Source organism: Hippoglossus stenolepis, chromosome 12 (genome assembly GCF_022539355.2).
Source record: "Hippoglossus stenolepis isolate QCI-W04-F060 chromosome 12, HSTE1.2, whole genome shotgun sequence".
NCBI classification, from domain to species: Eukaryota; Metazoa; Chordata; class Actinopteri; order Pleuronectiformes; family Pleuronectidae; genus Hippoglossus; species Hippoglossus stenolepis.
Genome location: NC_061494.1, coordinates 14,622,517 through 14,694,605, shown reverse-complemented (window position 1 = coordinate 14,694,605; position 72,089 = coordinate 14,622,517). Strand labels below are relative to the sequence as shown.

The 72,089-nt window shown below is 42.9% G+C and overlaps 1 protein-coding gene across 1 annotated transcript; it reads right to left on the bottom strand.

Moving 5' to 3' along the window:
• Window positions 1–20,889: 20,889 nt before the first annotated feature.
• Window positions 20,890–49,150, bottom strand: pax2a (paired box 2a). Its single transcript, XM_047342177.1, has 11 exons — window positions 48,979–49,150; window positions 47,771–47,968; window positions 44,080–44,165; window positions 43,783–43,902; window positions 42,781–42,825; window positions 35,282–35,457; window positions 33,195–33,315; window positions 27,077–27,292; window positions 25,418–25,519; window positions 23,949–24,035; window positions 20,890–23,737 (listed from the first exon to the last, which is right to left on the bottom strand). The coding sequence occupies exons 2-11, from the start codon at window positions 47,854–47,856 to the stop codon at window positions 23,616–23,618; spliced, it is 1,161 nt and encodes a 386-aa protein (XP_047198133.1). The 5' UTR covers window positions 47,857–47,968; window positions 48,979–49,150; the 3' UTR covers window positions 20,890–23,615.
• Between the last annotated feature and the right edge of the window lie 22,939 nt (window positions 49,151–72,089).

Below are 72,089 nucleotides of genomic sequence, written 5' to 3'. Positions count from 1 at the left end.
ATTCCCCAGCCGCCACTTGGGCCAAATACAACTTTCCCGGGCTTTAGGCTCACAATGAGGAATGTATTTGGCGGCCTCAGTTTTAATTTAACTCGAGTGGCAGCTGAGGGGGCACCAGGGACCTCATCTCATGACTGCTACCATCACTCCGGTGGAAGGAGGGGAAACCTCAGCCTGGTGCCGTACATTTCAATGTGCAAGATTCTGATTCTGTGCGTGTGTTTATGCACATGTTTGTGTGTTGCAGCTGACTGTTGCACCCGCACCGTGAAACCTCTCGGGGAGGAAACACGCTTCTTGCTCCGCTGTAACATTTGATTCATTACGATCCGAAACAGCACATCAGTTCGCTTATTATGTCTTAAAAAATCCTCCCAGCGTCCCAAAGAGCAAGGGGGAAAAAATCCACCGAAGAGGCGCTGCCTTGAAATTGACAGCTGTTATTGTGCTGTGCCATCTGGTGCGTTTGCCAGGGACCAGAAAAGGGTTAATATTCTATGATGTGTGGTAGCGGTGGCACAGCCTCTTTTGCACAGCCAGAGTGGAATAGCGGGTGCCAGGAGTCTGTGCACCCGATGGAGAGAAACCCTCAACATTAACATGGCACCATATCAACCAATGTGGCTAATTTAATGGGTCAAATATGTTTGGGAGGATGCCAAAATAACAGCCGTACCTCCAGAATTTCTAACGGGTTGGAGAATCACAAAGGAAAGTTACAGCTCCGCATGGCATTCAGCAGTATTCTCTGCATAGAAAAGCAAAGCAGCTCCCAGAAATGTAATTTTCCTCCTTTTTTAACCCGACATTTGGAAAATCTGTGATCGGCTTGTGTGTCTATTTGTGTCCCCGTGAATTTGTGTGCTAGTATGTACTTTGTCGTGTTGGAGCTGTCATTATTCATTGACCACAGATGTAAATGGATCTAAACAATGGGACGCGCGTGCTGTGGGTAGCGATCGCCCCTGGAGAGGACAGGGCCTGCTGAAATTAATAGGCCTCCCGTGGCTAAATAAGCAATGGCAAAATAAGCCTAAATGTCCCCCAATCGCATGACAGACAGGGCCCAAGAATCCAAACAGCAGGTAGTTATTATATGAATTGCTGGAGAGGGACATATTGCAGGCCCAACATGCCACATCAAAACCATCACACCACACAGGAACTGATTCATTATGCGTGCGTGGTATGTTTCAGAGGAGGAAAAAGCTAATTTGCTGCACAGCATATTACTGCTTTTACAAAACTAATCATTTACCAGCATATTAGCCTTTATGAGAAAAGTCAAAGAGTTGGTTTATTTTAGATGACAGTGATTATCTTTTCTATCGTTTTCCTAACTTTTCTAAGAAGAGAAGCAATAATATCATCTTTCCAAAAAAAATACTGCATATGGCATTCATATGCCCAAAAGCCCCAATGTTGGAAAAAAAGCGTGAAAAATATGGGTGTAAATATGCTCCTTAGCTGGAAGACACTTCTTTCAGCCATCGGCTCATTTCTAATTCTGAACGCCGGTTCCCAAAATGGTCCAACATTTAAAGCGACTGGCAGGGGGTAAATTACTGCTCCGAGATGAATTATCATACAATTAAGGAGCCCATAATGTGCCAAAACACAAAACACACAATATGGAGGAAAGACCTAGTTTCCTGCTAATTCATCAGAGACAGACCAGTGTCCCATCTTCTTTTAAAGGAACAGGCTCTGACTTCGTAGTGCATTTACACCAACTCTTGTCAAAGTGGTTTTCCAGCAATTCAGGAATAAACATAAATTCTGAGAAGTCATCTTATTGTGATAATGATTCCTAATACACAGTTAACAACATGCATTTAACATAAAATACTGATATGGTCAGTATCAGCCTTACATTCATCATAACATCGACTCCTGATGCTGTTGCTCTCCGTTTTTTCTTCTATCTTCTGTGTGGCGATAGCGGCGCCTGTAATGGGGGATCTGAGCTGTGTGGAGTGATGGGACTGCTGAGGTGGTCAATAATCTATTACGGCACACAGCCCTCCGCAGAGTGACAAATGTCTGTCAGAGAAATGGGCCCAGAGAGGTCAGAGCTGGGCTACTGACCTCAGCCCCCCCCCCTCAGCGCCTGCACACAGATATGAGTGACGCAGTGACTGCAGTGAAATACTCAGTTTGAAGGCAGGTGTCTGTTTTTGTGACCACACAGCTCAACAAATCACAAATCATCTTGTTACGTGTCATGTAAAATGAGGCTTAAATATTCATGAACTCATTTTCCTGTTAGATTTTAGGCAGGACACTTTATGCTGGTGTGAATAATCATCATTCCATCACAGCAGAAGTAAAACCCATTACTTTAGAATGAGATCATGTCCGAGTTGGTATACAGTAGACAAACAAAGTACAGGGAAAGCTTTTCTCAAATATTCTGGTTATAATGTATGTTATGCATGTTGTGCACCTGGACTGACTCAAACTTTTGCTTTCTGCATACGAGCCCTTTGGAAGAATGTCGGGAGTTCGGTGGTCTGTCTGAGAGCAGCTATAGAAAACCAGGTTTAATCATGTTTCATGTAAGGGCAATATCCCTAGAAATATCAGCAGAAGTACAGTTTTCACATATCCACCCACATTCAAACTTGTGGGTCTATAAAATAAATAAAGTCAAAAAAAGGTAATTCTAGTATTATGACAAGTCTTTCTAGAAAAATTTGACACGAAACCTTTTTAATAAAGTAATACAAGTCTATGTATTTCTAACAGGGTTATGTTCTCCTGACTTCTTTATCTATTTAGGTGTTGTATTTGTTTGTTATCCTATTGCATTTGAATAAATGACTCTGTGACCTCCTGGTGCTGAGCATATAAAAACTCCTACACAGCCTTTAGGAGTCACCCTGTGAGGAGTCAGTGGTCCTGGGTATTGGCAGCCCTGCTCCCATGCTTTAATGATAGGACTGGACGTTCGACCATTTACGTATCAAATCAATATCAAATTAAATTTTTTAGCAGTGCAAGCTACACCCAGAATCACCTGTAATTAGCCTTGACAGTCTCTCGTTACACTGCTCTCATGTCACTTCGCTTCCAATGCACGCGCTGCTTGGACCTCCACCCGCTACACCTGAGCTCCTGAACTAGGTTAAGCAGAAACACATGTGTCCTCCCCCAGTGGTGTGGTTTGCAAAATGAGCTGGGACCTGATTTAGATAAAAACATGATGACCCACCGGCGCTGTTAAAATGAATTGCGTGTCCTCTGAGCCTTTGCGTTTTCCTGCAGCTTCCTACATTTGTCATCTTCATATGAATAAACAGACCCAGTTAATCTCTCTGCCCTTTCATGGGATTCCGTGGCACATATATACATGTGTAGCCTACAAACATGCTTGTTTTGTCCCGTTTCCGCTGAGTGGTTATCCAGTCGAGAATCTCCATTGCAAATGAACTGCAGAGAGATGCAGCGCCAATCCGTCACTCTCTGAATTTATGTGGGAACTCTGGGATATCGCATTTTTTGAATTATCTCAGCGTAGTGATCTGTGTGGTGGGAAGATCTCGTAGCATAAAGAAACAGCTGAAATGTCTTCAGTCATTTTCAGACATTCACTGACTTCGGGATATTCTCCTGAAATAATCCGGAGGGGCTGTATGTGAGAACTCAAAGGCCCAACAGTCCTCGTAAGCGCCGGAGGACTTCGGAGATTGATGACGTTTCTCACATATGACTGACGCAAAATTGGAAGAATGCAAATATCTCAGGATGAACAAGAGGTACCCCACGTGGGTAGAAGAAGATGTCAACTTGGAAAGACGATGAGATTCGAGAGCTTTTGGTGATAAGGGCCGACATCACTGTTGGTGTGCGTGTGATTTCCACAACAGAATTTATACGTAATGCTCTGCCTCCTGTATGCTCTACCACCCAGACGCCACCCTTTGGAGATTTTCCTGTTGTTGTGAACGTGTCTGACAGGAGAATCTCCTGCTGGGTTCTTCATATGTGAAAGGAGAATGTCCAGACCCTGTTGTTCGGACATTTTCATGTCTGAAAGCGGCTGTAGAGGTTCACCTGAGGTCGCTGAGAGGGGCAGGGAGACGGTAGATGTGTCGATGCTGACCTGTCAGTCTCATTGTGCTCGCTTCTGCAAAAACATCTACTGTTGATCAAGTGGAAATTAACTGCACCTGAATGACACGCCATGCTGGGAATCTGCACACTGGCTCTGGCTTTTTAATAGACTTACACCTCATTTGGCCTCTAAAGCCTGTGAAGCCTCCCATGGGATGGCCTGAGGCTGACACACACACACACACACACACACACACACACACACACACACACACACACACACACACACACACACACACACACACACACACACACACACACACACACACACACACACACACACACAAATGCATGCACATACTGAAAGCCAGAGTGTCGGAGTGAAGCCTGGGTCAGAAGGATAGACTTAGCAAGATGTGGAGGAAAAGAAGGAAAAAAACGAGGAGAGAGGGATAAGAGAGTAATACTTGCAGGAGAAAGATGGGGGACAGTTAGACAAGAGAGTTACTGATGGCCGAGACACAAATGACAAGACAAGAACAGACAAGCAGACGATCGTAGATAAAGGATAAAAAACGCCGTCTATGTCGGGGCAGCAGCGACAAAGCCTGATTAGGCCATCGCCGTGCGGTCAGGGAGGGACTGAGGGCTGAACAATGCAGTCCGCTTCCCCTTCATAACAACAGACCTTCCTGTCTGACCCCCTAACCTCTGTCACCGGCAATACGTGTCACAGTCGGGACGACACCCTGTCAGCCCCACCCCTCCCTCCATCACCCGCCTCCCTCCGTCCAACCTCAAGTCAGTCAGCTCAACCCTGTCAGCTGACGAAGCCCAAATGATTCATTTTTGAACAGCAGGTGTGATACAGGGGGATCTGATGTTCATGGTCTGAATTTTTTTTCTTGCAAGAGGTACGTTGGTTGTCAAAAGCTCTTCCGAGGGAATAAGTTAGGATCCAGCCGTCTACACCAAAGAGCAAAAGTTTCAAGTATTTTATTTCATATATTATAAGATTTGGAACAGATTTGAATTTAAGAGTGAACTATTACAATCACTGGAGGGGAATTACTGTTTTCATGTTTCTGACTTTGTGTCTCAGGAATATTGAAAATCCCAAACGAACATCGCTCAGTAGAGCTCAGCTCCACCGAGACCCAACAGTCCAATCAAGCTGTGCCCAATTCCACACACTCATAGATATCAGTCCTCTCAATGTGCCTGATTTAAACAAAAAATGTACATCCATGAATTATGAGAATCAGGGAAATCAGTGAAAATGTTGCAAAATAAATAAACAAATGTATAATAATAAAAAATAATTCCCTGTCTTGCAAGGTTAAAGAAATCTGGATCCAATTCTGGATCCGGTCCCTGATCCGGATCCGCACCTAAATTTAAAGAGTTCTTCCCTGACCCACACCACATCCTTCCACCCAGTTTCTTGATAAACTGTCCATGAGATTTTGTGTAATTTTGCTTACAACAAACAAACGGACAGGGGTGAAAACATAACCTCCTTGGTGGAAATGATGATTAATTGAGCTGATAGTTGATGAAAGTCATATTTCAAGCAAATATGACTTTTTAACATAATTTTACATTCACCCAGTCCTGTCTTAATGTAAATGTTTTTTTTTCTATTATATCTCTTGAAAATCATGTCCTGACTTTGTATCGTTATGTATAATGTGATTTTATAAGTGTATGACTTTTTCTCCTGAGTCCACTGTGTATTAATGTTGATGCAGTGTTGAAACTATACGGAAGAGAAAAAAACAAAGAGAAAACCAAAAAGATTTCTATTATTGTCCTTTATTACAATTATTAATAATATAAAAAGCAAAAAAGCCAATAGAGTTAATCTAGAAATGTATTTTATATAAGAATATATGATCTGTTTTCTTAAATGTTTCAAGTTGCTATCTTTTATACAAGGAGAAAGTCACAGAAACGCTATAAACATTTCGTCATTATTTCTGTGGCAAATCATTAATCTCTGTGAGAATTTCTGGGGAGCAACAGCATGAAGTTTATTCACTCTTTAAAAAAATTAGGGATAACAGATACTAATGCTCGCCGCTTTCCACCGGTTTGTTTTGTATTCATTCTGTGTAGCTTGATGCAACTCTAGCAGATGGTTACATCAGAGTTAAAATCTGCTGCAGAATGGCATCCCTCTATCAGAAGCTAACAGTTAACAATTAAAGCGATTCTCCAGTTAAACCACATCTAATTAGCTTTTGCCAGTTCCCCCCCCCTCTCTCTCGTACCCCTAAAACATTCCATCTGCTGTATTGGAGCTTCTCATACTGAGCTCCACGCCTATGAAGGCTCTGTGGAGCTCCGTTTATTTTTTCTTTCCACTGGCTGGTTTGAAGTCATCTCTTGTCTGGTGCGGGGGGTTATTGTCTACATATTAAGTGAGGTTCTGTGCAGGTTTCAGCAGCATCTTGACTCCCCTAAGCTGAGGAGCAGCTGAGGTTAAGTGGTCTCCTTGCTCATGGCACCCATCTTCTTCTTCACCGTGACAGCTGGGGACCAGACCGTTGCCATAGATACACTCTCCACCCGCCCCCAGTCGACTGCTCATTTTAAGTAAACACACACACATGCTCGCACACATGCACACGCACTGTATATTAGCTGATAATGATTGATCTCTGATCTTTTCCTGCCCCTTTGACCATTTCTGTGTTTTCTCCTTCCCTTTATCTTCTCCCAGCGATGCAACGAACTAAAAAAAATACTGAATACTGAATCTGAAAGTATAAGAACTCTTTCCCTTTTCATGCACTCAAAGGTTTAATTGTTATCTATTACAGCTGATTATGAAAAATGGAAAGTCAGTTTTTGGAACAGTAAAAATAAATTTCAGTCACTGTAGATGAACGCGTTTCTGTTTGTTTTGTTCAAATTGCACAAGTCTTCAGTGCAGGTGGAAGAATTCCAAGAGATAAGCCAGTGATCAGGAAAATAATTTCAAATATTATTTTCCAATAACACACTTCACAGGGCAACTTCTCGTGTGCCAGGCTACAGACGACAGGTCTTGTTCACTGACTGAATGAACTGGAATTGAACTTTTCCGAGGGATAAATTCAAAGTTTGAAAATGTACGACACACTAAGGGAACGTGGATTTCCAAAGCCAGAATAACCGCCTGCTGTGTCAAGTCTATACGTTTAAAATTTAGTGAACAAAAACCACAGCAAGTGATGAAATGACACAAATAAACAGGAGAGATGAGATGAGTCATAAATCACTTTATTTATAAACAGTGACAATGAGCTATTATAGGGTCGGGTTAGGGTTGGACAGAGATAATCTTTAAATGAGCTCCGCAGCAAGACTCAATTTAGTACATGTACACAACTTTTTGGATGATTAATTACATCATATCGTTAGAAAAAAAAAATCAAGTGGCCCAATTGAATATAATTACATTCTTGGTTTGAAGGCATTTGGAGAGATTGAATTCCTATAGAACAATACGTTACATCTCCTATGTAATATCATGTTGATAAGGTAATTGTATTACTGCTCTTTAATACATTAATTAGGTGTTATGTATTTGTTTGGCACTGTAATACTGCTGGTCTCTATAAAATATGCCATGCGGGTGGAGCTGGTGGATCTTCCTGCTGCTGTCACACCTCTGCAGGCGTGTCCCATTAAAAGTAACTAGTTACACCATCCTGTGTGATCGCAGGCTTTAAGAGCGAAGAGGCAAAGTGTTTGGACGGGGCAACGAGGAGGCCCCACCCAGGACCCCGGACCAGCAGGCTGAGATTAGAGGACATTTGTTCCACAATATTGCTGCCTCCTGGTTTCCTAAGGCTGGTGCGTTTGCACAGAAGGCACAGGCAGATACTTGGGCAGCCGCCAAAGCCTTTCCTCGCTAGCGGGCCACCTCGCTAGAGCTGCAGGTGCTGAGAAAGACTCCCCACTGCTTCCTAGTGTGGTCTGCGACCCCACAGGCTGATGAAACAAATGCTGGCCTAGGGAAAATAAACTTATCTCATTTGGATGACAACACATAGCCTCCGGTTACACTGAGCTGTGTTGCACCAGTTCTGAGAAACAAGTTGGATGGGGTCAGTGGCTCCTCTTGCGTTGTGAAGCAGTGAGTGTTGTACAACTGATGATAAAGGATCCAGTTAGTCTCAGGATTTGCTCGATTTGTTAATATCTGAATTGTATTGAAAACTACATATTGTCAATGATCGCTAACGCAGCAAGACGAGACAAACGGGAAATGATTTTACTTACCTTGCACTTCATGAGCCTTTGGTGGGAAGCTGGGACTGTTGGAGGTATTCTCTGTGGAGGGGCTCTCTCCTGGCTGACCTGGCCCTGACCCGGGAGGTGAACCCCATCACACAGAGGTGTTAGCGTGCGACCCGGTGTGATGGATCACCCCTCAGATCCCTGTGATCTAACAATCACGGCCAATCATCGGCACTCTCTCTGTTACTATAATGATCGGCAATGATTTGGGCCAGGAGTATTTGGATGATGGATTGAGGCTCATGCCGGGTCCTGAGAGAGGGCGAGCCAGGCTGGATAGAGCCAGGACTCAATGTCTATTGACAGTGTCGGCGGGTTGGGTGGTTGTTCACATCTTTACCGTAATGAAGTGGAGATACTTAACCCTGGAGTACGCAGAGCTCTCTCGATGCCTTAATACTGATGTTTAAGGTGACCCCCCTCAGGGAGACGCCCACACATTGGCTAACCATTTAGCCAGATGATATGCTAATTTCCGTGACCTCAGATTGAGCTGGGCTACTCCCACGTCGACGGGAAAAAATAGGATGATGAACTCAGCGCGACACATAAAGGAGGCTTTCATTTGAATTTCATGTTTATGCTGTTCTCAGTTGTTTGAGACATCAGGCAGGGATGAATCCATCCACACTAACAGACACTGACTGAAATAAATGCAATGATATATACAAGAAAAATTATATATACAGAAGATCAGAGTAATGCAAATACTTATGTATACAGCATGAGCTCCGGTTGTATGGAGACTAGCATTTCTGCAGTAATAAAGTCTTTGAGTCCGGGTCCTGTACTGTACATTTATATAATACATGCAGCGCCTATGTCTGGCCTTGGATTTGGGTAGAGGCTGTCACAAGCTCACATGAGTGCATGCATCACGGAGCAGGGGTACTCATCCAAACCCCACCCAAAAACCCAGTCCCCTGGTGCGGGGAATTACTGGGCCTCTCCCAGCTCCTGGTAACCCCTTCATTATCCACACACCAATGGGCCCGGATCAGATTCAGCCTTTCTGCAAGGGGGGGAAAGGAATGGAAATTGGGAGGCAGGGGCTGCAGTCCATGCATCTGAACAATGCCTCAATGTTTAAGAAATGGCCTCATGGATGGGAAGTGATAGGGTTCAGTTGTGCTTGGGTCTGGAGGAGGCTTCCTTGTTTTCGTTTGGTCATTTGTGAGAGTCTGATTAAATGGGTGCTCCGGATCTGCGGCTGTTTAATTATCACCTTCTTAATTAGCAGCAATTGTTTTACTGAAGAATAAATACGGGAGGCTACATTTTGCTCTTTCCAACGACTGTGTGGTCTCTGTCCTGCCGCCATCTCTTTCTCTCTCACTCTCTGTCCTCTATTCATTTTTAAATTAACCTCCTCATGGACCTCATCTGTCCAGAGAGAGCCTATTAACTAAAGCCCCGCTCTCATCCAGGGTTCCTGCCACAGAGGGCTGCAGACCCCACCCACATGAACCTGTCCCCTGTACTGCCCATCACGCAAACGGCCCCGCACATCAGGAAACAAAAATTAAGCGTTGAGGGTAACAAAAGGATTTCATTATATATAGTTAATTACCTACTGGCCCTTTGTGAACTGGAGAATTAGGGGGCTTTAATTGCTCTATCACCTGGGCCTTGTGTGAGCTGCAGGAACTCAGCAATCAGCCTGATTTGTTTTAAATGAGCTGCCACGGGACGGCGTGGAAGCTTGATGCTCTCTGTTTGCCCTCCGTCCCCTATAGGTGAGGCGGTGGACTGGAGGAGTGTGTAGGGTGAGGCCATGGTTCCTGAATGTTAAACTGAACGTCTGTCAATGAAAGCAAATCAACAGTGTCAGTCCCCGAGAGCTCTCTTAACATTTTCTACTGGTCAAAACAATCTTAAACAAAAGGGGTCTCTCTCTATATTATTATTTTTTTTGAACGGGGGATCCAAAGCCCCAACACATGCACAGACTCCCTCAGGATGTGGAGGTAGCCTTGGGATTTGAACACCAGTGTTACAGATGCAATTAGCATATTCCTGTATCAAAGGAGGGAAGCGTGACAGTGTTTTCCACGATGTCAGTATGTATCATTAAAAGGCATATTTTAATTAGGGACATGTTAGTTCGTTACACTAAATGGATTAACACTGCTTGTCAAGGGTAGAGATATGTTTTACATTTGAGTCCACTGGGGAACAAGGTCTCAATTTAACAAGACATCTTAAGTTGAGATGGGTCTTGTTAGCGGCGACTCAGAAATGGCACTTAGACGGTGTAATATTTTGAAAATGTGCGAAGATGCTGTATCACGGCGCTGCTACTTTTATGTAACTGAGAGAAAGGAGTCAATTATTATAACGCAACAGTCTGCAGGCTGTGATCTGGAAACAATGAGCTCGCTGGCCGGACAGTTTGGTTTCATCTGCAAAGTATATTATTAACAAAAAGACCAGCTTCAACTCGATTAGGTTTAGTTTTACATTGTAATTTATTAAACATTATCAAAAAAGTTTTAAAATCTACTGTATTTCAAGTGTTTGTCTCTGTTTGTTTGCTTGTTTTGTTTCCTCTCTCATCTTGTATGTTTATGTAAAGCACTTTGAATTGCTGTTTGTCTGAAATATGCTATGTAAATAAACTTGCCTTGCCTATAAAACAAACACATTTTTTTTAGGCTACATCCATACCATTACGTTTTCTTTGAAAATGCATTAACTCTGCTTCGGATACTACTCTAAAATGCAGAAGTTTGGAAACGCTGATGGCCCCATTTTAGTTTGAAAACTAAGGGTCGTTGCTGATTTGCAAGGCTTCTATCACATGACCATGAACCAGAGGAAAAGAACTGGCATTAGCCTCGGCTAGCAGTGTGAAACGCAAAATGGAAAGAAATAACTTGACCCTGTTGTCCTTGCTATCAGCTTTTGCCTTTTACACATTTGTAGTAGACGGGCTATTATTCGGGCTATTATTTGGGCAAAGTGCTCATGCCCAGTGTGTGAGTGGTTACGTGATATGCATTTTTAGCACATTAGTATGGACGAGGATTAAAACTGATGCAGAGCCAGAACGCTAGTGTGGATAGAGATTGTTTTAGTTTAAAAACACAGTTTTCAAACGATAAAGGCTGGATGTAGACTCAAAGTGTCCTCGTCTGTTTCAAAGTTTATGAGGGGGGGTTTAAAAGTGAGGAGCTCGACAGTCCACTTTCTGACGATGCAGCAGAGTATAGGTTCTGCATGACCGTTTGGATCAAAGAGTGGTTATCTCTGCTATTGAGCTGTTCTCACCTCTGTCTTCTCTCATTATGGGCTGCACAACAAGAATTTCCCCCCATTAATCAGAGCCCAATGCCCAGGGTCAGCCATCACACAACTCCTAACAAGCCAAAATGCAAAAAGAAGTGTGGAAATAAAGAAGAAAAAAAAGACAACTAAGAAAAAAGACAAGCATCTCCTGAATGTCATAGATGCCAGAGAATTGATTTCTTCCCTGTTAGTGGGAGAAAATGGGCGAGAAACTACTGCTTAGCCAGAGGTTTCACTAAATTAGATTCACTCGGTGTGTGCAGTCAGCAATCAGTCAGCAAAGTCAACTTGAACTGGTTGTGAAGTAAGCACATATTCATATAGATTGGCTTTTTTTTCTGCTGTGAAAGAAATAATCCCCCACCTGACCACAGTGGAAAGCTCTACATACATTAAGACAAGTTGTTTCCATCCGTACATGAATAAAAGCTTGTTATGGACAATGTGTATTTCCAGAGTTTCCATAAGAAGACGGCGTCAGAGGATTTGGAGACTATCAGGATAGTTACTGGGACGTGAACCCTGCAGCTGTGTTTCTACATTTCTTACACACCTGCTGTGCTAACAACACTCCTGCGCGGATTATATCCAAGAGGATTTGCAGCCTCGAGGAATAAAATAAAAAAAACTAAAAAAAGGGCCTGAATTCTTGACACGTTCATGAACTTCCCACTGAACAATGAGATGAATTCAGACTCGTAGAAATACGGACACGACGGCAGATACATTCTGGAGTATTCTTACAAAAAGGGAGTATTTTAAAACCAGATCAATTACAAAACATTTCACACCAACAGTGTACAAGCCTTCTCGTGCTTTGCCATTTTTTCGGTGAGATTAAACTTCAGTAGAACATCATCACTCCTCTCCTCTGACTGTCACTTAGCCCTGTCTAGGTGTAATGTCCTGCCCTACTTTGCCAGTTCTTGATTAAAATGTTGACTTTTTGCTGGGTAATAACCTGATTAATGTAATTGAATGTAAAAGGGCGTAGCTCAGCAGCACTGCTGATCACTGGAGATGGATTAGGAGAGAAGGCTTTCAAATTGAATACAGTTCTCCCTCCTCAGCTTGTTAATTGTGCCGTTTACCACTACCTGAGTCAGTGACCACTGCTATTTAGACTCTCTAATGATGATGCACAGTCCGACCCAACCACAGATAATTAAAAACCCCAACCCCCCATCTCTCTCTGTCTTGAGTTTGGTGTTGCATTGACAAGCCACACTAGGGCGAGATATTGAGCTGTCCGCTTCGCAGAGTCTTGGCTGCAGGACCACGTAGACCTCTTAAGTGCTGCTGTGTTGTGTTCTCTGGGAGAAAAGTTGGGTATAAATGCTTGGTGTTTGGAAAAGTCTGAGGTTTTATCAAGTTCGTCATGTCCACCCACTACTTTTGTGCTATTATTAAGTCTAGCACGAAAAATCTTGTGTCAGACATAATTGCTTTCCAATTAAAAGTCTTTAAAGGTTTAGTGTTTAAAGGATCAATTGGCCGAAATTGAATATATTTATATGTAATTGTTTTCTTTTCCCTCGAATAAGCCCCTTATATTTAAAAAGGGAGCGGGTCCTCTCTACGGAGGCCGCCATGTTTTTTACAGTAGCCCAGACTTGATAAACTAAAAACCTTTTGAGTTTTTATGACAACTGAAGCTACCACAGGTTTTCTTTCATGTTTGGAAGGGGAGGGTGAGGTGAGGGGTGTTCCGCTGCAACATGAAACTTCATCTACCACTGGCACTCCAGAAAATATCCAGAGAGATTTTCTGGAGTTGTCTTATACATATAAAGAATGCAGCAGGAGATTGTCCAGGTCAGACGTGTTCACAACAACAGAAATTTTCATTAAAATGCCCAGACTTCAGTGTATGTCTAAGAGATGCTGGAGCTTCATAACTGTCATCACATGCCATGTTTAAAGTCTGTACCCATCTACAGTTTAGGAAATCTGATGATTTAGTACATTAGAAGTTAAAAAAGGTTAACAGGCAGTCACTGGGCCAAACGTTTCTGTGTGGATTCATTTCCCAGTACAATGTTGGGGCTCTAACAGTTTGTAAACCTGAGAATAAGTCGTGTCTGTGTCTGAGGAATTACAAACAGCCCACTGAGTTTCTCTTGACAAAAAACAATAAACCTCATTGTCAAGACTCGGCAGTTTACTTCTCTCTGAACAGTTGAACAGAGGAACAGTTGTAAAGAATTCAGGCATTGCAGCGCTGAATATTCCTGTTTGTCTGATTAGTACTAACTTTAATTTGATCAGATTTCCTTTATTTTACAACCACAATGAACAACAACATACTTATATGCAGATTATTTTCTCGATTACCTAATTAGAAAGTTAGCTCTACAAAGCTTATTCAGCAGTTCAAAGACCAGACAAATATTTTAGTTTTACAAATATTTGAATAGCAAAATACCAAATATATAAAAATTATTGTATCATGTCACACAATCACCCAAAATTATAGTTTTTGCCAAAGAAAAAATCTATTCCAATAGTTTATATTTTCATGAAGGGGTCAAGGTTTAGATTTGGTTAATTTGTTGTTCAAATGAGTGTTAATTTCCCTGTGATATTTGATTCAACTTCATTCATTGTAATTGTTCTCCTTTATGGATACCATATGTGTGTGTGTGTGTGTGTGTGTGTGTGTGTGTGTGTGTGTGTGTGTGTGTGTGTGTGTGTGTGTGTGTGTGTGTGTGTGTGTGTGTGTGTGTGTGTGTGTGTACATTCATTTTGAGCGGACAAATAATTGGATGGTATGTAATTCTTTTGAGCTGAGAGCATTCAACTTTTCCCAATCAATTTCTGCTTTATCAAATTAAAGGTCGGTTTAAAAAGTCCCCTGGTGAAGCAGCTGTAGAGTGAAGAGCATTTAAAGGGGTCTGAGATGAGAAAAAAAAGAAGTCTGTGAATTTACGCAGCTTGCAGTCTGGAGCAAGTGCTGAAATAATTAGGGGAGAGGAGTCCTCGGCGTGTGCTAACTTCCTTCCACCATTGCAGAACAAAATAATAAAGAGAATGTGTGTGAGACAAAGGCAAGAGACCCCCATGGCGGCTGGGTCTCTGCTTCCTGTCATGAGTATTCCTGCGGGGTTTCACATGACAAAACGCAGAAAGTTGTTTTGTCCCCATGCCTGTCACGATACACCCTCATAACCGCAGCTGTGTGTTTGTGTGCCTATACGTGTGTGTGTGTGTGTGTGTGTGTGTGTGTCTGGTTGTGCACTTGCGTGTGTATGTGTGACTGTGCTTTTCTTTTTTTTTTGTGCTGGCATGTTGTCTCGCTGTCTTCCCTGTCAGCTCATAGCCTGGCACCTGCTCTCATGTTCCTAATTAGTCTCATTTAATTAATTATATTCTACAGCGTTCATATGCAGTTTCGTTCTGTAGGTTTCCCTCCCGTCCTTTACTCCCTTAATTCCTTATACTGTATATAAATAGAGAATGTGGGTCTTTTTCCCCCGTGTCGTGTGTTGTGTTACCAGGAGTAGGGGAGTTGTGCTAATGCTGCAGTGGCTGTAAATAAGCCGTCCTCTGAATCAAGAAATCCTCACACATAAAACATGACAGCTTCTTCAGTTAACCCAAACATGCAAAATGAAAACTTCCTTTAGTTGACCGCGTTATTATTCGATCAAAAGCTGCACTCTGCAACTATCTCCACCCTCCGAGTTCCACGCTAAATGAGTGTTTTTGCTGGCGAGACGCGCTGACAACCGGCTGACTCACAGACAGAATCTCTTCAGTAAGCTGCAGGAAAACAAGTCAAGTTTCAAGCGTGGTGAGTAAACAGAAATCAGGAAAGCACTTTACCTGTGACAGTTGGCCTAAGCACCTCTTTCTTCTCTGTTAGCTTTTCTGTTCCATTTGTCAGGTTCACTCGGCCTGTATGCCACTGTTGTCTATTAGGTGTAATTTCACCGTGCTTAGCTCTACAGTAAGAACCAATGGAGAAGGAGAGAAAGTAAAAGAAGTGAGTTTATGAGTCCATGGAGTAATTACTCATCATTTGACCACAGGACATGGATGTTTTGAATAAGGAATATCTATAGTTTTAATAAATAGTTGTGGTTGTAGTTCTGTGAATGCACAATATTTGACACTGAAAACGCAAAGACCTCTCATAATTAAATCCCCTTTACAGCATGTGATGATTTCTCAAAAACCAAGTGACATGAAGAAGAGGGCATCCAAGGTACACAAGCTCATCGATGAAGAGTGGAAACAGCATCGAATATCACTTCCTGATGTCAGAGAAGAGTGGTGGCCAGTCACAGGCAGCCTCCCAGCTGCCCCTCATCCCGTGTTTTCCACTAGAGGATCCCGGGCTTAAAGAAAAGATGCCGTTAATAATTCAGGACCTTGGCGAACACCACCCAACACCACCACAAAAGACAAGATCAAACTTTTGGCAAAGCCAGCGCCGCTGCGGGCCGATAGTGTTTCCCCAGAGTGGCTCGCTGTACGTTGACCATATGGACATCATAATCACCCGTGGGATGAATCAGCAGATTCTTGATCAGGAGCCCAAAATCACACGACACCTTAATTAGCTAGTGTTGATATCGTCCTTCACAGCGCTAATTTGTCACCAGCGACCAAACAGCTCCTGGCAAGCGCAGTTCTGCTGCATTTTCATCAACAGTGTTAAGAAAACAGAGATGGAGATTTAAAATATTTGACAGATGCGGGCAAAGTATTTATTTCATCAACAAAGATTTCACTTCATATCATGTTACATATCAGCTAATAATGAGGAACTAAGCACAGGCTTGTTTGGGTATTTCATTCCATTGAATAATAGATGCAGCCATCATTAAATTATTTGGGAGTGTTTTTTATTCCCAGTGACATGCAGTTCCCAATAAGGTGTAAATAATTGCTGCCCTCCTTGGAAGCAGTGAGTTGAAAAGGTCAGACATGTTCTGCATGCCGGCTCTAAAGTGGTTTATTAGCATCCCAACGACATATTCAGGAGATCGTCTGAGACATAATTACCTGGATAAGATACAGATGAATACTGTATTTGGGGGAGAAGGCAAGGTTGGCTGGATATTGGCTTTGTCTCCATTAACCTGGAGCACGGTGTTAAAGGATCTGTTTGTGGAGAGAAAATGACAGGGAGTCGGGCTGATGGGGCTGGACTGAGACAGTTAAAGGCCCCTCGCTGCATAGGATAATTAATAAATAAAATACCAGGGGAGCCCCTGCCATGCCTTCGTCTATGACAGGGGCTGTCTCCAGTGCGCTAAAGCATTAAATGACCAATTTCTGTCAGACTAACTTCCACCACGCTCTCCCTCTCTCTCCCTCATCCTTTCTTTCTCCCTCTCTCTTTTGCTTGCCCTCTCGTCTCCACCGCGCTCTCACCCCTCTCTCCCTTGTTCCCTCCCTCGCTTCCTCGTTTTCTGAAGTGGGGCTACTTTGCTCTCTTTGCACTGAGTTTTTCAGCGACTGATGGCTCTAGTTCATTTCTGCTGAATTAATTGGTCCCTGAATGAATTCTGTTGACAGGGCAATTCATCATGTGTTTGGCCTGACAGTGACTGGGTGTTGGGTAGGGGAGGAGATAGAGGCGTTGGGGGTGTGTGTGTGTGTGTGTGTGTGTGTGTGTGTGTGTGTGTGTGTGTGTGTGTGTGGGGTTGAGTGGGGGCAGTCAGAGGTGGTGGGGGTTGGTGATTGTGGCCTCCCTCTTTTCTTTCTCCCTTTGCCCCGTCTCCTCTTCTTCCTATGTCCTGCCTGGGCTGCAGAAGGCTGGATGCTCTTGTTGAACAGTTTTACCAAAACAGTTGGGACTCAAACAACCCCCCCTCCCCACCGCCCCTCCAGGTTGCACCTCTGTCAGGCTGAAGACCCCCTCTCAGCTTGAGAGGGGCACGCAGGTCAGTGCTACCCCATTTTACCCATTTTGGACTTTTGTTATGCCCCAGCACACTTCCTCCCCAACACCGAATCCCCTCCCCACCACTTGATGTGTCCGCACAAACACAGCAACGCCATTCCTCGCCCCGCAGCTCCTCAGCTCTTTTGGAGGGTGACATAATCAGGTAGCGAGGCATATTTAGTGCTTAATTACACAATGTGTCGCACAATGGCCATTCAAAACGGTAATTTAGCTCCTGAAGGGAAATTGCTCTGCACTGGTGACTGATCTAACAGGGATGGGAATGGTATAATAGCATATAGTTGGCAGATGAGGCCTGGGTTGAGAAACTCAGCAATTGCATTTCTCCAGACAGCTCTCCGACTGCTCATTATTCTAATTGCGAACCATGCTACAGTACAGGATGCACACAGAGCCCGAGCATCCTTTGAGCTTGAACATGGATGAAACCTCTTTAGGCTGTGTTGAGTCAATCAATGCTCACTCATTACAAACATCACAAAGTCGTGTTCTTGTCGCCTGGATGGTCTCACCCGCCGACAGTGAAAATAACCTCATAATCATCGTTCTGTCAGGATCGGGATCATAAGAGACTGAGTTTGAACTCTCCGACTCCCCTGCTACTCTGAAATAATCTCCGCATGAGAAGATGATTTATTTTCTACGAGGCCATTTTCACAAATCTTTAATTTTTAAAGCCTTTCGTCCGTGGACCAGGATGATAAACACAGAGTTGCAGCTCTGTGGACACTTGTATATCCATTTAAGACGAACATATTTATTTCAAAGGTATAAACAACATAGAAAATAAGTCTTTTTTAACCAAGCAACACATTAAGCCGCCTCACACAATACCAATGTACCACTATATACTGCAGTCTCTTCCCAACCCGAATCCATTTGGGATTAACAGAGTTAACGAAGGCGGTGTTGGGAACAATACTGCACCCGTGCAGCCACTAATTAAAGCCGCTTCTAATGAGGGCTTGTTGATTGACACAGCAGGGTTGGCCTCTCCCCTCACCAGCATCAACTATGACAGCCACATGATGAGGCTGATGACAGGCTCCCATGCAGGCAGATGACAGGATGTCACTGTTAGACCACCACCATTCCTCGTCTCTGAACAATACCGTGCTCGTGTGGCACCTCCAGCTTTACAGAGTCTTGGATCATGGATGTTTACACAAAGGGTAATAATTATATATTGATTTGTAGGTGTTTACCCTCTTGAAGCATTCATTCTGTTCAAAGGTAATAAAGAACTACATCAAACCTAAATAATTAATAGTAATAGTCCTGCATTCAAAGGTGTACTTAAGTAAAAGCAAATTGTCTTTAAATTGTCAAATGTAACTGATGTCGCTGTTATATGATTAGATTGTTAAGTATTAGGGGCACTTAAAGGAAATAAATATTAGATTTCGAGAATAAAGTAAAATATCATGAGAAGAAGGTTTTGATATTACGGGAAGAAAGTCATAGTATTACCAAATAAAGAGAATAAAGTTTTAATACTATGATGATTACGTCGTGATATTACAAGGAAACAGTTGTAATATTACAAGAATAAAGATGGATTATTGAGAAAGTAATTATAATTTTAGAGTGGAACTATAACATCAGCCTGTAGTCGCATTTGATTAAGGTATGTGGAGCATTTTGTTAAGTTATACTTTAGTAGAGGTCTCACATATAATGAATGAAAGTATGAGGACTTTGAAAAGATTGTGTAACAGTGGTTGACTGCAGGGATATCGTTACTTATATCTATGTGCTATTCTAAGGGTTTGTTAGTTCCTCAGGAAACAATGAGATTTGTAATCAGGAATTCCGATCCAGAAGGAGTGGAGGTTTTGTCAATCACGGGTTCTCTTTGCCGTTTATTTCCTAGAATTTCTTTTTTCTTTTTCTTGAAAAATGTATTTCATTAAATGACGTCTTTATATTTGTAATATTCCAACTTTATTCTTGAAATCTCCAATTTACCCCCCCCTAATATTGATCTAAAACTCCACCATAAATATTAATGGATCAATTCTACTACTCCATGTACTTGCTTGTACTTTTTTTTTAACGGGTCTCAGGATAAATCTTGGAAAGAAGAAAAACCTGCCTTATTTTGATTTTTTTATATTTATATTCATATATACAAGAATGCATATAGTGCAAAATGTTATTGACCAATGTTTATAAAACTTAAAATTTCCAAGGAATTGCTTGAGACTCCTGTCCAGCCAGCAGCTCTTTAAATGGGCTTATTTGCTGTATATATTATTGGTGACAGACATGAATCATGCCAAAGAGGCCAAATTGACAATGAGGGTGAAGTGTTTGAGTTCATCGTGCACGAGGAACCATTGGCCCCCGTGGCAGGGCCTCTCTGTGCGGGCTTGAGAAGCCTCAAGGATGACAGGTGCCTTTCGTAATGCCTAACTGATGAGAGCCAATCAGTGCGCTCCCATTCTGCTGCTGCTGTGTGTGTGTGTGTGTTTCCCTTCTCCTGTTGTTGTCATCTGGCCCGCTAAAGTAAAGATGAGCTTGACTGACGGATGCATCCGGGTTCACAGTTTATTGGTTTCATACGAGAGAGCCAGATATGCCAATTTAGACAGGGTAGTGACAAAAAAAGTTCCCATCTAAATGGAATAATTTTACCACTGGGAATTCTCAGCTGGGAGGAGAGGGGGCGTTGGTGTGTATGTGCGGGTGTGTATTTCTTCTTTTTTTCACATCTTTTAACAAGGCCTGAATGACAAACACATAGGACAGTTAAGGGCTGACAGAAACAGCAGCTTTTGATGCTTCACAGGGGATCCATGAAATAAACAATAGGCAGAGGAAACAGGGAAGAAATGAATTATAACCGGCTGTGTGTGTTTCAGAGAGGAGAGGGTGCAGAGAGGGAGCGGGGCAGCAGCAGTGTGCTATGGCAGGATGAAACTGATGCATCATTAAATATACTGGAGTCAGAAGCTGGGGCAAAGCTCTCCTGACTTCCCAGTTGTCCTTATTTGTTTCACCCTCTTTCTCCGTTTTCTCCCTCAGTCCTACACACACACACACACACACGTTAACTTAATGCAGTTCTTTTTATCGTAGACTCAGGCTACTTAACTGCGATCATAATGTGTATGATTTCTGCATGCACCCACACACTGATACACACAAACAACACGTTGTGCAGCCACCATGTATTTCATATTTGAGAGCTGTAACCTATACGGGTGTCGTCCGTGGTCCTGACTGTTAATAAAACCAAATGTCAATACAGCAGCCGCAGCAATGCTCCCCAGGAACCTTGAACTCTGAATCATTTTCTTATGGGGTTAATAATGAGGGGACACCGAGTCAACGACTGACATATAAAAGAATTTATTTCTCATGTGCACAAAAAGAATTGGAACAGAACTGAAACAGAACAATGATTGAGGCCACAAGGCTTTCTGTATAGATTTTCATCAGAAATCCTTTTTATGTCCATGACACATCTCCTGTATCATCTTTACTACAGCAGAAGACCCATCCCCTCAGAGGTGCTCCGCTTCCTAAAGCAATGACTTAGCCTGAATGACGTGGCGTGCACTCTGTGCCAGTGTTTCATCTTCAGATGTGTCGAGCTACATGTAGACAGAAATAGGCAAATCCCGTGTGCAATTTGTAGAGGATAGCTTCTCCTGAGGAGCAGGGCCACAGTCTCTTTCTCTGTTTCTCTGGTTCCCTCCGCAATGACAGTTAAGCCTGGTACCAGAGGATGTGTTTGCCTGTGTAGAATTAAAGTAAACTTCATCTCGGACGCCTTGAGCTACAGAGATGTGTTGTATTGGCGTTTGAGAAAAAGAGTAGAGTGGGGGGAGGGAGGAACAATGGGTGACTAGGGAATAAGCGTGGATGTTTTTCTATACATGGGAGCACAGATGACTGTTATTTGAATTAACATAATGATCACAACATCTACTAACAGCAAACAGGACAATATCTTTGATTGTTGCCAAGGACTTTAGTTTGATCACATCGTGATTCAAGGGAATTTGTGAAATTAGAGAGGAACCATTTCACACTGAAGGTCGTTTGTACCTCTTAACGTTTATGCTGTTTTTCACAGGGAGTACTTGTTCAGAGCCCAACGACAAAAGATGATACAGAAAGCCATTTAACTCATTGCATAGTGACATAAAACATCATCATGACAACATCATGAAAATAAAATAAAATGACAAAGACAGTCTAAGTGATGTTAGAATCTGAAACCTGCTACTGACGTAGCCACAGGTTAAATAGTAGTTGCGCGTTTCATCTGAGCGCAACATTACATTAAGACACAAATGTAATGCATGTTTTTTTCAGTCTGTATATCTACAAAGGGAGCCAGTACATTAGTATGATACTGCAATGGTGTGTGTGTGTGTGTGTGTGTGTGTGTGTGTGTGTGTGTGTGTGTGTGATATTATTTACAGAGAAGAATTGTCTTCACATTATTCACAAATCATTCTACAAAGCAGCATTTTGTTGCAACTGTTGGAATATTGAGTCACTGAATTTCACCGTTGTCATTACAGTCATATGCATCATGTTGTTCGCCTGTTGAAGAGTCACGACATACATGTTCAGTGTTGACTACTTATTCAGAAGATAATACTGTTTTACTTATGCATACATATACTGTAAATAAAATATTAAATATCAAACTAAGTCTTTGGCAAATGTAGTTAAAAGTACATTCACAAAATATTTTCAAAAAAACAAAAACAAACGAAAAGCAAACTGAATCAGTATTTTCTCTCTGTCCCTATGGAGAGTTGAAGGTAACTCGAGGAGGCCGGTGGATATGTGTTTGAAAAGGCAGTTAATTCCATTGAACAGGCATGAATTTAAGTTGAAAAAACTGGGTTGTAAGGCAATTGTTGAAGCTCATGTACAATTGGCTCGCTCAACTGCGCACAGCTTTCTAAACTGTGTAGGCATCTAGTGGTATGAATGAAGTAAGACCAAGGAGAATTCAAAGGATTTTTTCATGCCGCCAAAGAGCGGTGGTTCACAATGACTTCGGGAAATTGAAAGCATCACTTTTATTCTGTAAAAGACAAAAACTGTCTGTTGTGCCTTAATATTTCAAACGGAAAGCTAATTCAACTTAAATGTGTGTGACTGTTCCAAAGGAATCCAATAAGCTGAGGCTATAGTGCAAAAAAAAGAGCGAATCATGCGTGGACATGGACATGACTGCAAAATGAGGGAAATGAGAACGACTGCTCTGAAAAATCTTTGATACCTTTTTTGTACATTAAAAAATAGTGACAGACAAAATAATCCAAAGTATTGAAAAATTCTCGCAAGACCATTGTTTTTTTTTAGTCCATGGTCACCGCCGTTTTAATACTTTGAAAAAATGATTTACATTTTTACATCTGATTGTGTGCCACAGGGAGCGTGATGTTGCCAGTGGTCTGTACAGGGTCAGTAAACGTTGTAGGACATGCTGTGTTTATCTGATAACGTACTGTAGGTGGAGAAAATGGGAGCAGAAGATGTCGTCAAAAGCACCAGAGTAAAGCCTGCCCTACATTGTGGAGCCAGGGTCTCATTAAGTGTCAGAGGGGCCCCACAACACTGGTTCAAGTCGCTGCATCGTCAAGCTATGGGACCATTGTCATCTCCCCTGGACTTCTCTCTTTAGAGCAGAAAAATACTGCAGTTCATTACGTAAAGGAATGTGAGGATCCATGAATAAAATAACAACAACAACAGCAACAAAGAAACAAAAAAATAAAAACCCACAACATTGTTTTTTCCACATGGTATTCTTCACACTGTTTTTCTTCAATTTATATTTTATAATATATATATTTATATAATCTCTTAAAGTCATTCTGGAAATATTCAGGTCTGTGAGAGAGTGAGGGCGTGATGGGTGAGTTCTGAACGCCCCCGCGGGCCCCTTTTTTTGGCCCAAAGTGTGTAACGCTGAAGCTTGGGGCGAGATGCGCCGGCATCGACCTCGCTGATCCTCTCTCCTCATCACAAAACATCACGGGGGGGTTTTCCTTTAGGACTCCGCCTCGCTTTTCCTTGACCGCAGTGTTTCTCAGACGGGGACAATATGGAGGCCGAAGCCCTGGCCCTGCAGTTTGAGCTGCTCCCCGTGGTAACTAGTGGCGGTCGTAGGCACTGGCAGCAGTGGGAGGTGCCGAGCCACGAGATGCGGCACTATAATAATAAGGGGAACCTGAAAGTTAACAGAAGAACGAAACGTTGTAAACCATGACGTCAAACTTCATATAAGACAACTGTTAAAAGCCCCAAGGACAGAGATTACATGTTTTTTTAATATGACTTTAATTTTAGTCTACAGCAAATCAAAGCTTATTCATGCACAGTATGTGTGTTAGATTTCATGATATAAGACCAAGTCACTTACTTAGTAATGCTGGATTGCTGAACCGCCATGCTTCATTGTAAGTGGTGTACTGTGGATGAGAGTAAGGGTTCCCGGAAAAGTCCCCTCCTAAAGAACGGATCAATACAAACAAACATTAGCAAAGAGCTAACAAAACACAGTGAGTGACAACTTCCTTTTCATCACTGTTACATTACAGCTTTGTCACACAACAGTGTTTATTGAGACATTTCTCCACACTCTCTTCATATGAACTGAATCCTCTGCCTTCACGACTTCCTCTGTCCTTTCCTTCGGTGAGGACTTCTGCGTTTTTTAAGCGATGATTCTTCCCTTCAAAACTTCCTAATAAGGTTCCCTGAGACTCTCACTCGCCGGTCGTCCTCCAGTGCAGGTCGTGGTAGAAAGGACAGGGAGGCTGAGGGGGTTGTCGGAGAGCGATGCTCTGGGTCCACAGGTTTCTTTCTTTTTATGAGACCATAAACGCTGGGTTTTATATGAAGCTGCTGAAGAATGGCCTTTGCTTTAACAGTGTTTGGGGCCAGTCACTAAATCTTCGCCACCAGATGAAAAAAACCCTAAAAGGCTTTGGTTAAGAAGGCATCTGTGCCTGTATGTGTTTTTCTAGTGACATATAAAGCTAAACAAATTTCCTTAATTTGATTTCAAATATCCGCTTTTACCAGCATGTGTATCCTACAATGTTACCCTCATGCACACTGAGCTCCCTTGTAAATACTGCACGCCTGCTTTGATTATCAGCCAGTGTGAAAGGCACTGGTCTCCGAGCAATAAAGGGAACTGTGTTTCCAGTTGTTTGGAGGAGAGATCTACACGCGCTACACGGCAGCTATAGCATCCTCGCTGCTGGTCGTGTAACTCGAGCTCATCCCTGAGAGAGATAGTGATTTAAATATTTACAGGCCCTCCACGCCTCTGTGTTTTGACCCTTAACTGTTTGCTGTGAACCTGAACTGCAGGTTAAGTAGAGGGGAAAGAGATACGCTCCGCAGCCCTGAGTGTCCGGGGAGGCGAGGAGAGGAGCAAAAGCAGTGTTTATCGACGGGGCTGGTGAGAGTGCGCTGTGTGGACATGGCGAGGGTAATGAGCGCTGGGAGCTGGAGTGTAACTGAGAGGAACTGTCCTATCTCACGGCCACTGATTGTGGTGATCGCCTATCGAGTTCATCTAATGTCCTCATCCGCAGATGCTAACCACACGCTAACCGCAGTCTAACAAAGCTATAACAAGCTTCCTTCAATCGTATGAGTCCAGAGCAACGATGTGAGCTTTCTTCATCGTACTGACTGGGGGGGACTTATGTGTTTTATATGCATCTGCACCGTCAAAGAAATCACAGAAAAGAAACACTCGCGTAAAAGTGACCTCAAGTTGTTCAAACAAGATCAACTGAAGGGGACTATCTTGTGAAAATATAACCTGTAAAAGAAAGATTAATTGCATCGTAAAAAGGGAATAGTGTCACCTACCAGGAACCATTCCAGCAAGTGTGGAGGTGGGGTAGCTGCCTTGTCCTGTGGGGGGGACATGAGGCGGGTAGCCAGGTAAGGTGGTGCTGGCCATGTCTCGACCTGCAGGCACACAGGAGGAAAACGGTTAATGATTGTATTTTTATTTCTACCCAAAACATTTTTTATAGAGCAGTTATTGTATACACATCACCATTGCCTGGGTTATGTTCACAGGCAATGCTTCTTTTTTTTTTTCAATAAAGAAGTGTCCAGAGTCCTGGGTGGTTAGGTTGAGGCAACTGAAGCACTTATAGGAAGAAATATAATTTAATTTCAATGTCATAGAAATGAACATATTGTTTGTAGTGCACAAAATGATTATGATTTTCAAACCATTATGTTTCCTAAGTGGTAAACAAATACTGTAAGCATCTAAACATAGAATGTTTAATCATCTGCAGAGGTGGATAGTTTAAGAGAACAGATGAAATATGTTATCATTGAAAACTTTACTGAAAAGATTAGTATCTTCAATTTGCAATTTGCAAAGTCAAAGTTTCTCCTTTTTGTTGAAAACGTAATGCAGGGTGTAATATTGGCAAATTCGTTGCATATAAAAATAATTTTGTGAAGACAGGGTCGATTTAATCTGCCATTATGGTACCACTCATTGTTTTGATTTTGTAATTGTTTTTTTGCATAGCAATAATGACACATGATATACAAGGCAAACCCTAAAATCAACAAAGTGAAGTGATGCATAATAGTCACAGATAATAACAAGCATTGCTGCTGTCTGTCACAAAACGTCACACCATTAAATTTCTGTAAGACAGTCAGAGGAAAAAATTGTGTAATTTTTGCAGCATTGCAGTTTTGTGGAGTTGCGTGTTGACCTTCCATTTTCTGAAGTGCTTATCCTGCCTGGGGTCGCAGGGCGCTGACACCAATCCCAACAGGCACGAGGTGAAAGCTCGGGTGCACCTTGGACGGGTCAACGGTCGATCACAGATTTGCAATTTGCAATTTATTAACTTCAGGAAAGTTATTCAAATTATTTTTATAAAATTATCTCATCAGAGACGATAACTACTATAAGATGAATGTACAACTGTCCTAAGCAGCTTTAAAACTGACAGGAGCATCAGACCATTGAGAGCTCTCTCTGCTCCCTGCTCCACATTCAGCTCCGTAATTAACAGTGACAGCATCGGGCCTGGCTGGATGAAGGGGCACACAGGACAGGGAGTAGTGGGTCCAAAGCATACCCCAGCATCAGCCCTACATCTCTGCCTCTGCACCCCCCCCTCCCCTTCTTTTGACCTTGCTTGGCCCCCCGGACCTCGGGCCTGTCACGAGGCTGGAAGGACTTGGAGGCCTATTGTTAACGCAAGGGATGAGTAAAGGGTCAGAGCCGGAGAAAAGCAGGGTGAAACGGGGGAGAGAGTAGTTGCTGTTAATGAGGGGCAGTCGGTTTCGCTCCTGTATACACAACAGTAAAGCCACAAAGCATGATGGGATTTATGGCTTTGCAACGTGAAAGGTGGACGCTTTAACTTGGCGTATATCACAAAATTATAAGAACACAGAATTAAATAAGGAAAGAAAAATCAGCTGAAAAGTAGGAGCGTGATTGAACTTTGATCAGGGTACAGGACCTTGTGGGTAAAGTTGTACCTGCTATAAAGGGCTGGCTGGCATACAGGCTGTAGCAGGGCCCATGGGCATGGGCAGGGTAGCTGGGAGTAGACACATCTACAGAGAGGCTGGACTGGTGGGGCAAGATGTCAGCTAGAGCAGAGTACCCAACAGAGGAGGGGGTGAACGGGGCAAAGGATGCCTCATGGGGCTCCCGCTTTAGACACATGGAAGGTGGATATGATGGGTGAGAGTCTGCCAGGTGGAAGCAAAAGAAAAAAAAACTAGGTGTCATGAAAAACATGTAACTCCTCATATACGTTTCATACGTTCACTTCAATTTGCTCAGGTGTAGATGGGATGGATTTGAGCTTTCTCAATAATCTAACCCTAACCCAAATGTCCAAAACCAAATACAGCAATGACAAGTTACCGGTGCCTTATCAGATTTGTAGTCTGAATAAAAGGGAAACAAATGAGGAACTCTCTAAAGAGGCACACATCAACTTCCTATCTTTTACCAAGTCAAGACCATACATATGGATGAATGCATATGAACTCTGAATAGATGAGCAGTCTTTAAGCAGTTGATTTTTTCACTCCCATAGCTTATAATAATAATAATAATCTCATATGCATCCAGCAGTAATTCATTCAACTAAGTGGAAACATACACCAGTGAAATGTTGCAACAACAACACATCGCGCCTGATCAATCAAGCTTAAATGCGTAAAAAATTTCCCAAAGGTTTTGGGTAAACAAACAACATAATCTCACGGCTGCTCCCTCAAAACAAAATCACTCCCACAAATAAGCAAACAATCGGCGCGCAGACAGTTCAGAACTCTACACTTTGATCTAATTTGGCTGATGAGTCTTGGCATCTTCCATTTTCAGCTGCTCTGCCTCTCGAACCTATGTAATCAATGTGAGCTCTGTCTCCGGCCTCTCCACGTCTGCTGCGGAGCCCGTTTTATTCAATGGGGCCTTTAGGGAGAGATGGCTCTTTCCCGACACCATGATAGCCTCATTAGCTGCTTCCCCCATCATTGTTGTTTTACAACAGGACTGTGTGTTTGCGATTCCTCATTAAGATAAGGCCTGTTCTATGGAAGGGGGATGCAACCCTGTCAGCCCCATGAACCTAATGCCAGGGAAACAGGCAACATAACTGACTGCTTTCCCATAGAAATCTATTGCACGTTCTCCAAATCTCTTGCTCCCTCTTTTGTCTTTGTGACAGCTGCAACTGTTGATTTAGACACAACTGCCGCAATTACACTGGATACCTTCATCTCATTGAGACAAATACCATTGTTATTGAGGAAACGACACAAGTATAACAGAGCACAATTTTGACTTATGATCTTATCATTAAAAAAAAGAACGTTTGCCACAAATCTCTGGCGTGAACAGAAATATTCTAATGAATGGGCGCTTTGCACCTAATTGGGTGGACCATGATTTTGTCACATGCACTGCACAAGTATGTCATGAATTTATGGGAAACTGAGTCTGCATGTGGAAATGACTGCAAATGGCCAGCACTCAGTTCTACTCTGCAGTTAATTATAGCCAACATGGAAGTGTTTAAAGTTAGAACAGCTTTCAAAAGTCCAGTCACACTGGGTTTGATTTAAATGTGAAACAAAACCAATTCCCTCAGAAAAGCAGCATTTACTGTACTAAGACCAGACAGTTAATATTTGTGGTGAGCCTCTCTCAGAAACAAACCATTAATGCACCATGTACTACACCTAGATCGTTGGGATTATACATTCACAGGACACGTAAACCATTTAGCAGGAATCCAACAACTAACCAGGAGGCCACATTGTAGGACATTAAAACATGATAGTGAGTCTGTTTACACTGTATGTGAGACGTCCTGCAGAATACTGTAGGCCGCTGTTTTCTCAGCGCCCAGGCAACCGTTGTCAAACAGACAGGGGTTACGACGCAACAACAACTGATACAAACGCTGCGTTCAAGACCACTGAACTCTGAAACTAATCAGACATGGTGTTGCTTATTGTCCTGGAGACGAGGCAGAGCCCGGGCAAAGGGAGCCTGTCAAATCACAGGCCCTGATGATGGAGATGGAAGATAAACTCAGGGTCCTTGGGGACTCCTCTACCCAGCAAACACATCTCTGAGAGAGTGGAGACGCTATAGAGTTCTCCAACATCTGTCTCTGCTCCACCACTGATACCACGTCTACAGACCCCATCAACCATAGAAATGGACTGTTAAGAACCCACAACAGTGCTCGGCGTGATGTGTCAGGATATAGCTACAACAGCCTTCTCTCAAGTGGGCATTTCATTTTTAAACGTTCACCAAGGAACTCTAATGTGCAAACCCTTTACTGGCAGAACTCTGTTTTCAAAGGCTGACAGCCGATCTGTGGAGAACTTTTCATTCCTGCTCAATGTTGAAGATTGAGCAAAACTTCCAGGTCCTCTGGAGACGAGTCTACAGAGACAATTTCCCTCCACAGGGTCACAGTCATGTTTCCTTCAAATTCAGCTAATTACACTTCTACCTTTGCTTTCCTGCAATGAGGAGGTAATCATTTATAACCACTTAAAAGACAGGGACAGACGAATTGTCAAAGGCTGCATCATATCCTGCGTGAGAACAGAATATTTGCCGGGCCAAATAGCTTGAATTCCCCATCCACATGTTTAAAGTAATTCATTATCAAATGTGTGCTCAAAGGTTACAGTGCTTTCGCGGGGGGTTGATATAAACATTAATTTCCAAGCTTGGGGCTGCAGGCGTTTAACTGTGCTGAGACAAGCCGTTTGTCACTAGGCCACACACCAAGCACCGCAGGTTCGGTGGCTTGTCGTTTGAGAGAAGCTGGTGCTGCCAAGTCATAAAAGTGGAAATTAATTTGAAATTAAACCTTGTTTTTTTTCACCTCTTCTCTAGAGCCACCAACAAACATGAAGACAGAGAGAGAATAGAACCAGATCCTCAAATCTGCTGGAGTTCTAGTAGGTCAGAGGGGTGCCCATTTACACCCAGCCTCCCTGCAGGCACTGGTGAGAGTGATTATCAAGCCCAGCCTGCACAGAGACGAAACCCCGTTTAACCACAGCTATTAAGCAACATTCTACAAACTGAGAAAATAAAGCATGTTCAGGCTACTGTCGGTTGCTCAGATATTAATAGAAAATTGTGGCGACAAACAAGTACTGGAGCAGAGCCAGAGATCAGGGGAGTTCACAGTGTTCACCTACTTTCGTTTGACTGGATACACACACACACACACACACACACACACACACACACACACACACACACACACACACACACACACACACACACACACACACACACACACACACACACACACACACACACACACACACACACACACACACACACACACACACACACACACACACACACAGCAGCTTTTTTTTACTGTGTACACCAAAGCAAAGTGCTTCATTTACTCTCTCCAGGCAAATACACCCTATTTTAAGGAAGGAAGGAATTAGATTTTATTTACAAGTCGAAAACCTAATTTAATAGTAATAATTTGTTAGTACAATTGTAACACTATAATAAAATTTAATACAAATGCTGGAAATGTGGAGATTTCCATTGTGCAGGGGAGGGAATTCATCCTCTCATTAAATCCCAGCGATGCATTTCAGTGCCCTGAATCTCTCCCTCCGATTTGGCTGTCACCCTCCTTCCGAGGTAACTGTCTCTTTCACACGTCGGGGTAAACAGAGGACACAAAAGATGGCCGACATTGCTTTCACAAGCGCCCTTGGAATGCAAAAGCGAGCACTTCATTAATCATTCATCTTTAATAGATTATGCAAATTTCAGGACATAAAAATCAACAAGATCAATAACTGTATGAATTTTAATTGGGAGCAGAAAACATTTAAAGAATGAATATAATCTCGTAGCTCCATCCAGTACCAGAGCATAATTTATTGATAATTGGATCTCAGCCTAAGTGAGGAAGGTAATTTGGCATTTTTTTTCTGCCTTGGCATACATTCCTATTTACAGTGTTTGCTAATGGCAGAAAAAATAATATTATGCACTAACAACCTACAACCAATCAAATGCTTCATGCATTACTTTGCATAGTTGTGAAAATTAAGTAATAAAAGTTTACTGGATATTACTTCTGAGTTTAATTTGAAGCTCAAACACATTTTTTTTAATTCGGCTGTACTAGAGTATGTAATATTCCACTTAAAGTTTTGTTGGTTCGCCTCCTCATTATGCAACGTGTGGCCCTCACATGTACCGCCTTAGGAGACCCCCCCTCCTTCCAGGCCCCCAGGTGGCTTGGAGGCCACCTGCTATGAGTGTGCTCCCCAGAGCGAGACCGCTTTCATAGGAGGAGCCCGGCATAAAAGACAAAAACACACCTTTCTTCTCCTGAGGCCCAACTTTCTGGGGCAAATCTACCTCCCACATATTCAGGAATAAAAAAGGGGTCTTTCTTTTCCCACAGCTCAGTGCCGGGGTCCAGGGCTGGACTATAGGGATCATTTGAGAAGGGCTACTGCAGTTTTCAATCATGCTGTCCTCCTCTTAACTCTGTCTCTCACACACACACACACACACACACACACACACACACACACACACACACACACACACACACACACACACACACACACACACACACACACACACACACACACACACACACACACACACACACACACACACACACACACTCACACACACTCCACAGTGGACTCATTGACTTGGATGCCCACTGCATAATTATGGGCGTTTTAATAAAAGGCTGGCATATTATTCTGTGGCCATCAGTAAACCTAACCTCTCCTGGGAAAGCGCCTCAGCAGCCACAATGAAACAATATTTCAATTAACCGGGCGGCCATCAATGTCGACTGCAGAGTGAAGGAAGCCAGTGTGCAATGCAGGGCGGGTCAGTATGGGTTACATGATACAGATAGTTAATACTACACGCAATTCAATACACTGCACCTGCCAGTACCTGTTGTCTCTCAGTGGGAGTTACTATTGAAAACAGCAGGAAGTTCACAAGTTGGATAAAAAACAAATTCACTGTTTCTTCAACAGCGTGGGTCTCGTCTCTCTCTCTCTCTCTCTCTCTCTCTCTCTCTCTCTCTCTCTCTCTCTCTCTCTCTCTCTCTCTCTCTCTCTCCACAGCATGAGGCAGCCAGCCAGCCGCGGTGCCGTTCCAGCCGCTGTCAATCAACAGGCTATCATAGCCTTTGATGACAACGTCGTGTCGCGGCGAGAACAGCAGCTGTCTCTTATGAGAAGTGCTCCCAGTCAATCTGTTAGCGGGCCAATCCGGGCTAACACAATAGCCAGTTAGGAGCAGCGTGCGAAAAAGACTTGAAGGATTTAATGGGCTCAGATGATATATCACCTCGCTCTGGAAATAAACACACAGAGTGCCTCAAAAAAAAGAAGAAAGATGAAAAAAGTGCCCTGAAAAAGCTTTTTCATTTGGTGATAAGAATTTTATATCGCGGGAAAATGTGTGCGCCGTCATAAAGTGGCAGTTAGAACTGTAAAGAGTCAATGATAATGCAATATCTTAAATAAGAAGGAGCTGAACTGGAGTTTTTCTTCCAATACTCACTTCACTCAGTCGACCAATTTTCAGAAAATTATAATAGAGGAGAATCTATTTTGAATTTGAGGAGTTTCCTCAAGTACTTTAATATAATACACTGAGTGAGTTAGTATATGTAAAACTTTATCCCCAAAAAATCCATATTGTAGTTTAGGCGACTGTCTTTTCCAGCTACAACTACCTCCACTTGTGGATTCTGCTCATTGATATCAGGGGTATGAAGAAGTTTTGAGTAAGAGATTTGCTGAGTAGGTGAAAAGGGACAAAGCAAAACAAGGATTTGGTTGTACCATGTTAATACTCAGTATAATAACGACTGTTATCATATGTGCTTAGTTTGGGACAACTGCTCTACAAACGGATCTTTCCTGGATGGATACAGTGGAAGGACTTTGCAGCAGCAGCCGAGCTAAACACACTATGTTTGCACTCCGAGTCCTGTTAAGTTCGACCGCCTTGTTTCGCGGAAGTCTTCGACCTGCTGCAGGTACGTGTATTCTTCTAGGGATCGATGTAGCGTGAGTCAGATTGTACCTGTCACAACAGAGTAGCTCTGGGACACACTGGAGGCGAGGTCGGAGCTGGCGCTGGTGGAGAGGCTTGGCTTCACGTCTTCCAGGCCAGCGTTCAGGGACGGGAGAGAGTACTCATTTGCCTGAGGAGAGGTGCACAAAAACAGCTACTGACACTTCTGTAGAATAATCTCACATTCCAACATAGTGTGATCTGGGTAATATCACTGCTCCACCACATGCAAGCCCACTTCTGGTTACAGATTTGGAGCTGATCTCCCAGTATGCGTGAGAATATGTGAAACATGTCTGAAGATAACCTCTGGTGTATGCGAGGAAGCTGTCTGTGATCCTCTCGCTGTGTTTTATTCTCCATGTTTCCTGTGAATTCTGCAAACACCCCTCCTCTCTCAACCCCAACTGTCCCTGCTCCCTGTGCTTTTACCAAGACCCATGATGTATGCATGCATTAGGGCTTGTCTGAGGAGAAGGCAGAAAGGGAGAGAGGGATGAGAGAGGGATTGGGAGAGGAGTGAAAGGACGGGGTGTCAGCTGGCTCTTTGTGCTCCACTGCAGTCATCCCTGTGACCAGTCAAGGGAGGAGACATTCAGGGCTTTGTTACAGGAGAGACATGTGGTGTGTTTTTTTAAAGGGGAGTACAACCTCAAAATCAACCTTTGTGCTTTGCCTCCAGGATGAACACATAAAACTGTGTTAATAAAATGATAAAATACAGAGTACAGTTGTACAGCATGCATTTCACATTTTTTATTAGTTTTGTTTTTTTTTACTTTACATTGGAGGGTTTTCATTGTGTTTCTTTTTTAGCCGTGATAAGACGTGATGTGCAGCTGCAGCCATCTTTCACGTTTTTACACTTAATCATTCCAAATGCGTCGGCCCACTGTGCTGCACTGGAAAACTTCAGTCTCTCTGGTGTTTATTCACTTTAATCTCTCTACAGCAGCTGTGATGAATCCTGTTTGTTAATGAGATGACACTTCCTCTTCTTTAACAGGATAAGTGTGTGTGCGCACATTTGTGTCGGTGAGTGTTTGTATCCGACTGCGTGTGTGCATCTGTTTGCCTCAATGGGATGGGGTCCCACAGGGGCAAGCCGGTGACCCCGGTCTTGTCTGCCTCTATCCCAGATAAACTCTAATTGTCTGCTTACAACTGTTCCCTGGCACTAGGCTGGATGTTCCTCTCTATTCCGCTGGGCCTCCGCAGCACAAGGGCCATTTTGTCATGCAGATGGGCTGTGGGCAGGGCTGGGCAGGGCTGGGCGAGTGGCGAGCACAGAGGGGCCTGAATGACCTGACCACATGGCTGCCAGAAGTGTGGGAGGGATGAGGCCTATTCAGCCTGGCCTCCTCAAAATGGCTTTTTAATACCCTGACGCAGACACCAGACAAGCCCCTAATAGCCTAATATCCCACCTTTTCACCACTTTAAGAAAAGGAGGGGGTGTTGGACACAGGGAGAAAAAAAGGAGGCGCGCAGAACGAGTGGAAAGCGGCCTGATTAATATTACATCAAATTAAAACTGATTTTTCTGGACCATTCTGACGCCGTTTTTCTCTCCCCTCCTCCACCTTCCTCTCGCCTTTTTAATACCTTCTCCTCCACTCTTTGTGATTGCAAGTCATTTCCAATTCGTTTTGGTATTGATCTTGCCGTAGAAATCACTTTGGTAATTAGCTGCATTAGGGGCTGTAGAGCCGGCTGAGGGGCTGTCCCTCTGATTTATCGCCGCTGTAATTCCCCGCGATCGCACAGAGATGAAAATGAACTCAATTAGGGCACTGCTAAGGCTGCGTGGGCACCCATATAGAGTTCCAATGGAGAAATTAATAGTCTCTTGTTGTTTAACAGTCTAATAAATGTAAATATAGGTTATCCGCTGTAATAGGCTGTAGGCTGGTAGTTTGCCTTCAGTAAGAAGTTGTGCAGAGCCTTTTGTCGCCTGTGTCAGAATGTGTATCAGGTTATAATATTAGAAATCTGTGTGAATTATGTTATTGTTGACTACTCCAACTTAAGGGGAAACAGGGGAAGAAACTGCCGGGCTGTAAATGTCAGTGTTGAGAGAAATCTGTGTGGCCAACCTGCTCAGGTTTGATGTGTTCTGAAGTGGGAAAGACATCAGGGTAAGATGGACGTTCAAACACACGGTCCAGGGCCTCCAGCTGCTGCTGGGTGAAGGCGTCCGCTCGCAGATGCTTCCTTAAACTCTCAACGCTGCCCTGAGAGTCGCTGCCGGGGCCTGAGCCATCAGAGCCATCTAGAGAAAGACGGAAAGGAAGAACGGAAGGAGGAAGAGAGGGCGAGAATATTCTAGATCAGGGCCTGGTTCCATCTTTTTTTTTTTACTTTACTTGTCATTATTCTAGCAGGCTGAGATAAGCAGGAGGAGAACATTTTCGAGCTCAACGGGTGCGAGAGTGATGGCACGAGGAGCAGCCGTAAATTCAGGGAGACCCAGCGGCATGTCTGCGTTTTATCTCCCTCTCTGCTTCCCACCGTCTCTCTCCTCCTCTCTCACACATTCACTCACTCGAGCAGCTCTCTGCCCCCCACCCCTCCTCTCCTCGTGGCCACCATCAGCGCGGTCATCATGTGATAGGTCTATGGTAATTGATGGATTACCTTCAGTGCAAATATATACTTGTAAGGGAGAGCGTGTGTTTCAGGTGGAGAAAGTGGGGCTGCCGATTACATACAGAGCCTCTCATTCTGCCAGCGGGAAATGGAGAGCCATTATTTAACTGTACTATTTCCTCGTGAACATATTACCCTTCCCTCTGTCCGTCTCTCCTTCTCTCCCTCCATCTCCCCCCCCACATATTGCCTGTCTTCTGGAAAACAGAATGGAGTGGGGACGGCACTCAGGGCCGAATGAGGACGGGGCGTCGAGGGCAAGCGTATGCATTTCCTCACTCGGTCACACTCTATATAAACAAATGAGCCTATGCTTCCCTCGTTCGCCTGATCTCTGACCCTATCAACTCAGCCAGGGAGCCCAGTGCTGCCGCTATCAGCTCTAACCTCTGCTCACTCATCAAGTCCTGAACACTGAAAGCAAAAAGGAAAAAAGAAATCGGCTCAAACCTCCAGCCAGCATCCCAGGAACCTCTACTCCACTGCCTGCCTCCCGCCACCCTCCCTTTCCTCCCTATACCCGACCGCCAACAGCGGATGAGGGCTTTAGCTACCGTACAAATCTGTCATTCTAAATTTGCAGCAGATTATGTTCTCTCCTGGGCGAGCCAGCGGTGATATATGATATGCAAGGCCGCTATTGATTGCCTGATCCGCCAGCAGAGGAGGGAGGCGAAATGAACTTGGAATGAACATCATGCCTCAACTCATTGTGCGTATAATACTCTACTTAATCCCACATTTTTCTGTGCTATGGAATTCAATTGATCAATCATGTTCCACTGATGGTACCATTTCAGGGGCGTTATTGCCATTCTGCTCGGCTGCTTGACCTTTTTTCAATGGCTGAGGCCAGAGGATGAACCCGACTCGCACCAAGAAATAGATCCATGGAGGGAATGGAATAGAACTGCAATTGGGTGCATGTGTGTGTGTGTGTGAAAAGAGAAAGGTGTGTGTTGGCGGTATATGTGAATTTCACCACTGAAATATATTGACTTTAGGCTTTGTGTAACATTTATGAAGGAATCCATTTTTTCTCTCCTTCCACGTGTGCTTTTCCTTCCATCAGTTAACCAAGTATGTTAGCACAGGCTTTTTTTCTTTTTTTCCCCCCAACAGCTCCATTGGGTGAAGGGTTGGTGTTGGTGTCGGAGCAGCATTAGCGTTGCTGTATGAAACTCAATTGTTGTCTGTGGTACAGAAGAAAATAGAGTCATTAATTACCTCGTATCAGCTGGTCTGAGGAAAGAGGCGAGCTCAATCAATAGTGAGTGTTTGTCATTCACAACGGAGGAGCATGTTTATACTCAGCAGCTTCTCACACACATAACCAGGCTTTCTGAACCAGCAGTGAAAGGACATAGATTCCCATTGTAGGATATTCTTTTCTTTTTTTGCACTTTCTGTGATGCAAACATAATCAAAAGCCTCACTGCCAAAATTAAAAGCAAATTCTGGAACGTGCGAATTTGAATCGACGAGAAATAAACAACAGCAAAATCTATATCTTGCGACACTTTGTGCTCCCGCCGAGGAGATTACGTTTTTGTCCCACATTTGTTTGTTTGTTAGCAAGATTACGCAAAAACTGCTCAACCGATTTCCATGAAAATTTGTGGAGGGGTGAGGCATGACCCAAGGAAGAACCAATTAAATTCATGGTGCCGATACAGATTAGGGTTATTTTTTTCCCACTTTCTTGTGAGATACAGTGTTTTTTTAAATTTTCCTCGATTTCTCAGGAAACGATACATGGATATTTATCCCCCCCCCAAAAAAATCAGATGAGTGCATGTTATTTAGTGCAGATCCAAATAAAAATCAGTCCAAACAGATTCAGGTTTCATGAGGGGACTGTTGGGCCTTGGCGGAGGTGCCATAGTTAAAGGTTTGTTTACACTAGTAATGTTTTTTTAAAAAAACAGTGATTTTTTCATCTCTGGCTCTTCAGTTATGTGTGTCAATATATTTCAAATTTATGTGGCTAAAAAAATTGAAGATATGGCTGTTAAATTGAAATAATAGTAAATCATTTATTTTCAGGATTTGCCATTAGAGGCTCATGTTTGACATATATCATAAGATAGCTGCAATAAATCAGATTCATCCTTTGACAGTCAGCGTGTCAAGTGGAGTGTGAAGCCCGACTGTCAGATGTGTGTGTGTGTGTGTGTGTGTGTGTGTGTGTGTGTGTGTGTGTGTGTGTGTGTGTGTGTGTGTGTGTGTGTCTCATTGACTCCCTTTTTTTTTTCATTTTCTCACTGTTTCTCCAACCCCTTTGGGTGTCTCAGCAGGTATTCTCTTATCAATCCCACAGCACCAGCAGACTGCGTCTCTTTGTTTTAACACCAAAGTGCGAGGAGACAAACCGAGATAAAAAAACAAAAAAAACAAGACTCTCCAACGGTGACGTTCACACATCATCCCCCAAAAGCAAATTCTCTCTTTGAGCCATGTTGAAGAGACGGAGGCTGGTTATTGTGTCCAAAGAAAATTCTACCGCATATTCAACGAATGAACATGAAACTGCAACTGGTTAACAATAAAAGTTGTTAAACACCTCCAGCAAGCTAATACCCACTCTTTCAGCCATTTGTACACACACGCTCACAAAGATTAAACCAATGACACCAGCGACAGCGACTGTGAAGCCGACTACAATGGTATCAAAAGCTGTCTTCTATCTCTACTTGTCTCTAAGGGGGATGTTAACGTCTTGTGTTGGCAAGGTGGCACTTTATGTCCTTCTTTCATCTCCCCTGTGATAAGATAACAGAGCAGACAAGAGGTGGGGGGCTTGTTTGAAAGGCAAATGAATTCCTACACACCGGCTGGCTCGCTCCGTAAATCAACGACACAGGGTTTCCTAGATCAGAGGCTGCGGGTCGACCGTTTACCTATTCGTCCTCTGCTGATGGGCGGGATGATGCTATCGCAAATTGTGGATCATTTGTTGCTGTTTTAAAAAAATGCAGTTGAGCTTGGAAAAAAAAAGAAAAGAAAAGAGAGAGCACAAACAAACTGGTATACCCAGAGGGTGAAAACTCCTTCGCTGTAAGCTATATTTATGAAACCTCTGAAGCGGAAAGGAGAGAGGTGGGTGGGGTGGCGGAGAGAGAGGGAGAGAGACAGCAACACTGCCATGGCTGTTAAGATCCTGTTATGTTGTGGCGTGTTTAAGAGCTTTATTAATTCGATTTAGCACCACCAACCAGTGTACTGAGTGTCAGCGGGCGAAGTGATGCTCATTTGATGTTTGCACTCACTGCTGAGGCACTGGGGCTGCATGGATAGTGTTTTTTGAAGCACGTTCTTATTTTATGTACTGTAATTCACATTCTCAGATGCAGGCCAAAGACAGAGGTTTAAAATGACTAAATAAAAGCACACAACTGTTTGGATTCAGTTCATGAGCGGCATCTGTAACTCAACTCAGAGTGAGCTGGGTGTTAATCGTACACTGGGGGTTTCTTGGTGGTTAGTTTTCCAGGCTAACTCGTCTCCTCCCCACATGTCAACGTGTCCTTGAGCAAAATACTGAACTGCTTGTGATGCGTGTTCGTGGGGGAAAAAACTGTCAATTAGGACAAAACTGTTTGCCAAATGAAACTGATGTAATATTTGCAAACCGTTTGAAACACGCAGTATAAAATCACAGTGTGCCAGTGCAGTGAGAGTATTGCAATAAATTCTGTCACGTCTTTAAAAAAGAAGGAAGCAAATCAAGCAAAACGATTCACAAAAATCAAGAAGAAAGAAAACATACCATAATGTGATTTTATATTTTTTCACTTGGATAAATTACAGAAAAATGACTTGATGTGAGGGATATATATGAAAACATTCTCTCTTTTCTCTAACTGTCCTTTGTCCTCCTCTGCTTTCATCTCCACCCTCCTCTGGACCAGTCTGTCGTTTAGCGTCTCCACCCTGTGTGGCGAGTATTTGTGGAAATGCAATTAACGTATACGCTTTCTTTTCTCTCGCCATTTCTCCCTCCTCAAGCTGAGTAATGCACTGCTCCATTAATTCTTGGCATCGGCGCCCCTAATTGACTTTTCTCTGACATGATTCCTCTCCACTGAGTGAATTCCCTCTCCTTATATTTTGGTGACGGATCTCATTGTGCGTTGTTTACAACTATATACGGGGGTCTCACGCAGCCACGCCGCTGAATGCAAAGGACTCCGAGAGAAGACGGGGAAGATGAGAGGAGGAATGAAACGTTGAAGGGGAAGAACGACAGAGATTGAGCGCAGAAGAAGGAGGGGGGGAGAGATGCAGCGTGGACCCTTTTGTGTCCTCCTCCACTGTCGGGGCCCTAACAGCTTCTTGTCTCTATGTTACGCTCTGTGGCCCCTCTCAGACCAGAGCTTTTCTCTGGCACACACACCCCATCAGGGCCATCATGGTGCTCATGATTCCATTTATTTCTGTCTCGCTCTGGATGCATTTATTTTCTAAAGCGATCCTCTATTGACTCATTGTCATGGACTGGCTTGACTAGCCAACCAGTGTAGGCCCAGGTTCAAATCCATACACTAACTGATCTAAACTCCACAAATGGGTCATATGTGTAAGAGATACACGGCAGACGATCCCCAAAAGGGCCAAATATCAAATTTGAACAAATCAACAAGGTGACTGTATTCATTTTTTTCCCTCAGCTATTGAACAAGGTTGATGTGACTCTGGTGCTACGATCGTTCTTTTATGTCATGAATGAACAACCTGCCAGGGCCATATTTTTCCTCCCCGCTCACACACTCATCAGCTCCTTCTACACTCATCCCACACCCACGCTACAATCACAAGTTATGACCTTTGCTTTCTCCATCTAATTTATCACTGTAGCTCCCTACTGCCTGTCCTCCCCACTGGGCGCCATCCAGGACGTGGTAAGCCGGTGATGAGAGAAACATACACTCAGGTCACATCAACCTGACTGCACACAGCGGCAAGGTCAGGAGGAAGTTGTTAAGAAAATGTGAATTTACATAAAGCTGCGGCTCTAATAGTAACAGCATTTCTTTAAGGAAGGTGAGCAAATGAGAGCAGACATGCGTTATGAGATAATTCACTCAAAATTCATCTCTGAGATTCCAGCGGAGGGCCGCAAACTTTTTTAAACAAATGCATGCACCTTCGGCGCGATATGATCCAACATCTGACAACCTCGCAGCAGTCGTCACCCTATCCTCCCTAAGTTCTTTTCTTGGCTTCCACCTCCACCATAGGTTTAAATGACTGAGTTTGAGCGGGCTGTACAACAGGCTAATTTCCCCACTTCACTATTAATGCATTTGGCAGGAACAACATCCCATTTCCCTGTAATGAGATACACAAATAAATCTGGCTGTGGATAGATTCGAGGTGGGGTGGCGGCGGCGGTGGTGGTGGTGATGGCGGTGGGAAGAGAAGGAGTGGGGGGGGCAAAGGAGGAGGTGGAGGGGTGGGGAGCATTGAGACGCATTCTCCCAGCTCTGGCATAATTGGTATCGCTGCTTGCAGACATGCAAACCAATCTCTCCACAGATAGGGCTGAGACTCTCTCTTTTTCCCCCCTTAAGGCTATTTCTTTTGTCTTTTCGATAGCTTGCACATCCGAGATAGAGGGAGGGAGGGAGGGAGTAGGGGGGGGCGAGATGTTAATTTGTGAATTAATGGCTTTTCTCCGCAGAATTGCAAATTCTTTTAAATGTCACTATGTTCGCTGTGCGAGGAGCATCCGGAGCCACAGAGTTCCTACGTTAAGGCACACACACATTTCCATGCACAGGTGTCTGTGTGTGTACACATACATGCACAAATCCTAAAACTAATCCTTGCTCAATTCTCAGTCAGGCTGCCAGGACCTCCTTCTTCCCTCCTCACCTCATAAACCCACTTTTTCCCCCCTCTTTCTCTTTATCTTTCATCGCTCTATTCCCTTCTTCCTCCTCCCATCTCCGCTCAGAGCCGTCCAGTGTAACATGCTACTTTTAATTTGCAATAACACATGACAAGGACAGATTAATGGCTCTTATGGCACCTATGTCCCTGAAGCTCGTCTTACGGGGACCCGGTGTACATAACGCGTGTCACACTACATTATCTCTACAGCCCTCCGGTAATGGGGACCTTTTTCTTCCTCAAAGGGCAACCACTGACTTCAGCCACACCGGGAACACACACCTCCGCCCAACACCAGCAGTACAAAAAGTGAGTGATGCACTTCTTCTTTTTTCACATAAAACGGCCAAATGAACAGCAGTAGGCACACACATGTTAAACATTGAGAGTTAAAGTATGACATTGGTTTGCAGACATGCAAGAAAGTCCAGGTCTCCCCCTGTTTTTAATGCATTTATCCGCTTTCTTATCTATTTGCTTGTGTATTTGTGAGTTGACAAGGAACATTTAAACATTTTTGCAGGCCCGCTTCTGCCGTGACATATTCTTATCCAGCTCAGATGGACCAGGCCCTTTCTACACCAGGTCATTCTGCAGCTGAGGCTATAATTGTAACTTTGTTTTGTAAAATAACGACAAAGCTGAGATAATTCTAAAAAATATGGGCAATGCAAAATTAATCTAAATAACAAAACACAAGAGGTTTCTTGACAACACAGGCCAAATTAAGGCTAAGAATTATTATTGTTTAATTTCTTAGAATAAACTGCATCTTGTTGAAAATCCATATTTTTGCCTCATAACAATTGTGAATACACAACACTGAGCATTACTGTATATTGCGCTTGATGCTATTAAATGGAAAATAAGGTTTTCCACGGTCACTTTGCTTTAATTAATTTTAATTTCTTGGCAGATTATTTATTGGAAAAAAATCCCCCCCGCCTGCCTTTAAACTCAAAACCCCTGGAAGAGTGAAAGCAGCAGTTGAGAGGAAAGTGATCTGATTGACCAAACCAGCAGAAGAGAAGGTTGTTTAACTTCAACTTACAATGTCCGATTTTCCTTCCATCCATGTGGTTGCCACTCCAGAGAACTAAAGAGACAGAAACATAAAAGAAGGAAGTGGCTTGTTTTGATGAGTGCTCTTTGGGATAATTTCAACCATATAATCCCATCAGCCACCTCAAAGCAGCACAACAGAGTCACACACGCACACACATGCACGCACACACACACACATGCAGACACGCGCGCAGCCCCCTCGCTGCCTCCACCGGTCTGTTCCTACACCTGTTCAGGCCTCCACTAGGGACATGTTAATTCATAGGCATTAAAAAAGCCAATTGTTTGCACAACCGATAATCTATTAGCCCTCAGGCAGTGTGTGTCCACTCTTGCCTTGCCTAGGAATGAGAAATTCTGGCTTGGACCGGATAGGCCTCCACTTAATCTTTGAGCATATCTATTTTCTTGCCAGTCCCCTGATGTTGTGTGTAGTCTAGTATGCAGTCTTACAAAAAATACAATATTATTGAGTTTTAAATGCTGTTCAGCCCTTCAGAATAAAATACAGCTCAGCCACAAATGTATTTATATATCTATGTACTGTAAAATGTTAAATGTGTGGTGGTTAACTGATGGTATCGTGGCAGAGAACCACAAAAATAACTTCTTTTCCTGCCTTTTTTTTTCTTCTTATGATATAAAACTGAAAAGAACAGCAGCACTGATGCCTTGCCAAGGGGGATTACACTTGTATGACAGCTATATAGGATATCTACAGTACGCCTGAGCATGTTATGAAATTGAGATGCAGCTCTGTGGACGTATGGTAAAACATAGGGCATCAGAAAGCTGATTGAATCACAACACTTGCCCTGGCTGCTACACAACATAACAAGTCACTGGAGACAGCGCACAGAAACACACTGGGCTGCAGCGCTGTCATAAACGCCATCCTCTTCACACACAGGAAAAATAAAAGTGGGAGACGAGTGATGGAGAGAATTAAAAGGATGGGAAAACAAAGGGGGTCTTGTGTCTCCCTTACCTTCGTCTCGTTTCCTCTTCTCGCCGTTGGAGCGGGGGATACCCAGAATGCCGTTGATGGAGTAGGATCCTACGGGATCGTTGGAGGCGCTGGACACAGGGGGGGAGGCTGTGCTGGGCACTGATGAAGAGAGCTGAGTTAGTGTGTGTACAGTGTGTGTGTCTGCATGTGTGCGTGGATCATTTGTGTATTCACACAGGTGCATGTTGCGGAAAATGGGTAAATACATGCAGGTCTTCATGTTTTGGTGTTTTTTCCTCCTGCTGTAAATCTGTGTGTGGCCTCGTTCTTGCTCACCTATGGTGTGGCCGGGCGTGGAGAGCGGCGTAACAGATCCGTCGGGGGACGGGTGGAATTGCTGCTGGACTTTGGTGCGGATAATCCTGGTGAAGCGAACAAACAGACACGGATCAATCAATTCTGCTGCCAGAGCATAGAGATTTCACACCAGCCCCTCGCATCCGCCCCGGGACACTTAACCACGGCACATCGCGTCCACTTTACGCCCGTGCATGTACTAGTGCTCCGTCGTTTGGGACGCTTGTATCCTCGCACTCGGGCCCTGTCACAACTAGCCAATCTTGGGGGGCCTTAGGGGCAATCTCTCAGCTCCTGTGTGCAGCTGAATAGTGGCTGCCCCCCGAGATTGTGGATTCAATCTAGTTGGATTCTGAGGTTAGAAATATGATAAAGTCCCCACACCAGTAAGATGTGATGTGGCGGGAAAGTCTTCATTGCACTTTGGTCTGAATGATCTTGCAAACAAAGCATGAAATCACATCAATTCACCTCAATGATCAGCTTCACTGGCTCTACCTGGCCAACTCTAATAATCTCCCTCTACCGCTCCCCTCTCCCTCGTTTCTCCTCATTCTCTCTCTCTCCCCCTCCATCCCTCAACCCTGATCTTTCACTCCTCTCGCTCCCTCCCTCGTCCTCTTTTCTCATTTCTGCTCTATAGTGTCCAGTGTGCTCTCTGTTTTACTGTACTTTACAGCGTCTGTCTCTCTCACCCTGCTCTTCTCTTTATCTCTTTTCTTTCTCTCTTCATCCTCCGTTAAATCCATTTCTGTATTTCTCTGTCACCTCGCTGGTGTCTGTCGCAGACTGACGACCACAGCTTATTGACTGGGAACTCCGGGAAAGAAAAGTTGACGAGGCAGAGAGGAACAGCGGATGCAAATGTAGATCTATAAATTACATGTTACAGGAAAGCAATGACGTCCTATTGGCCCAACACAAGACCACCGCCACATCCAGCATCTTGTCCTCTGTGGTTCTCTTTGATTATAAAACGTGACACAATCATATCACAACTTTAAAGACGATAGAAATTAGAGACCATATAGAGAAAATAGTAATTTAGTCATTTTTTCTAAAAACAGGAGGGTACAATGGGATTTACACAATCTCAGCTCTACTTCTGATCGCATTACATCAAACCACAGTGCGAGAGGATTCAATAACGTGTGAGATTGTGTACTGACAGGAATCACCCTCTCGCTGGAGAGGTGTGACAAAAACAGACTTTAACAGACTGCAAATGAAGCGATTGACGTTCACATGCAGCACCCAGCAACGAGCCATCAACTCTGCGTCAGGCAGCGATGGGGTTAAACTTCCTCGGGCAAAAAAAAAAAATGTACATCAAGACTCTTTTCATTCCCCTCAGTATCTCACGCGTCCTCTACACTCTCTCCTTCAGGCGGGGTAACAAAGGCAAGCAGCCTCCTCCAGAAAACACACATCAATATTTTATTTGAATTTCTAACATCTCACCACAACAGTTATCTGACCTCATGACTCGAGGGAGCCTCATAAATTCAAGGACTTTGTTTCGAGTCTGTGTTGTTGATATTGAATAAGCAGTTTGGATGGGTGAATTAACGACTTTGGCGCTCGGCCGTTGTGGAGGGAGAAAAAATTCCCCAAAGAAATATTAAAATGTGGATCAATATGATTGAAAGCCACTTAGGACCCAATGGGTACGCCTGTGTCCACTGGGCATGGTGCAGCGGCTGGAAACTCCTCTCTGCGGCAACAAAACAAAGTGCAACCCAGTATCTGTGTAATCTTTAATAATTCATGCAGGGAAAATGTGTTTAAAGCCAGGACATCCTCTTTAGTCTACAGAGCAGAGGTCAGCCCCTTAACCACAGAGACCACCAGGGGTCCACTGCCTCCGTCTCCCCCTCCGCCTGCCTCTTTTTACTCCTCTTCTTTGCTTTCTCCCTCCGCCATGTCTTTCCCAATCCTCTCTTTGACAGCAGCAGCAACACGATTAATTGAATATTGTTTTTAAAAGAAGCCTGTAATGTGAATGATACAGGAAAGTATCACTGGAGATAACACAACGCCTCAAGAACACTGCTCATTTTACTGCAATAAAATAAACATCAATTAACTCGTCCTCACGTCTAACGGGCTTTGTGGAAATGAAAGAGTGAAACCTGGTGAGTGTCAGGTTGTGATTTGTGAGGTCAAGCTTTACGAAGATGAAATGCAGATTTGTGCATCGCCACAAGCTTTCATGTTAATGATTAACGCACAGGCCAAATTAGTTTTAAAGGACACAATTTCTCCTGCACACGGCTCAAATATGTTCTCTAACAGTAAAACCATTTCACCGACACAGTACCTGTTTGAGTGCATTGCCCTTGGGTTTCTGAACAACAGGTTAGAACAAAGAGTGGCACCAAAAGGACCTGTTGAAACCACAGTTTTCCACAGTGGCCCAATTTTCCCTTTCTCTCTATTTCTCTTCCTCTTTTTTTTATATAAAGATTCATCCATCTCCTCCATTTAAAGCTGGATGTGTTATGAGACTCTCTTCAGCTCATTAAAATGTAATGCCGATGACCAGCTCTCTGGAACAGTGCCTCCTAACCAAAGTTCATCACTCGCAGGCACTGGGGGGACTTTTTTCACTTTGCACTCTGCAGCAGGCAGTGCTGGGGCTTTTTTTTTTTCACCCGGCGTCCTCTGTCTAAAGACACTTTGTCCACTGCTGTCCCCGCTCCATCTGGGGAAGGGGAAGGTGTAGGGTGTCTGTTAACAGAAACTCTTTTATACTCCAACTATCCATTTTGGGACTATATATTTTGTATTTTCTATGGAGTTTTCAACCTTTATTCTACACTATAATAATAATAATAATAATAATAATAATAATAATAATAATAATAATAATAATAATAGTAATAATTATAATAATAATATACTATATAAGCTAAATAATAATAATATTAATGTACGCTAATGGGTTGCAATCTCCTGCAGGTTCTTGAGTGTATTTTTATTTGTCATGAAAGGTAATGTACAATAACAGTAATAATATTAATAATATTAATAATAATAATAACTGTGTATGTTTTTAATAATTAAGAGTGAAATTGTGCTGTGTTGTGGCTCCACATTCACCTCAGTGTTGGGGAAACAGAGCAATAAAGAGGCTGCCTGCTGCCGCCTCTGTCGCAGTGTGGTCCGCGTCTATTGAACGACTTTGTTGGGTATTTCCCTGCGCCTCTGGATCTGGTTACGCGGTATTGATCGGTTTTTATCGAGACAGATGTGATTCTCCGTGGCCCCATGCAGCCTCCGCCTCGGCTCCCCCACCTCCTCCATGTGCAGGCAGTGTCGTGGAGGGCCGCACAGGGGATTGAATTGCACTTGTGAGACCACCCCGGTTATATAGGCTATATGGGGCTCGGCTGGAAATGACTATAGTTCAGACCTCGTCTGTGGAGATAAAATGACTATCTGCTTATTTCAAAGCTGATTTATCCCATTTAGGCGTGGCGCATGACACGACTCCCCCCACTCTTATTTCCCTTTTGAATTTTTTTCACACTCAAACATTGTCTCTTACACATTTAGGAAAAATCAAATAAGGAAAGTGTGTTTCAGGGAGATTTTACGCATTTTGGCCCAATTTGGCACAGCTTTTTAAACATAATAAAACCAAACGAAATCAGCTTTTTCCACCTACCTGTTGATGGAGGAGACGCTGGGGACCGTGTCGTTGTCGCAGACGCCCTCAGCCAGTAGCCGGTCCCTGATCTCCCAGGCGAACATGGTCGGGTTCTGGCGCTTGTAATCTGCTATTTTATCCACCACCTTCGGAGTTGCGACCTTTGGTTTGGAGCCACCGATGACTCCGGGTTTAATACTGCCGGTTTCATAGTACCTGCATGGGGGGGCAGAGTGAGTGTTCCTGAATGGATCCATCCTAGATCCAACAATCAGTGAGTCAGCTGTCTGAATGATGAGAGGCCGACCTTCTGCACTTATGTAGGTCAGAAAATAATAATTACCTACAACAAATATGTCTGCGCGTAATCTACATTTTGTGTTGAAGTGTGCTGTTGTATGGGCCTATTTTGTGTGTGTCAGCTGGAAGGTGAACAGAGCGGATTTCCAACGAAAAAGCAGTGTAATAAAAAACAAAAAAACACACAATATAAGCAGTGGCACGGACAGGACCAAAGGACAGTTTTATAGTTTTCCAGTCTCCATGAGCTTATACAGTAGCATGCACGTATATATATATACATGCCACCATGACCTATTGGTAAATGTTGGTGACAAAACATTCAGTGTGTGTGAAATGAAAATACCTCTGAAATGCCTTCTGATAGCTGAAAAAAATATATTTCAAAATATTATCTCACAGCATTTGTGCTCTGAAGTAAAATGATGTAAATCTAATTTATCATTTTACACTCATGGAAAAAAATATATTTCAACTTAAAGTCTGTGTTTATGGTTATTTTTCTCCATTGGAATATGATGCTCAGATGTGAGTTTAACGTGGTTGTGAGTAATATTAAACTCAGGCCTTTATTTGAAACACAGTATTTTCTTTATCACCTATAATTTTTAACACAGCCTCCAATTCTAATGGGATATTTTTTTTTCTCTTTATGTTTAACTTTACTCCTAAAATGTATCTTTGGAATATGGTGATTTTTATTTTTTGTGAGGCTGAGAGTGATGGAGAGAAAATCTCGGACGCAGAACTGCTGTGTTCAAGCAAAAAAAAAAATAGAGAAAGAAAGTAGAAAAAAAAATGACCTGCCTACATAACCGATGACTGAGGCTGAAATAGAGCTGGGTGCGCATATACACGAGCTATAGAAGATTGATGTTTGACACACATAGGGCTGTGTTGCAGTGGTGCTGGATCCCCCCTTTTACCTGCCGAGGATTTTGCTGACACAGCCGTGACTGACCCGTAGCTGTCTGGAGATGTCGCAGGGCCGGACGCCCTGGTGGGCCAGCTCCACGATCCGCTGCCGCACCACGTCCGGGAGGGGTCTGCCGTTCACGAACACCCCGCCGAGCTGGTTCACACCGCCATGCCCTGCGTGGGACACAACAGCAGCACAGGGGGGGGCATAACATTACATACCTGCAGAGGACGCAGCGTCTCTGCACCGAGTGGAGTGATTTTCTTTTTCTTATTACTTTACGGTGAGAATGTGTTTTTTCAATTACAGTAAATCACATTACTGTTTTACACACACACATACACACATACACACACGCACACACAGTATGATTTACGTGTTTATATGTATTGCCTACATGCGTAAAAGCGCACGCTTGCACATTTACAATTTGGTCAAAAACCTTATATTGTAAAATTTCTGGAAAATATCTCCTACTAGGATTATTACAATTGTGATTTCATAATTATAATTATAATATTAATAATAAGTTAAAGCATGATAGAAATGAAGACAGCCAATGATTAAAAACTCTAAAATTATCGTATTGTGATTATTTTGCTTTCAAATACACATATTAAAAACAGACTAAAATAAAAGTAACATTTTTAAATATACCACAATTAATAAATATTATTAATAATAAAACCCCTCTTCATTGTCTCTTTTGGAATAAACAACATTACCTCCTCCTCTCTCCCTGTACACACTGACTTGGGTAGGCAATATTTTCCAGGAGCATCTCTTCCCCTGCAGCCTAACACATGTCGCCAGGTATTATGTTTCAACCTGTTTAATTTTCCTCGCACAATTGCTGTAAATAATTAAAATGAGCTTTGATAACTCATATTACAAACGCGGATGGTGCGAATGAGGAGGAATAAATAATTTACGCACGGTGCCGGGTCTTCTTTACGCATATCATATGGAGGGGGAAGAAACACACGAGGAAACGCACAGTTACAACTACTGCTTCTGTTTTGACTTCAGGTTTTATTTTTACGCACCTGAATGTGAAGAGTTGGTTAATAAAGTGACACGTTGTCATCCATTTACACACAACGTGCCCTGCTCTCTCTAACGTATGTGTCATTTCACAGGTAATAAACGCTTTGTATTTAAATTCAGGGAGTTTCTATATTTCTCACTTCAGACTAATTGGAATTAAACATCTTAAATGTTCCTATTTACATGACTATTTGACACTAGAAACTTAAGAAAAAATTAAACTCCTAACAAAACTTTTGAGTGATCCATGTGCACGGAGACAAGCCAGAATTATTATTTTCAAACATATTACTAACTATTATTATTGTTATTTTCTAAGTTGGATTTATTACTTTAAGATATAAAGTAACTGAAACTGATTTAAAACTAGTTTTCTTGTAAACTTTGCCAATGTTCTCCTTTGTTTTCAATGAGAAAAATTAGGATTGGATAACTAGAAATAAAAGTAAAAACACATTTAATCTCTCGTATTCATAATCTCTGTGTTCATCTTCAGTACTGGAATAATACGCTGGCAAACATCGAGCCTATTAATGGACTTAAAATAAAACATATCTATAAAAGCCCTTTTTTAACATTTCTACCTGCGTATTTCTTTACATCATTGTCATTGCAAACGCCTTGAAACTCATTTGCCCCATAAGTGGAGCCACAGCAGAGATGTTGGTGTCTGGGAACTAACTCAGAATACTCACGGTGCATCGCCGAGAAGGGGTCTGCTTTGCAGTGAATATCCATGGGATAGCAAAGGAAAGAAAGGTAATCGACTGAGGTCGCCGTTTCGCCTTAGTGGTGCAGCTTTGTAGGGGTAAAAAAAAAATGAGGACTTCTATATTTTTTGGTGTAAAGCAGTCCGTGTGGGGACGAGTCCGCAGCGGCGAGTAACTTCTTGTGCGGCGACTCTAAGTTTTCTCCCCTCCGGTGAAAGTGTGAGGTGAGCAGTGCGCGGAAGGAGATGTCAGGTGCGGAGCATGACCCACGCGTGTGCAGAGCGCACCGGACGCAGCAACATTGGGCTCAAAGCGGCTCACTGTCTGTGTTTACAGGACATCATGAGCGAGGCGGAAAGCTGGAGTAGCTGGAGGGTCCACGGGTCCGCTTTGGAAAATCTTGAGGCCGAGAAAAAAAAAAAAATCCCTCTCTCTCGTCTTGCATGTGACGGCGCGGAGGAGCGGCGGGCTCTGTGGGTTTAATCAGATAGGGGCGGAGATGACAACAACACGGACACACGGCGGAGCGGTGCGTCCCCCTCTCCTCCAGAATGGGCTGTGCCTGAGCAAAGCTTTGGGCTGAGAATGAAACCCCAGCTCGTTGTGTGTCTGTTTCTAAAAGCTGCAGTCCCACAGATCACCCCCCACCCCTCCTCCCTCCACCTCCTCCTCTATACCTCCATCCCACAGATCCCCGCGCATAGAGATGGATGACTTGTCAGACAAAGGCAATAGATTCCAACACTTTGTGATTCGCCCACGTAAAAACCTGCAGCTCAAATGAGGAGGTCCCTGCATCCGACAGCCAGGAAGGGGAGGGAGACGAAATGGGAAATGATGAGACTTTGGGGGTGAAGAATCAAGGAAATTAAAGGCAGGGGGGAAGAAGAGAGGTAAAGCACTGTCAGGCTGCTGCATGTTGTTTAAAGCGTTGCTATAAACTCAGATGTTTCCAGGACTTAGAGAAACACACGAGGAGAGAGGGACACTCGGGAGGATTTTTTTATTGTTGCCACTACTTTTTTTTTAAAGTGACATGAATTAATTTCTCCACATTCTATTGTAAACTAAATCAGAACAAAAATATTTACACTATTATTTAATTTGTTGCAAACTTGTGGAAGCGACCCAGTAACCCACTTTGTGAGCCTCCTGCTTCAAAATACACAATCTCCAAGATATTATTTGCAAATATGAAACAGAAGAAAACAGAATTCGATTTAATTCAATGCAATTTATTTTTGAAAGTGTGTTGACATTTAAAAAAAATCTTTTTGCATCTTCCTGTTGTTAAATAACGAAAGAAAATAAGACAAAAAAATCTACAGAGTCTTTGCACCGTTTCAATTCACCATGGTTTTTATTTTATTTATTATTATCACACAAGAAAAACTCTGTCTCTTCTCCATGTCAGAAGGGATGGAGGTGTGCAAGGTGAGCCTGCAGAGGGGAGAGTCAGTCAGTATTGGCCATCATCATCATCATCATCAAGATCATCATCACCAATACCATCATCATCATCATCATCCCAGTCGCCGCCTGTGTGCAGCATCGCTCTGTAGATGGCGCTCACACAGTAGGTTAGGCAGCAGCCCGCTGTGCTCCTGCAGGCTGGAGGCACGGAGGGAGGGAGGCAGGGAGGGAGGGAGGCAGGTAGGCTGATGCTGCTGAGGTTGGCCGGGTCAAAGGTCGCTGGTAAGCCTACTGTAGCTGAATTATGCACTCTTAATCTCTTCCGGTAAGGGCTCAGTCCGAAAGAAAACACAGAGCGAGAGGGAGAGTGAAAAACACTCAGTCAAAGGAGATTTTTTAAAAAGTGCTCACTATAATTGGCTGCATGAGGTCACCATCAACTTCTGCAAGTGCCATTAACCAGAACACTGTAAAAAAATTATGTAACAAATCATGTACAAATGTACAGATGATAAATGCATCGTGTTTATGTACAGTGATTATTGAAAATAATGTATACAACTGCAATCTCCTGCAGGTTCTTAGGATACCTATTTTTCATGAAAAGTACTGTACAACAACAGTAATAATAATAATAATAATAATAATAATAATAATAATAATAATAATAATAATAATGAGCAGTTATTTAGAGGCTTGCTGGACTCCTCCATGACGCAGGGCTCCGTGTTGCGTCCAGCTGCCCTCTGGACAACTTTGAGGACGATTCCTCTTTTTTTTTTTTGTTTCTGCCTTTTTTGGGGAGGGAGCTTCTGGTACAATATGTAGCACCATGGGCTGTAATTTCACACGTCACTGCACTTTTGCCCTAAAGCTGCTGCTATTTCCCCCTCAACACCCCGATTTGCCCCCCGTATGCCTCCCTCTCTCTCTCCCTCTCTCTCTCTCTCTCTGCCTCTCTCTCCTTCTCCCTCTCTCTCTCAGAACGATGCCACGACGCGCGTCCCCGTGTCACAGCATCACTACAGAAAAGAAAACATAAACCGTGTGATAATTAAGAAACTGTTAGTCCTGACTTCACCCCAGTCACATTAGACCTGGTGCAGTTATTGTTTTCGATTTGCCTGCATTGTAGAATAAAGGAGCTTGGACACAGTCCCATAGAAACAGTTGATTTTCATATCAGATACTTAAAAACAATTATAAAAGAGTTTCAGCTCGTTCCACTGTTTATTAAGGAGGTTTAACAGTCACATGTTTTAGGCCTGTTTTTATTTTTCTATAAAACACTAGAAATATTATTATTATTATTATTAATAAAATCATCATTATTATAAATGATACAAATAATGGACATTTTTTGTATTTTAAGTGTGTTTGAAGTATTGAAGTGTAGAGGAAGACAGAGAGGGAGGGAGAGAGGGATGATGAATTTCCTCGGAGGACAAAACAAATCTTTTCCCCCCGTTTCTTTTTGTAACAGGGCCTGTGTTCAGTGCACGTTCACGTCAACAATCGATATTTCTCTTCTTATCTGCCTCGTGTGCCTCTCTCGCCTGTTTGAGACATGTTTTAAGTCTGTGTGCCTTCACCAGCAACCCCTCAGTTATTAAGACAAATATTCTGTTTGCCTTTTAATTTTATATTAGCAATTATATAGTGGAATAAAACAGCATTGGAAGTGAGAATTATTTTATTATTATTATTATCATTATTATATTATTAGATATTTTTTAACCTGGTGGGGACTTATTGAAATACATTTATACTGCCTGATGTCTCCTGACCTCCAGTTTGGGAGCCACTGCTGGTTTGACTTTGAGTTTAAAAGCTAATTTAAGTTTGCATATAAACTGTGGAAAATAGAAAAAAATAATGATTGATATATTTTCATCTGTATACATGAGCATTTTGAAAACTATAAGCAACATCTTCTTGCACTGCTTAGTTGTGCAAACTTCGTCCACCAAAAACATTTTCTCATTCCAACGAGGACACCCAGTTGTCTCTGAAGTAAAAGTCAATGTTACATCTCTTATATTCTCAGACCCAAATCTTGTGTTTGATTTACAGAAGAGCTGATTGGATTCTATTTGCACATTAGACACCACAGAGCAGTGGGATGTTTCTCTGCACATTTCCCTATATTCTTTATATTAGTCAAAACACCAGCATCATACCAGGAGTCACTTTGCGATGCCCCACAATGATTTGGTGTCTCCTGACACCCACAGCCATATGGGCAGGCTATGCCAAACTGCAGGATATCAGCTGCGTCCTCAGATTGCTTATTCATGTGCTTTACAACGGGAGCAGATGGATATCAATTTGACTCCATATCCGCGACACCACCGCAGATTGATTTTGTACTTGCTTTTAATTTTGCGATAATTAATTAGATCATTACAACTGTTTTCCATTGATCTTCCCATCTCCACCCAAAATTGAGAGGTGAATTAGACTGAGATCTATGTTTTCAATTACAGCCCCAAGCAGATACGAGGATGTTAATAGACTATCATGTGCTATAATAATAACAATAATAACAAAAATACAAATAATAATACAAATAATAATAATAACAGATTGCATATATATTTTTATTTTGATTAATGACGTTACCTGACATTACAGCAACAGTAAACAGTAACAGTCTGGAAGGAGAGGCACACCACGCTTTGTTTGATCTGAGCATGAAATAATGAAATAAAAATCCAGAGGCTTGGAGCACAGAGCTGCAGCCTGCACACAGTTTGGTCCCACACTGCGCAGCCAGCACATACCTGCAAACAAACAGTGACATTAGAGGCAGAGATCCTTACCTGATCGACCAGCGGCCGTGAGCCATGCTTCTCCCCCTTGTCTAATGGTGCGTCTCCGCGATGCAGCCCAGTAGATCTGTCCGGCCTCCTGCGCTCCCTCCCCGGCTGCGCGCCGCGCTTCTCCACGCTGGTCGTCAGGATCTTTGAGCGATCATCCAAAACTAAACGGTTTAAGCGACAACAAAAAGAGGAAGCAACCCTGCTCCAATGAGCTAGGAATTGATAAAGGTGGATACAAAATAAATAAATAGAAATCAAAGAACACATGCAGCAGAATTAAAAGGGACAGTGAAACTTGAAATGTGTTTGAAAATAATGCAATTTCAGGTTGCAACTTGCTGAAGCCTCAAATTAGTATATTTGAAAAGCACCATATTTCACATTCAGTGGCATGTGTGTCAGAGTTCTCAAAGCTAAACCTCAGTTTGAAATTATTAAAATGTTGTGATACTATTTATGACACTTTGCAACAGAAATAAAATGGAAATTGTATTTGATCTAATTAATTTAGTTTTTTAGTAATTGTTATATGCAGATTTATTATGACAGCTTAACATGTACTCTCTTTTGCACACACACACACACACACACACACACACACACACACACACACACACACACACACACACACACACACACACACACAGAGAGAGAGAGAGAGAGAGAGAGAGAGAGAGAGAGAGAGAGAGAGAGAGAGCATCTAAACAACCAATAGAAGTGTGTACTTACTTATTAAGTCTTAATTCATAACAGTTGGCTCAAGAAAGCTTTGTTTTTCAGCTCCCTAATCAAAACAGTGATTTTGATATTGTTCTGTTTTATTGCTCCGCATATACATTTGTTCCTTTACATATATTTTTACATATCAATCATAGTTTTGACACCTCGGCTTTAAAACAGTCATCACAAAGTGCCCTCCTCTCCTCCAGAGATTCAGTCCAGTCAGACACATATATAAACTTTGCAGAGGAAACTTTCTCTGTGTGTTTAACAGTGTGAGCGAATACAAAAAAAAAAGTATAAGGGAGAGTATAAAACTTAGTAACTGGAACATTATCAGATGAATAACCAGTAAAAATGCAATATTACAATATTCACAAGAACGACAGAGCGTGGTAAAGCTATAAAATTCAACATTAAAAGATTATAGCTTCTCTATCGGCTATTTAACAAACATTTTGTATTATAAGGCTCTTTACAGTGCTTGAAGTTCAGGAATGGCAATAGCACTGCCACTGGACCAAGGACCAGTAATGGGTATTATGGAACACTTTATATCTAAGATACTCAGCCAGAAAAGATGAGTTCCTTACTTAAATTCAAACAAGCAGCTCACTTTACACCTGCAGGCTGAGTGTGCTCTGTTTAAAACACCATCGTCATGACGGCTGCACATTATTGTCCATTTTAGCAATTTGGAAACATACAGGAAATATATTACCTCACGTATAATGTGACTGAGAGACAAATATATATAAAAATTCCAGTAAATATGGACTAAAATAGAGTTTTACAATTGTGAATTGTTAGGAATCAGATGCTAAAAAAAATTGGAATTCATTAATTCTATTGTTGCTTTGTAAAATCCCAAAAGAACATGTTTATTCCAATAAGTGGTGCACAATTTTTATAAAGTTTATTTCTGTGTGAAGGCTCCTCATAATAATCTATAACCAATGTTCATTTCTGGTCATTTACAGCAACTCAGCAGCTGGTAATCTTTCCATTGACACACACACAAACTGACCAGTGTGTTTATACTGTATCATTGTTTATTGCTGTGTTTAAATTACCTTTACAACACAGAGCCGACTCTGCCTCGGCAATCTTGACATTAACGATCTTAATAAGCATTTTTTCCCCTCTATCTCGGCGTCGAGGCGACACACTGGGGGTCTGCAGGAACATGGAAATGGGAGGAACCCAAATCGAGTAGCTTAAACGGCTATAAAGCTGTGTGGGCTGTCAGTAATGGAACTTAAGCTCTCCTCAGAGCCGCACACCACATTTACGGGTTATGACCAGAGTCTGCAGGAGAGAGCGACTAGAAATTGAGGGAGAGGGGTGATTTTGCTTGGACGGCGTTGTGTGTGTGTGTGTGTGTGTGTGTGTGTGTGTGTGTGTGTGTGTGTGTGTGGGGGAGAGATCTTATGGCATAGTCCATTAGACTGGTCAATGGTATCTGCTCTGTCCAAGATTGCCAGGGGGCTGAGAGGAAGGATGTGTGTGTGTGTGTGTGTGTGTGTGTGTGTGTGTGTGTGTGTGTGTGTGTGTGTGTGTGTGTGTGTGTGTGTGTGTGTGTGTGTGTGTGTGTGTGTGTGTGTGTGTGTGTTTGTGTGTGTGTGCGTGTGTGTGTGTTTGGTGGAAGGTTCAGGTTAATGTTGAGGTATGCATCTTCAAACCCTCTCTTCCTGTCGCCTCTCCACGGACAGCCAAAGTTCTCACCTGCACTTCCACCCAAAACCCCCACCACACTATACCTGACCTCCGTCGCCACCTCCACACCTCCTCTCCCCCTTTTAAAAATAGCGTCCCAATTGCTCATGAGCTGAACATTAAATAAACTTCCCTCCCTGATCCCCCCCCTACCTCATTTCTCTCTGGCACCACTTCCCTCTCCTCACTGGTAGGACGCCACTGTAACTCTATGTATTTATCACCCCATGCACCAGCACATTAAAGTCACATGTGCGTATTTTACACAATTATTAATGTTATTACATCCGTGATCAGTATGTGATTGGCCAAATAAATAGTTTGCAAGACATTTCTTCCTCCTCAGAAGGGGGATGCATGGCCGAACTAAGACAACAAAGGGACAATATGTTTCCTGCCTGGTGTCTGGATGGTTTGTTGGAAATCTGGGCTGAGCGACAGCCAGTATCATCATCATCAACTCCTGCCAGCTTTTCATATTTAAAGCCAGCAAGGGTTTAATTACCAAATGATGACAGTGTCATATGGTACCATGATGGCACAGAATGAGGGTGTGTAATGTGTGTATCTGAGTGTGCGTGCGTGTGTGTGTGTGTCTCCATCTCTGTGTTGTGGCAAGTGCGAGAGTGCACACACCTTACATGAAGATAGCAGGTACAGCTGAAGGGCCTGAACAGGGAGACAGACAGCGGGCAGGAGGTGTTGTGGGAGAAAAAAAAAAAAGAAAGAAAGAAAACACACAGTAAAACATCTGCAATTTGTTCTTCCTCAGTATTCAATGGGTGCTCATGGATTAAAGATTAAAATCTATTGTCTTGACAGATGGAAGAGAGAGGGAGAGAGATAGAGAGAGGGTACGGAGAGGGGGACACTCATGCACATCCCATTTCCATTTGTATATGAGCGACACAGTTTGGCTAATCACAGTGGAAAAATAAGCTGTCTGCTTGCCTCACTCTGGGCAATGCCACCATGAGCTTTAATTCCAGCTGTGGACGCATTAGAGGCAGAGGCCTCGTTCTGCTGTGATGGGACAGTGTCAGCCTGTATTTGTTTATTAATACTCCGTTGGGAATAAAGCGCGGCGACGCTCTGTGATCAGCGGATTGTGATGCCATTATAATACAGTGACTCCCACCTCGCCAAACCATCAAAACCAGCTGTGGTGACATCAAGAGAAAACACGGCAGAGTGGGACCTCCGAGCTCCCGTAAAGCAGCGAGCGAGGTGTCCGTCAAACTGTGGGTGGTTACAGTATGAAAGGGCTTTTTATCTGTAATTAAAATTTGTCAACGGCTTGTTTGAAATGTAGATAATTGTGCACGGAAAGAGCCCAAGATGCTGCATGGATGAGTTAGAGTTCCTTGTTTAGTCTGTGTGGTCTGCACAGAGAGGGGCTGTGTGTGTGTGTGTGTGTGTGTGTATGTGTATGTGTGTGTGTGTGTGTGTGTGTGTGTGTGTGTGTGTGTGTGTGTGTGTGTGTGTGTGTGTGTGTGTGTGTGTGTGTGTGCTTGCATGAGTGTGTGTGTAGGGGTAATGGTCTGGTCAGTGGAGTGAAGCAGACCACCTGAGAGTTGTTTTTGGGCATTAGTGTGTGTTCTCTCTCTCTCATTCTCTTTCTTGCTCAGTGTGTGTGTGTGTGTGTGTGTGTGTGTGTGTGTGTGTGTGTGTGTGTGTGTGTGTGTGTGTGTGTGTGTGTGTGTGTGTGTGTGTGTGTGTGATATATGACACTGGCCATCTGAAGGAGGTGCCTTGCTCTCCCTCTCCGAGCTGCATGAAAGGGAGCTGAGAAGCCTGATGAATTAAAGCCTCTCTTCAATAAAACATCAGAGTCTTTCAGTAACACACGCTTGAGATGCCCCAGTAATTGACTTTTGGACTTTAGGATTTACATGAACCCTCCAAAAGCAGCTTACCTGTGCAGTGATGCCCCTTGAGTCTGCATCCATTCCCTGCTGATGTGGATTTCCATAAACTCACGCAATCTTCGTTTTTTTTCCCATCTCTGATAAATGCAAAACTACCCACTGTAGATAATTTGAGGGATTTATTGAAGTGTTAGAATTTATTTATCTTGAACAGGAAATCGTACTAAATAAATCTAAATCCATTGATACTCAGCACAGTTATATTCTAATAGTCGACTTTCACATTCCACTCAATGGCTGTTTGCATTTTATAGAATTAACATAAGCATTAACATCGATGTTATTTATCTACTTAAAGGGATTTTATTTGCAGTGCAGTCAGCTCAGCAGTTTGTCAATTAATATTTGACATAAACTGCATATTTGGGGGTAAAAATACAAATAAAAACATCTTGTCCTACCACAGAATAAGACCCACACACTCATAGTGAGCAAACAGAGTATATTGGATGTCAAAAACACACATTTGTGACTGTCAGAGCAAACATTATTCATTGCAGTCGGTCAACGCAGCCCAAGAGGTTTTTGTTCTCTCACAGCCAGAACGCAGAAGCTATTAAAGGGGGCAGGACTGCTGCGATGTTCTATTTATTGGTCCATTCCTCACAAGTGTCAAGTAACATTTGCTCCTTATATCCTTCACCATGCAGGAAGTGTGCATCTGGATGCAAATCGGAGGCTGGAATTATAACATCTCACATCAGGTCGCAGTCAAAAACCTAGAAATCTGTGACTTCAGAGAGATGTGGCAGAACAAAGTTATGATTCTCCTCATCTCTCGCAGCACATAATAAACTCTTTAACAAGACGGGGAAAGTAAGAGTGAAGGAAGATCTATGGGAGGGGCAGAGTAGCTTGGCAGATTTAATTAATTACTGCATATTAAAATGTTTGTTTACAGAAGTGAGCAGCTACAAGAGGTCCGATGTTAATTAATTTAAGGCGTTCTTCCCCCCCAGCCTCAGCGATGTGTCACATGCTGCAGAGCTACTCCCTTTGGCAGGGACTCTGCGTCTCATTGGATATCCATCAATTGCTGTAAGGTGTGTAAGAAACAAAGATGTGCGGTGCAGAATTTACACCCAATGTTAACATGATTGCATATTAAGATTTCTAATTAGCGGGCAGAAGGAAAAGGTGAAGTAGTGGTGGAGTGTGTGGTGCACGGGTGTCCATTCAAGAAAGGCAGCAGTGGAAACAGGAATGTTTGTCTGTGGCAGCGTCTATTTTCTGTTTCCCTGCTGAAATGAGTTTGTTTTCAGCACAGATGCTGGTGTCCAAAGCTCTTGTTGACAGATGCAGCGGCTCGACAAAGTCAGACCGCTTAACACGTGTGCCGCTTCTGCCCGGTCTCCGGAGGTTCCTCTTTGGACAATGATGTATCTAACTTCCCTGCAAGGTCAGCTGGACTGAGTCCAGAACATCACCTGCAATCAATAGTGTGGGTAAAGCAGGCCCAGCTGAATGCATGTGAGGGCAGAGACTCCACTCAGGAACCCACTGTGGGAAAAAAAGGCCTGCACGGCCCATTGCCTTGCTAAAGCCAAACCCCAGCCAGGTTACATGCTTGACACACTGGTGTCTTTAGGAGAGGGGTGTAAAGATGGCAAACATAGAGAGAGAGATAAGAAGATTTTAGCTCTGTGTAAATAATCACAAAAAAATTGATGAGGTAACAAACATTGGGGGCAAAAGCAAAATGCAACTCGAAATAGATACATTTACCATATACCCAGAGATTTTATGCAAACAGCTCACACTGAGCGCAGGTAAAATATCCATTCTCTCAGTTGAAAATAATATTTCTCACCTTACAGAAACTAAATAACGATCAACCCCTTAAACATTATTATTTTGATAAATTAAATCTGGATCATTATCCAGATTTGCACTGTTATGAATCAGTTCATAGATGTTAGTACTCAACTGTCATATTATTAAGAAGATCTCTGCAATATTTCTTAAAACACGAAATTGTTGAAAAATGCCCTAAATAAAAGAAAATCCCTGATCCGGATCCAAACCAACATTTCGTGTACTGCTTTTTATAAGTAGTTGGTATCGGTGAGTCTATCACATTTCAAGCACACCATGAACGAGAGGGAGAGACCCAGAGAGACAGTGTTCATTGAGATGAAGAATGGTTGTATATTTGTGGGGATGCATGTAATTATTTCACTTCATAGAGTCATTATTGGCCCTGTTTGCTGTATCAGCAGCTCAGAGTCTCAACATGTAAGAGCACCAGTGTAATGTTCCACTGTGGCAACCTAACATGTGTTTCCACACAAATCGCTCTCTCACCTCTGATCATGATTATCAGACCAGGGCTACAAATAAGGCAAAACATGAAAAAAATAAATGAATAAGGGCTTGATATAAATGTTCTCAATGAAGACACTTAATCTGGTACGAATAAATATCAGGATCTAACGAATTTAAATGTGGTTTCATTCAGGGACTGTTGTGCCCATTGGCCTCCACTGAGTGATATTCCAGTTGTATTTATGCCTTTATTTTGAATGTGAACAGGAAATCAGGGAAATTGGTAAATTGATATTTTGATATGGGCAGCGTCTCAAAACATACTGAATACTTTAGTTAAAAGGTCAAGTGTCCTTTCAATTGGACGTACATGACTCCTACATAATGTTGATGCCATGTTCACCTTCATGTTGTCTACAATTAAAGAATTAAAGCCTTTATTTAGAGAAAATATCCAGCCAAGAAATTTGACATTAATCAATAAGACAGAACTCCACCTCTGTCTCTCTCTAATACAAACATACGTACACATTTTTTTCTCTTAAGAATGTGACAAATAAAAAACAAACCCATTTATCCAGTACACACTTGTGTGGATTCTTCCCAACCTGCCATGCATTTTTTATTCCTAACTCTCAGCTGCCGACGTGAGCTTCGACTGCTTCCTCAATCAAGAGCTCACGGTAACACAGAGCAGGCTTCAGCACTGAAGACACTGATGCCTGGGACACAGTAGCTTGGGAAAGAGGCAGATGCTGCTGTGTTTGGTGTGTGTATACACGTGTGTGTGTGTGTGTGTGTGTGTGTGTGTGTGTGTGTGTGTGTGTGTGCGTGTGTGTTTGTGTGTGAACTCCTACTGTAAGTGGGATTTGAAGAATTGGCACAGTCATCTGAGCAGTGCTCCGCATCTCTCACAAACAAATGAAGGCCCAGAGCCTCAAAGTGAGATTGATATCTCTTTCTGAACTTCGCAGCGAATATTCTGAATATGGAGAGGGGTTCCTCACTCCCAGGGGATCCGAAGGGTGCCGCCTATCTTCTCCTTCCTCCACCTCCCCACCACCACTAACAAGAAAAAAAATGGGTACATCTTTTGTGTTCATCAATATTCACTCATTCATCGTGCGTCCTGGCAGCTGAAATGTCGACGAGCATGATGCAATGGATTGGCTAGAAAACCACTTTGTCGCTGCATGGAGGATGTCTGCAATTGGGTTTGGAATTAAAATAGAACAATCCCCAATTCTTCTGGACCAGAGACAGGGCCATACATTTCACTTAGCGACCGAAAACTTTTCAATTTGTGCACTGGGTCTTCAACAGAACCCAGCCATTAAATAGGTCAAGGATGGATGTGCCCAGGCTGCATTGCTCTCTCAGTCAAACAAAGAAAGTTGGGAGCACGTTTGCAAAAACATCATTTGTTTCACACAAAAGAAAGTGCTTCCAACAAGGGGATTATAGACATATTTAATGCATCGCATAGATGTACGAGCTGAGGTTTTCTGAAGCAACAAGAAACACCGTGCACGAGTAGAAGCTGGCTCCTCTCAAAGCTGGAACCGGAAAGATGAGTAGAAATGGAAAAATTGAATGCCGCTGCACAAGGGTGTCGAAAAGTGTTGGGGACACAAGCGCTCAGATTAAAAACAAGTTTAATGGTCGACAACATATACGTGAGTTTAGGCAATGTGATGGTGGGATCAGCAGGGGGTCAGAGCGGAAAATCTAAAAGGCAAAGGCTATTCGAGAGTCATCAATAGGAGAATATGAGGTGTAAAACCATACAACTGACACTCATCCATATGCATGATATGCACAGCTGCTACACTGTAGATTAAAAAGGCCAACTTCACATGTAGGCCAACTGGAGAACAGTGTCACTGCTACAAAATGTGGCAATATAGAAACAACTGAAATGATCGATTTAACAATGTTAGCTGTGCCAAATATAATGAATCCACCTTATCCACCAAGTTTAACCAATCACGTCTCATGTTAAGCGTGTATATGCTTTACATATTGCCGTGTGTTGTCACTTTCTCCATTTTCCTGTCCTGCTTTCGTTGTTGTGCTATTTAGACTCATATATCCCAGTTCAGACCGAGTAACAAACTCTAATGGTCCTGATCTGTGGCGTTCGTGAACAAGAAACGTCCTCCGCAGCAGTGAACACAACACACAGCTTTCTACACTATGAGGTTATACACTCTGACACTGACGATTATATATATATAACAATCTGTAGCATGCATACTGTGGCTGGCTGCCATAACGTACAGGTACACTTCACTACTCCACAACACAGGATGGTTGTCCGATAATCCACAATTCACCTTTCGGCCATTCTGTTGTAAACTGGGCTTCTTACAATCTGAACTTTTTAATAAATTCTGCCATAAAAAGTGATGGGGACAAAATCTGGTACATCAAAAAAGTGCTGTAAATGATCCCCAGTGGAAATGAAGCCACGTCACCCACATTTCCAGCACAATGTGTGGACACAGGAGACAGATCCGTGGGTGGGATTCATCACAGCCAAATATACCGATTATGACCACATGGTGACTTTGACAGAGCTGGCCCTGATCTGACTCACTGACCTGGTCCTGCATGGGTCACAAACTAAGCAAAAGTTTACGACACTGAGGCGGCAGACCTCTGAACACGTCTCTGTTAAAATCTGTCTGCTGGAAATATCTGCCAGGACCGATACAACAAACTGATTTTTAATCATGTGCAACTGATGCTGATTTAACTGATCACTTTCATGGTGGATGAACATAGCTGCTCAGAGCACATGTCCACTCATGGGGTCAGTGATCTGTACCGTTTCAATATTGGTTATATCTCAGTTTTGAATTTTTTCTATTTTGTTGCCATATATTTTAAATCTGTTTTAATAGCAGATGAATTCGGATTTCTACATGTCTTTTGCTAAGGATATTCATCTTTGATATATATATTTCTCTTCCTCTAAAACTATTGTGTTTGCATATGTAGATATATGTACTCGTGCACATGTTTACATCATTGTCAACATGTACGACGGCAGCTAATCCCTTTTTCGTCTCTTTTAAATCACATCCCTCCACGGCAACTTTATAATGATCTCCCTCTGAAAGGTAAATCAATTATACAATGACGACAAAAGAAGCGTTTTGTCATAAAATGGTAATTAGTTTGGGTCCTGACCTCCCTCTTGGCACTGCGACTCCCCCAGCTGAGGACCAGGGCAGGTCCACGGTCCACACTTAACGACAGGCAGGCGTAACACACTGGCTGAGCCTTTGTCTTCATTCAGGGGGAGATGAAGTTCTCGCCGCCGCGTTTATCAATCATGGAGGGGCTCCAGCTGTTCCACAGGCTCCGGCCTGGCTTCAACAGCCGGCCTTACAAATTGTCTGTGAATAGCGAGGAAGAGGGACCCCCACCGCACGCACACACACACACACACACACACACACACACACACACACACACACACACACACACAACCCACCATGTGCACACAAACAACATTTGCATCAACATACACACACTGCCATGTATTAATGGACAGACCAGCATCACATCACAACATTCACTTTCATTCAACACAAAGACTCGCACACATGCACAGCACGGCACCGTCACAGAAAACACACAAAAGCCTTCAGCGCACATGCAGATGCACTCAAATACAAAATACCTATTGTTCACGCCTGATGACAAATGTTTCTCCGCAGCCTCCTCACAGACACGACCAGCCCTGCCGTCTGCTCGCTGCAATTACAAGATGGATTAACAGCTCTTTCTAACACTGTCATCATCACCTTGCATGCCTTGGAGGAATCAGAGGAGGCTGCATTCCCGAGAATTACGTCCAATTACAGCTTAATGAATGAAGGAGAGACATATACCACTGAACAAATCAGGCGTGTTGAAGCTGCTCTGAATTAACTCCTATAGTTTTGAGGGCACGATTGTTTCTGTATCGATGGCTCAGCGTGTCAGGGATCAAACGGCCCACAGTTTTCAAAATCCTGCGGGTGAAGAATTATGATTTTATGTTTGCATGAATGATCTGTGGGCTTTCGCTGCCATGAAAAGTTACATGTGTCAAGAATACAGATAGATGAACATTGGAATTAGCTGTTCTCCAAGGTCAGATAGTGATTGCGTTGTTACTCTCACATGCCACTGTGTCAGAGCGATCCGCTGCCTCACTTTTTCATCATATTCTGCACATCAACAAAACAGCAAGAGAATGAAATGAAGGGGACAAAGAGAGAGAGGGAGAAGACAGAAGAAGAAAGAGAAAGGGATACAAATTGATCGTTTGGTGGCGAGATCAGTCATAGTCACCCCCTTCGGATGGATGAATGTCTTTGATGGCCACTGCAGGTTCAGGCAGGGAGAGCGTCTGAGACCAAGAGAAATTGGTTTGGGCCCTCGGGAGGGGAATCAATGTGTGAGGGGCATGTAAGTGCTGTACTGTTGATTTGTGCGGGGCTAAGGGGGGTTGTCCAAAGTTTGAGGGGTTTTGAATGTGACAGCTAAATGCTCTTTTGAAACGACCACGTTCGGTTTGCTTCTTTGCAAAGAAAAAAACAAGTGCGAAGTGTTTTAAGGTCACTTTCCAAACTGGGGGAGTAAAGAGCCACGGCAACATCTCGATGGCGAATCACGATCAAGTCTTGAGATTAGTCTGAGTTTGTTCTTATTCTGATTCATGCTTTTATATTGTAGAAATCGTAAAGCCCAAACTATTACAACTTTAACTATGGAGGCCGATCTTCTGGAAAAAGGAAATTCCATGGTTTCCATGATTGAGAACTATTTAAAATATCGTTCAACTTGAATCAACTCTTGTCGGGGCCCTCAGTGCTGTACAGTTCATTCACTACACGTCCTCTTGCTGTTGTTTGTGGTAAACTTATTGTGAGTCACTTACACTTATAGAAGTCTCTTACTTTTATCAAAGATTTTATCACCTGTGGTGTCAAATGAAAACTGTACCAACAAATTACTTCTCGCTCTCGTGTCATAATCATTCACTCATCACGGCTCACTGGTTTCCACCATCAACAACTTCCTGGACTTGACCTGTTGTGCTTATACACTGACACCCATCCAATTTGGTTAATGTAAGATAGCAGCCCTAAAAACGTGTTGAGACTTTATCGTAATCTTTTGGAAAGTAAATTCACATTTTATTCATTAGTAACATGAAAGATCTACTTTCACCACCTTTCATAAGTTAACTGGTACAACTGTATGTTTTATTAAGAGCTATGATAATATGTTGGTGTGTGTTTGCAGAGCTGCACAAACAACCACTAATCAGACACCAGAAACTTTATGTGACCCATCGGCTACTAGACGTTTTACTGACTGCAAAAATGTTTGATTTCTTTATTGTGGCTATTTAAATGTATCCAAGGGGTTTTTAAGTATAATAGAGATACTGGAGTTCACATTAACTTTTACTCCTCTGACACCTGCTGTCCTGCAGGCCGGAGGAGGTCTGCAGGTGGACCGGTCAATATATTTCTCTTTTTTTCCCTTTTCTATGGAAAATCTCGCGGCTCCAAACAATGTCTCCTCATCTCCTTTTGGGTTGTGGGGCTGCAGCCTTTTTAATCTTTGGCCAGAGCTGGTTAGGCAGGTGTTTCGATGCTTCGGGGAGTTTTGCACGAAGGACTGAGAGAATCCAAATGCAATCTGTCCTCATCTATCTATCTCTCACTCCTTTCTGCTGCGGTTTGTTTTTGCTCTCAGGCTGCTGTACTCACAGGGTTTGTCGCACCCTCTCATTCACGGTGGCAGTAATAGAGTTTTATTAACTGATTAGTCTCTATTTTCAGGGTGGAAACAAGAATCAAAATCTCATGCTACTTAATGGAGCCATTGTGACTCGGAACGGTTATATCTGGCAGATTATGATTTTCCTGCCACACAGTCGCTTTGAACGATGATGCAACCAAGTCGACTGTGCTCTGGTAATGAGTCATATGACAACTCCTGGGGTTTCTCCTAACTATCCAGGCAAATGTCAGCAGTCTACCCCCCATTCCCTTTGATGACCTATTAAATATTATGAGGACCCCCTCCTGCGTGCACTGTAGTCTCACTCATATCAAGATGGTGTTTAATGCCCATGAGACAAACAACAGACAGATTAAAGCTATTAAACCCTGCTGCACTCCCACATTCACTCTCTACAAAGTGGAGTTGTGATGAGTTGGTTAATAGTTTTGCGGCTTAAACCCACTAAAACACAACGCTGCGTAATAAACGACATGTATGAGAATTTATCGTACAATGATCGTTCAAAACAAAGCAGATTTAGATGTAGAGGACTCACCTCCCTCCAATCCACTCCCTGGTATTAATAAAGCCACTGACTTATTAAACGTCAAATACTGATTGTCAGATTAAGACGAATGATGATTTTTATTCCCGGTCAAGTGACAGACTTCACATTTCTTTTCGAACATGGTCATTTGCTGGCGTGTGAGTCAAGCGTAAGGAGCTAATTATATGACGATCTGAGCAAAAATAACTTCTCATTTTCAAGAATAATGGGAGAGAAATGTTATAGATTAATGGCACTATTTATCTTTTTTAAATTTCTGTCTTTCTCCAGTGATGGCGGCGCTCCCCAAGGAAAATATTCATAAAACGAAATTGAAGTCATAACTTAATAGGTTATTAAAATTTTTTGAATGCATATCACTTCTCCTTTTGCGGCGCTGTAAATTTAAATTGAAGTTTGCGGTGTTCGGAGACACCAGCAGGAGTTTTTTTTTATGGTGGCACAAGAGAGGGAGGACATGCATCTCTGTCAGTGGGATATTTGCTATTCTAATTTTATGGCGGGCCAGATTATCAGGCAGGGATGTCAGTGTGCGCAGGCAGACTGCTGACAACACTTCAGCCCTCAGCCATGTGTTTCCATTAGAGAGAGCCAGCGTCCAGGGGCTTGTTCCCTCTATTATTTTCTATTTCTGTCTTTTATCTTGATTTAAACTGAGACTTAATGCATATTCCTTTCCTGTCATTTTCTCCCAGCTTCCAGATCTACTATTTTTTGCATTTCCACCTCCCCTCTCTTCCACTGTTGTTCCTCGGGGGGGCGGAGGTCTCAACTGCGACAGGAGACAGAGAGAGGTGCTGTGCAAACCTCAGGGGAACGGGGGGTATAGAGCGAGTGAAGGTGGGACACCTATCTTTAGCCTGCTATTTATGTATGGACACAGTGCCAAAGAAGGTCAGATGCATGGGGGTGATTGAAAGTGAGAGCAGGGAGCGACGGAGGCAGAGGGGTCCATCATCTCAGCTGGATGTGTGGGAGGGGATTTCTTTTTTTTTTCCCTCAAGGTCAGGGGGCAAATTTATTTATTTCCCTGGAAGTTACAATGAAATTTTACAGAGTACTTTGCAGTGATGATGACCGCGATCAGATGCCATAAATTCGCCTTGGCGCTTGGTTCTCTCAGTGATGAACCATTTATTACGTTTCCTTCAAGGACACAGCATGGTATTTGTATGATAGTGCTATTCTATGTAATGATATCCATTTCATTGTGCCATATAACACAAATGAGAAAATTAAGAATAAAACTGCTGGGTGCAGTGCAGGTCTAGCTTTATTCATAGCTATCTAATGGGATATGTACAGTAAATGTCACATGATATTTGTGATGCCCTTGTCCTGGTTTTACACTCGCGGTAAAATGTTGATGTTGCCACGTCTTCAGGAAGTACAGAGGGCGTTTGGTTTAGTGCAGCACTGGTGAAAAGCCTGAGTTTTACTTAAAGTGTTCTTTTTTTGGGCCATAAAATACAACAACTCTGTGAATTTGGCCTCAGAATAATTGAATAATAAGACTGTCTGTCCCCAGACAACAAATTGAACCCACGTTTGCTTTCTCACATTCATCATCCACAATGAATGGGGCTCTTGACGGCACACTTTTCCCCCTTTTTGTGCTGCCTCTCAACACAAAACAGACACCTCCAGGGTCCCTCAGAGGGCACGATGAACTAATGCTCTTTATTGATTGGCCATTTAAAAGCCTCTTGTAGCCTTGGGAGTATGTTAATGCCGTGGGGCCCTTTCTCCCGCTGCCCCGCGGTCCCCGGGGCCCTCGTGCGTATTCCTCAGTGGGCTATCATGGGGACTTCATTAATGGTCAATTACTAATATCTGATGAGGCTCATTGTGTTACGTGGCCGCCGTAACTGGGCATCTGTCTCTCCTGCTTTGCAAACATCGTAACAACACATGGGCTTTTTACTGCAGCAGGATCACACAGTGAAATCCCACGCTGAAAGGAAACCACAGTGCTGGAGATAAAGAAAAAAAAAAACATCTCATTATATAACTATCTGTGGCTCTTATGTGGATTTAATGTTGTTTATTTGATTTCATGAGTTTGTAGTTTATTTTTGCACCGTGGCCCGCTGGGACACCTCTGGGGGATTCTTCTTCAGTAATTTTTGATTTCTGTTTAGCGATGCCGCCTGGCAAAAACCCCTAAAGTAGAACACATTGTAGCGCTCGCACGATCCTGACCTGTTTATGCAAGGAGACTTGATAGGTTGTCAGGCCCCCAAGAGGCCCCTTCCTTTGACTGCCGGGATGATATTTGTGGATAATAAAAGGAATAAATCAGACAACGGGGCTGAATATTTCATTTGTTATCCATATTCCTTATGGGAGAATGATACAGAAATGTAAAAACAGCAATTTCCCACCAGTCCCTGCTGGGACTGTGCCAGAGCAGGACTTTTTTTTTTCACGTCTGAAGATAAAGTGCATCTTTACCAGCCTATTCTCTCTGGTATAAATCTAACAGGCAGCTTATACATTACCTGTTCTGGTGTAACACAGCTCTGCATAACCATGTTATTGTAACACGCTGTTATTTCCATTTCCCCCTCCTCTTCTCACTTCCTGTCCATCAACATGTCTCTTTCTCTCTCTATAACTGTCCCTCCTATATTTCTTTCATGTCCTCGAGGACAATATTCAATCTGCGGGTCTTCGGGGTCGGCAGGATAACTTGTGATGACATTATAATGACCTTGCATTTGCTCCTCCTGGTGATGGATCCGATGACTTATCTCGGCCTCTGCTGAGAGGTGCAGATTATCTGAATGAAATGGGGCCTGTGAAGTGATAACCAGGCTGCATTGTAGCCACTGGGCTGCTTTATAAATGGTAGAAAATAAACACAGTGAGGTAGAATAGAGGCAATGTGCTCAACTGGCTTCAGTCCCAAAGTTTGGAATGTAGTTTCGAACATACCCAGAAGCTGATAAGGGCCTGTGGGCAGAATTCATACACTACTAAATCATTTCAATGGGAACTTCACCCATTTAAATCAACACTGTGGTTGTTTGCCAATTTCACTCAACAAATAATATTTTTCATATAGATTTCATATAATTTTCTTTTAAAAAAAAATCTAAAATGTTGATGTTTGCATACAACAAAGAATGCAGACAGTAACAATCCAAGTATAAAAGTATTTTTTTAAGTCTCTGACGCCAAGAAGTTTGGTGGTGGGCTTTTTATGCCCACTCAGCAATCTACCCCACAGTACCCCATCCCATCTGTCAGTGGAGCCCTTAGTGCTGGGGAGCACGGGGGTGGCAGGGGCTGAAAGCAGGGCAATTGGGATCAGTGTGTGTCCCGCTGCCATTATCAGTTTTGCCCTGACAACACATCTACTTTTCACTTTCGCCCCAGAAATTGAGCAGGCGGAGGGGGCCTTCGCAGGCGTAGTGGCAGGAACAGGAGATGATGGACATGAAAATGAGCTTCTTTTTTTTCCTCCACTCACTGAGTGGATGTGGTGTCATATCTTGTCAGAGCCTGGCTCAGGGCCAGGAGAAGAGATTGATGCTGAGGTAGGTCCGGCCACCTCTCTGCTTCAGATTTCACCGTTAAACGAGACGAACAGACAGGAGAGTGCTGCTCATTACTAAGAATTCATCAGAATACGATATGCCGATGTCTGCAGGATAACTTACGTGAGAAACTTTAATTTCATTCAGGAGGGATAGATAGATAGTTATAATTACGTTTATTGAGAGTAGGACAAAATAGGCTTTGACTCCAACAGGAAGTATATCACAGTAGAAAGTGGATGTATTTGTGATTCCAATATGGAGGTAAAGCCGCCCAGATTCCAGTGGTGATGAGGAATGAAGCTCGAGGTCTTTTTGTGGAGATGCCAGGCTCTAGTGATGAGGTGGTGAAGGGTCAGAGGTGCGTCACAACATTTCAACATTGCTTAAGTGACAGCTGAAAGACACATCTGAAATCGACAGGCGAGCACGTCAGGTTGTGATTGGAAGAAGACAAGACAGAGCAGGTGGAGCTACACAAGAGGAGGGTAACTGTGCTCATGACTTAGAAACCACGCACAAGGAGAAACAGTCTTTCTGACTTAACTATTGCAAAGTTTCAAAAGGCAACTCAGCTTTGGTCAGTTTGGTCAT

What these genes read in the sequence shown, in the direction of transcription:
- pax2a (XM_047342177.1), bottom strand. Translation starts at nt 47,856, where the DNA reads ATGTTCGCCTGGGAGATCAGGGACCGGCTACTGGCTGAGGGCGTCTGC. An exon ending in AGCGTCTCCTCCATCAACAG is followed by an intron (nt 44,166 to 47,770) that starts GTAGGTGGAAAA and finishes TCGCTTCACCAG; the next exon opens with GATTATCCGCACCAAAGTCC. An exon ending in ACTTGCTGGAATGGTTCCTG is followed by an intron (nt 24,036 to 25,417) that starts GTAGGTGACACT and finishes TCCGTTCTTTAG; the next exon opens with GAGGGGACTTTTCCGGGAAC.